Source organism: Oncorhynchus kisutch, linkage group LG1, assembly GCF_002021735.2.
Source record: "Oncorhynchus kisutch isolate 150728-3 linkage group LG1, Okis_V2, whole genome shotgun sequence".
NCBI classification, from domain to species: domain Eukaryota; kingdom Metazoa; phylum Chordata; class Actinopteri; order Salmoniformes; family Salmonidae; genus Oncorhynchus; species Oncorhynchus kisutch.
In genome coordinates, this window is record NC_034174.2 from 13,556,107 (window position 1) to 13,628,195 (window position 72,089).

At 42.5% G+C, this 72,089-nt stretch overlaps 3 protein-coding genes and 1 pseudogene across 5 annotated transcripts; 2 read left to right on the forward strand and 2 right to left on the reverse strand.

Annotated features, from left to right (window-relative positions):
• Positions 1–9,303: 9,303 nt before the first annotated feature.
• LOC109899168 (60S acidic ribosomal protein P2-like) lies at positions 9,304–14,306 on the forward strand (annotated as a pseudogene).
• A 226-nt stretch (positions 14,307–14,532) lies between these two features.
• On the forward strand, positions 14,533–21,879 carry LOC109899145 (uncharacterized). 3 transcript variants are annotated; one of them, XM_020494211.2, is made up of 5 exons: positions 14,533–14,615; positions 18,345–18,629; positions 19,325–19,448; positions 19,840–19,950; positions 20,392–21,879. In XM_020494211.2, exons 2-5 carry the CDS (start codon positions 18,347–18,349, stop codon positions 21,029–21,031), a joined length of 1,158 nt encoding a protein of 385 aa, XP_020349800.1. In that variant the 5' UTR covers positions 14,533–14,615; positions 18,345–18,346; the 3' UTR covers positions 21,032–21,879. The 3 variants fall into 3 exon arrangements, with proteins under 3 accessions (XP_020349800.1, XP_020349808.1, XP_020349792.1); XM_020494219.2 differs by lacking the exon at positions 14,533–14,615 and adding an exon at positions 14,651–14,711; XM_020494203.2 differs by lacking the exon at positions 14,533–14,615 and adding an exon at positions 17,261–18,080.
• Positions 21,880–22,032: 153 nt separating this feature from the next.
• On the reverse strand, positions 22,033–25,930 carry LOC109865860 (uncharacterized). The gene is made up of 6 exons (XM_020454378.2): positions 25,751–25,930; positions 24,737–25,376; positions 24,365–24,469; positions 24,120–24,181; positions 23,546–23,827; positions 22,033–23,160 (listed from the first exon to the last, which is right to left on the reverse strand). Exons 2-6 carry the CDS (start codon positions 25,365–25,367, stop codon positions 23,113–23,115), a joined length of 1,128 nt encoding a protein of 375 aa, XP_020309967.1. The 5' UTR covers positions 25,368–25,376; positions 25,751–25,930; the 3' UTR covers positions 22,033–23,112.
• Positions 25,931–54,745: 28,815 nt separating this feature from the next.
• Positions 54,746–56,593, reverse strand: LOC109865782 (potassium voltage-gated channel subfamily A member 10-like). The gene has a single exon (XM_020454260.2). It carries the CDS (start codon positions 56,457–56,459, stop codon positions 54,762–54,764), a length of 1,698 nt encoding a protein of 565 aa, XP_020309849.2. The 5' UTR covers positions 56,460–56,593; the 3' UTR covers positions 54,746–54,761.
• Positions 56,594–72,089: the final 15,496 nt, after the last annotated feature.

The window sequence follows — 72,089 nt, forward strand, 5'->3', positions numbered from 1 at the left end:
TCATCGCCATTTTACCAGTTGTTGTTTTAGCTGATTAGCTGTTGTTGTTTCACCCGTTGTTGTCTTAGTTAGCTCAACAAATCAACACCTGTGATTACTTTATGCCTCGCTGTATGTCTCTCTCATATGCCAATATGCCTTGTGTCATGACGTTGGCCTGGGTGTGATTTATGACAGTCAAAAATACCTCTTTCCCCCTTTTTCCTCTCTCTACCCTACTGATGTTACATTTGCAAAACCCTTGATTAACATAGAGATTCTGGGAACATCAGAAGGTGGGGGGAAATGAACTATATTCTGGTAATCTGACCAATTGAACATATGCGGTGGTACTTAATGAATATGATGTCAGTTCGGTGAGATATTCTCATCAATGATAAAATGACAAACTCTACAGTGGAAAGTCTACACATCAGAGTTATCGGATTCACATGGAATTGTTGTTCAATTTAAATGTTTGAATATGAAATTATTTGTGATGGGATGAAATGTGATTTTAGCTTCTAAAATGTGAGATTTGGGTTTTCATAAGATAGGACTTCGCTCAATCAGTGGCCCGCCCCTGTGAAGGGACATGGGCTGTAAAACTTTTCAAACACGCCCTCCTCTCCCTTCCTATATAAGCCCTTGACGACAATATAATCTCCTGTTCCGAGGACGTGAGGACGACGGTCCAATGTCAGAATGGTTCAGATAATAACTACAGAACGAAGCCAACATCAGCGTGAGCTTTGGTTGCGAATGGTATGAACTTTGAACTCTTATTCACTACAGAAGTGATACCTCCTAGCCGCTGCAACAGCCAACAGTTAGCAACAGCCTCTGCAAACGAGGGTTAGGAAGGAACAGACAGAGTATCCCGTCTATCACACAACGACATTACTACAACGTATCCAATTGACAACCAGAGACATTATTCAAAGGACAAAGGACTCGGTTGGACAACACGGCCTTCCATCTACCACCAACCTACCGAAACGCAGCTCAGAGTAAATACTTATTGCATTTTCCTTTTCCAAATGGGCGGTAATTTAGAATGCATAAGATACTGTATTTATGATAGTACAGCTTCACCCTTTGTTCCTCAGTCTTCCCGCTCTTCCACTCAAACCCAGCCCCTTTTCTTTTGTGTAACAAGCTGTCATATCTGTTCCGCCCGTAGGGACGTTTTCCTTTATGACGTAATTTGTAATCAAGTTATGATTTAAATATGTGTATGTGTAATTCTGTGTGATTAGTTAGGTATTTAGTAAATAAAAAATGTAACCCAATTTTGTATTGCTGATTCAACTTGTTAGCCAGGGTTCGTGCAGATAACCAAGAATTTACAACTTTCAGATGAGACTGAATTAAGATAACGATTAATATTGACTGCTATTGATGTAAAATATTACTAGGTCTTTAAGAGTTTATTTGGAAGATAACAGCTCTATAAATATTATTTTGTGGTGTCCCGACTCTCTAGTTAATTACATTTACACGATTAGCTCAATCAGGTAATATTAATTCATGATTTTATAGAATAGCATGTCATATCACTTAATCCGGCATAGCCAAAGACATGATACTTGTACAGTGGGGCAAAAAAGTATTTAGTCAGCCACCAATTGTGCAAGTTCTCCCACTTAAAAAGATGACAGAGGCCTGTAATTTTCATCGTAGGTACACTTCAACTATGACAGACAAAATGAGAAGAAAAATCCAGAAAATCACATTGTAGGATTTTTTTTGAATTTATTTGCAAATTATGGTGGAAAATAAGTATTTGGTCACCTACAAACAAGCAAGAATTCTGGCTCTCACAGACCTGTATCTTCTTCTTTAAGAGGCTCCTCTGTCCTCCACTCGTTACCTGTATTAATGCCACTTGTTTGAACTTGTTATCAGTATAAAAGACACCTGTCCACAACCTCGAACAGTCACACTCCAAACTCCACTATGGCCAAGACCAAAGAGCTGTCAAAGGACACCAGAAACAAAATTGTAGACCTGCACCAGGCTGGGAAGACTGAATCTGCAATAGGTAAGCAGCTTGGTTTGAAGAAATCAACTGTGGGAGCAATTATTAGGAAATGGAAGACATACAAGACCACTGATAATCTCCCTCGATCTGGGGCTCCACTCAAGATCTCACCCCGTGGGATCAAAATGATCACCAGAACGGTGAGCAAAAATCCCAGAACCACACGGGGGGACCTAGTGAATGACCTGCAGAGAGCTGGGACCAAAGTAACAAAGCCTACCATTGTCCTAGACTTGGCACTCCGGTACCGCTTGTTATGCGGTAGAGAGAACAGTCTAAGACTGAGGTAGCTGGGGTCTTTAACAATTTTTAGGGCCTTCCTCTGACACCGCCTGGTGTAGAGGTCCTGGATGGCAGGCAGCTTTGCCCCAGTGATGTACTGGGCCGTACACACTACCCTCTGAAGTGCCTTGCGGACGGAGGCCGAGAAATTGCCGTACCAGGCAGTGATGCAACCGGTCAGGATGCTCTCGATGTTGCAGCTGTAGAACCTTTTGAGGATCTCAGGACCCATGCCAAATCTTTTTAGTTTCCTGAGGGGGAAAAGGCTTTGTCGTGCCCTCTTCACGACTGTCTTGGTGTGTTTGGACCAATCTAGTTTGTTGTTGATGTGGACACCAAGGAATTGGAAGCTCTCAACCTGCTCCACTACAGCCCTGTCGATGAGAATGGGGACGTACCTGGTGCTCCTTTTCCTGTAGTCCACAATAATCTCCTTAGTCTTGATTACGTTGAGGGATAGGTTGTTATTCTGTGTGCAAAAGAGATTGCATCATCTGTGGATCTGTTTGGGCGGTATGCAAATTGAGTGGGTCTAGGTTTTCTGGGATAATGGTGTTGATGTGAGCCATTACCGGCGTTTCAAAGCACTTCATGGCTACGGACGTGAGTGCTACAGGTCTGTAGTCATTTAGACAGGTTGCCTTTGTGTTCTTGGGCACAGGGACTATGGTGGTCTGCTTGAAACATGTTGGTATTACAGACTCAATCGGGGACATGTTGAAAATGTCAGTGAAGACACCTGCCAGTTGGTCAGCACATGCCCAGAGCACACGTCCTGGTAATCCGTCTGGCCCCGCAGCCTTGTGTGGCTCAGGTCCTGCATGGATCTGTTAGAAGGAGCTGTTAGAAATGGACAGTCTACCCAGCTGAAAGACTGCATGACAGGACATTGGAGAGGTGACACTGATGCAAGAGGGCTTGTGCTCCTATCAATCATGCTAACTGTCTGTATAAGAGGACACTGACTTGATTGACAAAAGCCAATTTCCATTTTAATTATCTCTCTTTCTCTCTCCCTCTCCCCTCCCCCTCTCTCTCTTTTACAATCTGTTACCTTGGGTCAAACAGGATTGTAAACTGCTGAGTGTGGCTTAATCCCCTATATCTTCTTAGTGAAGTGTCCTGACTTAACTAATCAGCCTGGCACTTTCTTCCCTTCAGCCAGTCTAACACAGGGAGAAAACCAGACAGAATAACACACAGGAGACATCAAGACTGTTTCTCGTCGATTCAGAAAACAGAGACAACAACAGGAGGAGGAGTTGACAATGGAAGCTAAGTTACCAGAGATCCAAGAGTGCTAATCGACAGACTGGATACCAATCTTCACGAGGGACACACAAGCAGTATGGATGCTGTTAAACTATAATCACCACTCTCTGCATTTCTCTCCATCTCTAATTATTTGTTAGTTTTGTGAACGTTGAAATCCTGAACTAGAGGGTTTAGGGTGAAGGGATATATAGACTCGCCCAATAGAGGAAGTCTTGAAGAGATGGCACAAGGAGACGGAGTTACTGAACATGAGAGGGAGACGGCTGAGGAGGAGGATGCCTTGCTACACTTTAGCCGCTATGCCGAGGCGCGCCAAGCCCTGCCCTGGGACCAGAAGACCCGCAGGGAGAAGATTACCTACTACACTGACCGCTGCTTTCTCATCTTCGTCATCATCTTCCTGTCTGTGCTGTTTGGGGAGGCTATGTACAAAGCATGGTGGGTGTCAAACGGGCATAAGATTAAGGCGTTTTTGTTCAATTTTGCCACATACCTGTTCGCCCAGGAGGAAGGGGAGGACATGATTGAACTGTAGGCCTATAGGACAGTATGACATTGACAGATATGCCGAACACATCCTCATGATCGCCTGAGGATCACCACACCTGAAATTATTACCTGTCAGTCAGTAGACTATTTTGTTTTGACACAAATATTTTGTTTTTATTTGTTACTGAATGTGTGCAAGGAAATCAACTAGATATAATCATAACCATTGTCTAAACTCCAAAATGGTTCATTATTCAATAAAGTCAACTGTCTACATGAATAATTAGGTGTGCTTGCTCATACTTCCCACAGGACACACACTGGTTGAATCAACGTTGTTTCCACATCATTTCAACAAAATGTATTATTATTCCGTTACCACCTGTAGTACCAAAACCATCAAATCTACCAACACCAAAACAACTTGCTTGAAAAAAAACATTTTGATACTACTAATACTTTTCACACTACAAAAGTACTTGCACAAATCACAATGCATTACAATGGTCATAGTTTGACATGGTAAAAGTTTGGACCGTAAGTAGTTTTCAACCGTTTTAGCTAGAAACACCATTCAAACTTTAAAATGTGCTGACCGGACTGGCACAATAGGGTGATAGTCTTCAGCTTTTTGATACCATTTATACTTTTTCAACTATAACCAATTGAAATTTGCATAAGGCTCAAATTCTCTCTCTCTCTCTCACACCTTGGGTCACATGCTCTCCCACAACAAACAGAAGGATTGTAAACTGCTGAGTGTGTGGATTAGAGTGTTTTACACTACCATAGATTCTCAAAAGCAAGGAGTTTCACTCAAATTTGCCTATCCCTAACCTGAATCGCAAATTCCAAAGGATAATTTAATTTCATCGTGGCTTGAATTATTGCTGGACGAAATGTGTTGTTGCTGCATATCATGTTCATTTAAAAACAATCCTGAAAAAATTGAAAGATCCTTGAACCAATATGATGATAATGTATTCATACATACCGACATTTCATTTGTCAGGAGCATCTCGTCCGGGCTGATTTATTTTCTTGGGCGAGAGGTGATTGTGAACAAATAATATACATTTGGCCAGCAAGCAGCTGATCGACTCCCCAGTGAATTACCTATGTTTTCAGTCACACTTTCCTTTTACCACACGTAATGATTTGCATGATATTGATAAAAATGAAGCTTGGTTTGTTCTTAACTTTGATAAGCTAAAGTTGTAAGGTAGGACTACTGCACTTTTATAATTCGTATGAGAGGGGTATTTGTTATTTTTATAAATATATAGGCTAACGTTACTTGATGAAACATGTTCTTAGCTAGCTACCCACTGGGGGAAAAATGGTTGAATCAAAGTTGTTTCTACGTCACTTTAACCCAAAATTCAATGTGATTACATTTTTTTATATTTTTTTATTTCACCTTTATTTAACCAGGTAGGCAAGTGGAGAACACCTTTATTTAACCAGGTAGGCAAGTTGAGAACACCTTTATTTAACCAGGTAGGCAAGTGGAGAACACCTTTATTTAACCAGGTAGGCCAGTGGAGAACACCTTTATTTAACCAGGTAGGCAAGTTGAGAACAAGTTCTCATTTACAACTGCGACCTGGCCAAGATAAAGCAGTTCGACACATACAACGACACAGAGTTACACATGGAGTAAAACAAACATACAGTCAATAATACAGTATAAACAAGTCTATATACGATGTGAGCAAATGAGGTGAGATAAGGGAGGTAAAGGCAAAAAAAGGCTGGTGGCAAAGTAAATACAATATAGCAAGTAAAACACTGGAATGGTAGATTTGCAGTGGAAGAATGTGCAAAGTAGAAATAAAAATAATGGGGTGCAAAGGAGCAAAATTAATTAATTAATTAAATACAGTAGGGAAAGAGGAAGTTGTTTGGGCTAAATTATAGGTGGGCTATGTACAGGTGCAGTAATCTGTGAGCTGCTCTGACAGTTGGTGCTTAAAGCTAGTGAGGGAGATAAGTGTTTCCAGTTTCAGAGATTTTTGTAGTTCGTTCCAGTCATTGGCAGCAGAGAACTGGAAGGAGAGGCGGCCAAAGAAAGAATTGGTTTTGGGGGTGACTAGAGAGATATACCTGCTGGAGCGTGTGCTACAGGTGGGAGATGCTATGGTGACCAGCGAGCTGAGATAAGGGGGGACTTTACCTAGCAGGGTCTTGTAGATGACATGGAGCCAGTGGGTTTGGCGACGAGTATGAAGCAAGGGCCAGCCAACGAGAGCATACAGGTACATTGAATCAATGTGGAAAACTTATTGGCTTTGCAAAAGGTCATCAACTTAAAGGCATTTCTTATTTTTTTTCTAACCCAACTTTGAACCTAAATCCAATGAAATGGCAAAAAAATTGTTGATTTCACATTGAATTCACATTAGTTGAAAACTCAACCAAATGTAAATCAAAACTAAACGTTTATCTAATGTCTGTGCCTAGTGGGTAGCTAGCTAGCAGTATCTGTGCTATTGTCTTGAAGCTAAAATGTAATGAGTGTACGGACAAGAAAAAAAACTCTTTAACTGTCCAACATGGTTTTAAATTGTTGCATTATTCAAGGGTGTAATGTGGTCTGGTGGCATTATTCATTCAAGAGTGCTATATGATGGAATGTTGCTTTCATAGTTGAACAGTTTGTTAAAAGCATGCTTAATGACTAGTGGCTATACTGGGATATTTACAATAAATTTGAGCTGTGGGGCAAAAATGAGTGTCATGAAACCCCCAACTCTCTCTCGGGATGTGACATTCCTTTGATCATGTAAAAGTTAAAGCTGCAATAAGAAGAGGCAGATCTGTTCTAGGTGTACAATTTATACGCTTCCCTGTCTTAAGTTTCGTTTTTGCGTCTTTTACTTTCGGTTTTGTAAAGCAGCTTCAAACAGTTGAAAATACAATATTTTTGGTTATGGAACATATATTTCACAGTGGTTTAGATGGTACAATGATTCTCTACACTATACTTGCTTGTTTTGTCACAAACTGGAATTAATCGAACTATTAGAATTTTAGCAACCTGAAAATGGTGGAGCGATTTCTGCATAGTGCATCATCAATGTACGTTTTATGGGAATTGAAATCTCGTAGCGTTGCCTCTACTTCAACTCTTTTCAATCTGAAAAGTCTCTTAATCAGTGATGTAGTGGTAAACTCTGATCACTGGTTGCGGTAAACAAAAAAAAGTAATGCTGCCTATACATTTAATAATTATTCCGCAAAAGGTGGGTAAACTGTCAAGCAAAAAAAAAGTGGATAAAATACATTTACTTCCGTTTACCCTCCACTACACCACTGTTTTTAATCTCTTGTATCTTCTTAGTGAGTTGTCCTGACCTCACTAATCAGCCTAGACATTTCTGCCCTACAGCCTGTCCAACACAAACTGTCCCTGGAGGCGCTTGAGCTCTGACAGAGAAAACAAGACAGTATAATGCATGGGTGAGATCATTATTGATTCTAGTTGAAAAATAACCATTCAAAGATAAACAAAAAATAAGCCAGACAACACCAGAAGAGGTGACAATGGAAGCTAAACTATCAGAGATCTGAGAGTGCTGATCGACAGACTGGATACCAATTTTAGGAAGGACACTCAAGCAGCATTGGTGCTGTAAAACTATAATCACCAGACGGTCTGCATTTCTCTCCATCTCTCATTGTTCTTCAGTTTTCTGACCATTGATATCTCAAAAACCTGAAATCCTGAACTAGGGTGACGTGATTCATAAAATCTCCCGATAGAGGAATTCTTAAGAGAGATGGCACAGGGAGACGGGGTTACTGAAGATGAGAGGGAGATGGTGGCCGAGAAGCCTCGGGTAACCGAGGAGGAGGCTGCCTTGATACAGGCCTTGGGGGGGATGACCGGGGAGGATGATGCTGCCTTGCTACACTTAATCCGCTATGTCGAGGCCCGCAACGCCGTGCCCTGGGATCAGAAGACCTGCCAGGAGAAGATGACCTACTATACTTACCGCTGCTTTCTTGTTTTCCTCATCACATCTGTCATCTTCTCCCTCTTTCTGCTGTTTGAGGAGTTTATTAACAAAACATGGTGGGTGTCAAACTGGCATAAGATGAAGGTGTTTTTGTTCGACTTTGCCACATACCTGTTCACCCAGGAGGAAGGGAAGGAGATGATTGAACTGTAGGCCAATTGGACAGTATGACAACGACAAAGATGCCTAACACATCCTCATGATCACCCGAGGATCACCACACCAGAGATTATTATTTATCAGTAGGCTACTTTGCTTTGACAGAAATATTTGAAATGTGATAGATTGTTTTGTCTGTTTGGAATTCTTCTTTTTGTTTGTTTCTGATTGTGCGAAATCAAATAGATGTAATCTGAAGTCCAAGATTGTCAATTAATTCAATAAACTAAACTGTGTGTATTCATAATTGGTTATTATTCTGCGGCGTGGTTTATGTTTGATGGACTATTTTTTGGTTCCATGATATAGGTTGCCCATACCAGAGATGGAGTATTCTGGATGTGTACCAGTGCCAGTTTCACCAGAGAGGAAGAGGTGAAGGGAGAGGGTTTACCCTACCCAATAACTGTTCATGAAAATAAGACTAGGAATTTAGGATTTTTTTAATGAGGATCAATGAAAAGGGTCGAATTTGTAAAAAAAAAAAAAATGTAATTGCTACATAGGCTTATTTGATTGAATACACATTTCATAATGGTTAGGCTGTTACGTATTCACTGATATAACTTGGCACACGTGGCATTTCGGCAAAAAAATAAAACTACTTTATATCTGAGTACGCCTGTCGGTCACAAACGAAAATCTGACCTCTCATTCGCTAGAATGGTCCCATCTGCTCTGGCCTTCGACCACCTGCCTTCCATCTTTAAATACATGTATTTCCATTGTTAGAGTGGTCACTCGATTATCTTGTCAATTTAATAGATATTCTTTGGTTTGATACGAAACTAGCCTACCCCTAGTCTGAATCACACATTCCAAGTAATAATTTAATTTCGTCATGGCTTGACTTATTGCTGGACAAAATGTGCTGCTGCTGAAAATCATGTTCATAAAAACATGTTTTAGTCCTAGCTATGTCGCGATGAAATTGAAAGATCCTAAAACTATCTACGGTGGTAATGTATTTTTACTGTAATGAAACAGCAGAGAGCAGGTCTCGAACCTTCGACCTCCTAGCCCGAGGTCCAGCGCGCTCGTCCAAGCTGATTTTTTTTTGGACGAGGCGTGATGATGGACCAATCATATCTGGGCACTACAAATTCCTCTATCTTCCGGTGACGACCCTCTTTCTCTTCCGGAAGATTCAGCGTGATCGACGTTTCGTGTCTGTACAGACTTAAAGTAAGTTAAACTATTTAATAAGTGTTAGTCCATCAAAACGGCGCCAGTATTATAGTTAAGATGTTTTGATGTGCTAGTATATGATCAGAATCCATTCTGTACAACATATGTTCCACGTTAGCAAAAAAAGGCGCGTGCAAGTTTTGCTAGCTTTATAGAAGCTAATGTCAGCGTTTGCTAGCTGACTAACATGACACCATTGCATGAGCACCAATAATTACATGGAAATGGGCACAAGAAAGCCCGTGTTTTTTAAACGTTTTTTATATGTTCATTTTATTATTATAACGTTCAATGTTGTAGGACCGTTAAATGGGAGGGGGAGAGTGAATGTTGCAATGACACAAACGCAGTGTAGCCCACTGAGATATTGACCGTGGCCTGTGCTAGGCTGGACATATGAAATTAACGTTTTTTTGTTGTCATAACTGGTTAATTACATCCGCAGTGTAGCCCAGTTTCATAATATTACCATCTGTCCTAACGGCATGCCATAGTTTTGAAGTAATCGAAAAAAACCATCTTATTTTAGGGCATTATTTTAGGACCTAACCAAATGGATAGGTCAAGCTCATTGATTTGGAGATCTGACGCTGTTGCTACCTCAGATTATGGCCACAGGGCGGCGCAAAAGAGCTATAAAATAGTTTTTTGCCTTAACTCCTAACCCTAGGTATAATCTATTTTAGCTCTAGTCATTATCCGAGGTACCTACATTCCAGCACAGGTGAGACAAACAGGAAGGTCTCCTATGGGGTAATGCTTTGTGTTAATTATTTGCATGTGGAAAGCAATGCAGAGACAAACAGACCTCTTCTCCCTCTCCTTTTCCCCCTGAGGGTGAGCTTGAGTCTGATAAAAATGGTGGGGAAAAGGGAGATGGTAGAAAGTGTAAGCGTAGGGAGCTGAAGACAGGAGAAATGGAAGTGAATGAGGGTGAAGTATTGGCAGTGGTAGGTGCGGTAACGTCACCAGAGACTGAGGTATGCACCGAGGATCAGGATGAAGAGTCTGACAGGAGTGAAGTTTATGGACAAAGTGGACTATTGCCTTTAGGCTGATCCATGTGTGGTTTCACGCCCGGGTGAAAAAATAGTTTGGTCATGTGGAATTGGTGAGGGTAACCAGAAGTGGTCTAGTGATTAATTGATTGTGTTTCTGTTGGACAGAGGAAGATTGTGCTCAACACTTCACGTACCCCCATTCGTTTTACTTCGTTCTCAAGAAAAAGGCACTAATGAAGGGAGTGATAACTGGGGTGCGGTAGATATAAATGTTGAGGTCAAAGATTCCCGGTGTATGTGATGCTTGTCGTTTGATGCTACGCAGACATGGTGGCGAGAGTGGGGAAACAAGTCAATGTTCTTTTGAGTTTTGAAGTTGTCTTTGCCTGACAAAGTGAATTTAGGATGTACGTGTTATCCTGTACGAGCGTATGTGCCGAATACATTAAGTGGTGATGGCATGAGGTAGGAATAAATGTTTAATTAGTGGCATAGAGGGGTGTTTTATTTTATATACTTTTGAAGTTGGTGAGTATAGTGTTAGATGGTAGGGTATTTATTTAGTACACTTTTCTTTTTCAAGTAAAGTATAAGGGAGTTGTGTCTAGTAGGTGGCGGTAATGCAACAAATTGGATGCCAGCCACCGTTAAACCTCATAGGTTATTCTATTTTAGCCTTAACCCTAACCCTAGATATAACCTATTTTAGCATTAACCCTAACCCTAGATATAACCTATTTTAGCCTTAACCCTAACCCTAGATATAACCTATTTTAGCCTTAACCCTAACCCTAGATATAACCTATTTTAGCCTTAACCCTAACCTTAGATATAACCTATTTTAGCCTTTAAGCTTAACCCTAATTATTGGGTATGGTAGCCTATAACACTTTAAAAAATATATTTTTGTAAAAAATATTATGTTAGTAAATACCGTTATTGTACTAAAGCATTTTAGTGATGTTTTTAATCAAAACCAATGCAAGCATTTGCTATTTTATGATATTTCTTATTGCAAGGCAGAACACTTGATAAACAAGCCACATGTTATTTTTCAAATGTGGTTTGAACTGTGTGACTTAGTAACCTATATGTGAAAGTCCAGCAATTGTCTGGGATAGGTGGGGCAGGTTTGAGACAGATCTCAGGAATTAATAAGAAAAATACACTATTTCTCAGTTACTTCATCAATGTCTTCATTGCAATATAATTGACATAAAATAGCATGCAACCAAAGACTATGTTCCATGATTTTCTAAAATGGTCACTCATTAGTTTACAGGTTGCTATTTATCTCATATTAGGTCTGTGTTGCTTTTGGGGGAGAAACAAATAGTGACTACAGCAGGTATTGAACCCTGGCCAAATAATCACTAGACAGGTGCACATACTTCAACCCTAGTAGACATGTATTATAAAAAGCTCTGTTAGTGTATCATATTATGAGTGAAAAGACAAGTGTTTCTTCCAGCTCGTCAATAAATTACATCATGCAACCCTTGTGGTTGCATTACCTCAACATGCCCCTCGATTGCGAGAGAAGTCCGAGTGCTCGCTGCTGCCTAGGGCACAAGCTTTTGGCAGGACTTAGTTGAATTGCTGGGTCGGTGCTGGTTGATGAATTTGACAATGAATGTACTAGGGGAAAATGTTTTGTTGACCAGAGGTGACTGAATTAATGTTCAGGCTTATTGATTAAAGTTATAGTAATGAAGTATATTTTCAAAACATGAGCATAAAAACTAGTAGTAATAACATGAATAATCATTATATTACTTCACAGTAATCTGTTAAATGCATGTTCAGTCCTTCCTCTTGTGTTAGAAGTGTGGAAAGAGACAGAAAAATGCATGCGCAGGAGTTTTCCTGTGAAGGAAGTATCCAGGGAGAACGAATCTTCTGAAATTTATTTTGTGGTCTTATGCTGCCATCTATTGGAATTATTTAGCAATTGCGGTAGTAATGAATACATTGTATATCCTTACCAAACTAATTACTCAGAATTGCAAAATATAACATTTTCTAGTTAATTTTATCACTTACAACATTAGCTATTTAAACCATAGCAATGAAACGGACATAAACACTATACACTATCGCCAAATATCTCACAATGTGTATATTTTGAGTCTGGGCAGCGAGCTCGGTTGTCATCGATCACTAGAAAATAAATAGTCAGAAGCCACTTGTCTCAATTCTTTTTTTTAATATGTTCATTATTTTATCATTAACATTACATTTTTTAGGACCGTTAAAGGGGGGGAAAGGGAATGTTACAATGACACAAACACATTGTGTAGCTCACTGAGATATTGACCTTGGCTGGCGCCAAACCTGAAGTCTGGCAGAACAGTAGTGTTCCTTTTGGCAACGACCACATTATTTTTATATGGGAAAATTACATTTTTGCGTGCAGTGGCGCTGTTGGGATTAATGTGTCGATCTATGCAAGAAAAGAAACCTTTTTGGATTATAAGATATCAAGAACAGTAAATAGTGTTTGTTTTAGTTTTTTCTTAGCTCTTTGTTCACAGAACAGCATGGGATTTATGTTTTAGACGTGGTAGTTTAGAATCAACAATAATTGAAGTTGAGGTAATTTTAACGAAATGACACATGTAAAAAATATATATATATATATACATATCTATAATTATTTTATATATATATAACTAATTTGGCTACTCCTCTCCTACTATAGACCTGGATAGATCCAGTATGAATATCCAGAATGCATTTCAAGTAGGCCAATATAACAGTTTGTTTTTTTCTCCTCCATCCTCCTGCTTGCAGAATGCGTTACGTGTCCGCTTACCTCCTGGCTGTGCTCGGTGGCAACACCAGCCCCTCCTCCAAGGATATCAAGACCATTTTGGGGAGTGTCGGAATCGAGGCCGAAGATGAGCGCCTAGACAAGGTATGCCTCCATTTAGGGTGAGGCTGTCTTGTATTTTGAGTAGATGAACTGAGTTACTTTTGTGTACTTTGACACTATTGCAGGACAGAGGCCTTGGTTTACATAGTAACTGGTGACAATAAGAACCTGAATTTGTCTCCACAGGTTGTCAATGAATTGAATGGAAAAGATATCAATGAAGTCATGAACTCTGGTGAGGCATTGTCCTTATGTCTTTGTTTTGACTCATGAATTCATACACAATTATGCCAGATTTACACTATATGGCCAACCCAAACGGTACTGTTGGCTGTTCTGTATTATGTCATGTTTGTGTGGACCCCAGGAAGAGTAGCGGCTGCTTTTGCAACAGCTAATGGGGATCCTAATAAAATACCAAAAATTCCAGTACAGCTTGGTTTGGCACCATCGTGTGAATCAGACTTTGGTCTGTAGATTGCATATAGGTGCAAATGTTGTCCAATTACCAGTCACTGTACAATCTAAAGGACCTGTCAATGAATTACTCTGTTGCTCTTTGCAGGTCTCTCTAAATTGGCCTCCGTGCCAGCAGGTGGTGCTGTGGCGGCTCCTGCTGCTGCTGGGTCTGCTGCAGCTGGAGTTTCTCCTACTGCTGGTAAGCCATCATAGTAGGGAGTCATTAATTTCAACAGACTGAAACACGTTTATTTGAAATTAATTGCATGAAGACACATTTCAAGGAAAACGCTTGATATTTTAAATGCGCTTTGATTATATATATGTATTTCTGGAAATGGTCCATGTGTTTTGGGGATAGGCTCCCAAATATGAAACTAACATGTTTGTGTCTTTGTAGCGGAAGAGAAAAAGGAGGAGAAATGGAATCTGAAGAGGGATCTGATGATGACATGGGATTTGGACTCTTTGATTAATCTTCCTTCTGTTAGAGGTTGAAAAACCAATAATAAAATGGAAATGGTTAGAAGAAAGCCACTTGTCTTTTTTTGTTTACATGTTTATCATTAACGTTCAATTTTGTAGGACCGTTAAAGGGGGGGAAAGTGAATGTTACAATGACACAAACACATTGTGTAGCTCACTGAGATATTGACCTTGGCCGGCGCCAAACCTGAAGTCTGGCAGAACAGTAGTGTTCCTTTTGGCAACGACCACATTATTTTTATATGGGAGAGAGTATTTTGCGTGTAGTGACGCTGTTGGGATTAATGTGTCGATCTATGCTATAATTTTTTTTTTACCTTGTTGGATTAGAAGATCTCAAGAACAGTAAACTACTGGTATGCTTACATTTTTTTTCTTGCTTCCCTTTTGTTCAGAGTAGCATGGGATTTACATTTTAGATGCGGTAAAGTTTAGAATCAACAATACTTGAGGTAATTGTAACGACTATTGTGTGTGTGCTTTTTGAGGTAGTCTCAACTGCATGTTTATTTGGACAGTGAAGCTAAACCTTTTAATTTGGCTCTATACTCCAGCATTTTGGATTCGAGATCAAATGTTTGAGGTGGCAGAACAGAATGTCACGTTATATTTGAGGGTATTGTCATACCTCTGTTTCAGCATTTGGAAATGAAAGCACTTTACGTGTATATGGGGGCGGCAGGTAGCCTAGTGGTTAGAGCATTGGACTAGTAACCAGAAGTTTGCCAGATCAAAGCCGATAAGGTAAAAAATCTGTCGTTATGCCCGTCATTAACAAACTGTTCCTAGGCCATCATTGAAAATCAGAATTTGTTCTTAACTGGCATGTTTAGTTAAAGGTTAAAAAACAAATATATATATATATTGAGATGTAAACTAATTTGTGCACAGAATGAGAAATAAGCTTTTGTGCATATGGAAAAGGCCTGGGATTCTTTATTTCAGCTTCTTGCGTTTATATTTTTGTTCAGTATATATTCATCCAAATGCTTGACACCTTCAAATGGGGGGCATATATATATATATATATATATATATGCCCCCCATTTGAAGGTGTCAAGCATTTGGATGAATATATACGGAACAAAAAAGGCCTGGTTAACAGGCCTTTTCCATATGCACAAAAGCTTATTTCTCATTCTGTGCACAAATTAGTTTACATCTGTTAGTGAGCATTTCTCTTTTGCCAACATGCTACACCTGGAAGCTGATTAAACAATATGATCATTGCACAGGTGCACCTTGTGCTGGGGACAATACAAGGCCACTTTAAAATGTGCTGTTTTGTCACACAAACCAATGCCACAGTGGTCTCAAGTTTTGAGGGAGTGTGCAATTGGCATGCTGACTGCAGGAATGTCCACCTGTGCTGGTGCCAGAGAATTTAATGTTAATTTCTCTACCCATAAACTGCTTCCCAAGTCGTTTAACACACAGACCATGTGGAACCACGCCAGCCCAGAACTTCCACATCCGGCTTCACCTGCGGGATCGTCTGAGGGGAGGTGGGGGGCACAACCATCTGATGCACAACCAAAACAAAGTGAAAATACATCCAACAAGTTTGGAGAGTCAAGCTTGATAGAGTCGATGCATACTAAACTTTAGACTAAATTGAATAAACAAAGTTGTCTAAATACTTATGAAAACTTCAAAATGGGGGTAATTCATTTTTAATGGTAAAACCGATGTATGAAAATACCCTCAAATAAAAGGTGACACTGCTGTCGCCTCAACATTTGATCTCAAATCCAAAAATCAGGGATATAGAGCCATATTAAGGGTTTAACTTCACTGTCCAAAAAAATGTAAGGAAGTGTATCTGCTTCACCTAGCAAGTAGAATATATTTTGTTTACTCGTTTCCTATCGCTACCCCAAAACAAAAAATATGCTTCTTGACCAAAAGTCATGAAGTCATCTCATTCCAAATTCATGGTCATTAATATGGAGTTGGTCCCCGCTTTGCTGCTATAACAGCCTCCACTCTTCTAGGGAGGCTTTCCATTAGATGTTGAAATATTGCTGTGGGGACTTGCTTCCAATCAGCCATGAGAGCCCCAGTGAGATCGAGAATTGATGTTTTGCAATTAGGCCTGGCTCGCAGTCAGCATTCCAATTCATCCCAAAGGTGTTCGATGGGGTTGATGTCAGGGCTCTGTGCAGGCCAGTCAAGTTCTTCCACACCGATCTCATCAAACCATTTCAGTATGGACCTTGCTTTGTGCACGGAGGCATTGTCATGCTGAAACAGGAAAGGGCCTTCCCCAAACTGTTGCCACAAAGTTGGAAGCACAGAATTGTCTAGAATGTCATTGTATTCTGTAGCATTAAGATTCCCCTTCACTGGAACTAAGGGGCATGGCCCGAACTGTGAAAAACAGCCCCAGACCATTATTCCTCCTCCACCAAACTTTACAGTTGGTACTATGCATAGGGGCAGGTAGCGTTCTCCTGACATCTGCCAAACCCAGATTCGTCTGTTGGATTGCCAGATGGTGAAGCGTGATTCATCACTCCAGAGTCCAATGGCGGAGAGCTTTACACCACTCCAGCCGACACTTGGCATTGAGCATGGTGCTCTTAGGCTTGTGTGCGGCTGCTCGGCCATCGAAACCCATTTCATGAAGCTCCCGACGAACAGTTCTTGTGCTGACGTTGCTTCCAGAGGTAGTTTGGAACTTGGTAGTGAGTGTTGCAACCCGAGAACAGATGATTTTTACACAATTCAGCACAAGGCAGTGACATTCTGTGAGCTTGTGTGGCCTGTCACTTCGTGGCTGAGCCGTTGTAGCTTCTAGACGTTTCCACTTCACAACAACAGCACTTACATTTGACCAGGGCAGAAATTTGACAAAATAGTTGGAAAGGTGGCATCCTGTGATTGTGCCACTTTGAAAGTCACTGAACTCTTCAGTAAGGGCATTCTACTGCCAATGTTTGTCTATGGAGATTGCATGGCGGTGTGCTCGATTTATACACCTGTCAGCAACTGGTGTGGCTGAAATAGCTGAATCCAGTCATTTGAAGGAGTGTCCACATACTCTTGTATATATAGTGTATGTATTTGGACTGAAATGTCACTGATCCGTACTTGACCTGTTTGCTTGTGAAACTACTACTCTAACTCCGCTTGGTGTGCTGCATACAGCTCCATGCAGATCAAGTCCCCATCTGACTCCTCCTGTATTCCACCTGTATTATATTTTGCTGTATTTGGCATCTTTAACAATATCTAAGGGGACGAAAAATGGTCTACTGCCATTCATCTAGAAGAAAAAGAAACGCACACTTATTAAGACGAGGTGCTGGCTAGCGGAGTAGAAACTTGAAAATGAAAGAGAGCCCACACTCTAGGAGCTCAGATGCAAAACATTTAATACCAACGTTTCGACAGCCAAGCTGTCTTCATCAGGGTATAATAATTCATGACACAGCAGTGACATATTGTGGATAAATTGATTATAATATTTAATTTAGTACACATTTTCTCTCAGGTGGTTGAAAATGGCATCTTTACAGACAATACCACTTACAAATACATTTTTTTCCAGAATATCTACTCAAAGGTTAAAAAATAAATACATAAATATGAAACTGTTGCCAGGGAATTTCGAGTCATGGTGTCCACTAAAAATAGTTTCACCTTGCAACATTGCATAGTCTGGCAGTCCAAACAGTGCCTGGTCAAATATCCCTGTCCAGTGTCCACTCCACACTGTGCTGGTTGGGGGAGGAACTCGACCCCTTTTCCCCTGCTCCTACTTCTCTCCTTGCGCCTGTATCTATCTCCCTGGAAAATGAAATATGCTAATAACAGAGGCAAGTGTTACCCTTTAACTGCATGCATGACACAATGAAAGTGTGAATAGTTTTTTTGTTTTTTCTTAACTGGTTGTTTGCTTTGAAATGTTTCGGTACACTGTACACTATAAGAGCTTTGTGGACGGGATCCCTTTGACTTGAAGACAAATGACCTCATCGCTCCCTGTAAAGAGGTTCATAGTGGACTGATGATAGCTGTAGTTATTACAATGTATAATTAGACCAGAGTCAAAAGTTCAACCAAAGTATAATGTGTTGCAGATATGAAGCACCCTCTAGTAAGGATGAGAAACGTTCATTCCCAGTCCTCTCTGGGGAGTGACACCGACTCGCAGCCTGTCCTGAAAGAAGAGGAGGAAGAGGAGAAGGTAACACTAGAGGAGGAGAAAGAGACGGAAGAGGAGAAAGAAGGGGACGTATTGACGGACTCAGAGCTGGATCCTGAGTTGCCTGAGGAGTATTCCCATGGCCTGGAGGACCTGAGGTGGAACCTGAGCTCTCTAGAGAAGGCTGTATATCTCAGCCTGCCACCGTGGGTCCAGAGAGGTAGGCATGACGACACCACCCACACCACATCACCATGTCATGCCACTGCTGTGTTGTTAGTGGGCAATTAGCCACAACTTCAGCTGTCCCTTAACCGTGAAGCCATGCCCAGATGGGTGAGACAATTATAAACGTTGCTCAATAGTAAAACACAAAACATTTATCTCTCACGTTCAAGTTTTGTTTTATGGTTCCTTCACCTTTGACAGCCAAGATTGTTAAAATATCATTATATGTTATGTTTTATTTGACAGAGATTCACCACTGAGACCAGGGTCTCTTTCGCAATGGAGCCCTGCATGTACAATTCATAGACAAAATCAAATCAAAATGAGATAGGACAAAAACTAAATAAAATATAGCTCAACAAACAATCATGAAAAACAACCACATTCCTGAAATAGTACCCAAATCAATATAAATTCAATATAAATTGCTCAAGCAGCATCAGAGCGTCTCATTGCAGTGTACTTCAGGATTTACCTAATTTGGGGGAGATCTGAGGAACCTCAAGAGTTAACCAACCCTGTGAGCGGGTTTGGTATGTAATGTTTTTTTATACTATAACAACAAAGTAGGGAAGTTGGAAGCTGGTGTAGTAGAGCTTTCTAATTAATTGATCTGCGGCACTTTAATGGAAACCAGCCAACCTTTTGATACAGTTGTGGTTGTGCTTGTTTTGTCTTCTGTTTCAGCATTGCTGTGCAACCTCATGGCTAAATGTGGTGTAAACAACTCATTCTTCCCAGCCCGTCTGCTGTCCTACCTGCTGCTGCCCTACATACTGCCAGCCTCTATCTTTCTCCATGTCAACTACAGGTGATGCTCGATACAAGCGTCTATACAAACAACCATATTGAATTTATCAAAAGAACAAAGGAAACAAGTAAAGTTACCCCACTGACTATAAAATGTCCATCAATCAAACATGATAGCATAGTTACTATGACTAACACCATTAAAATAAGCAGAGTTATGGAAACTTCCATAGACAATTCATAGACATTTCTGGCGATTTCCAAGGGTAAACTTAGCTGTGAACTGATAGTGTTTACAGTCCACATTCTGTACAGTCTACCCCTTGGTTACATACTGTAACTATGGCTCGTTCTGTCATGCTTGTGTTCATACCATATTACCATTTGTACATTTGTGTCTGTATGTTTTTCTTTGCTTCAACTTGTGTGTACATGGACTTTACATCCCCCAGGGTGCTGTGTTGGCTCCGCCAAGTCCCAGGGAAGTGGCTGTGGCCGGGTGTGGAAATGGCTGTGCCATTCCTTCTAAAGCTCTCTCACCCCAGGAAGAACCTCATGCACAGGTGAGACGTGACTGTCAGATCATATCAGCTGTAAGTCAGCGATCCCAGTTACTGGAAATCATGTGCCACACAAACACCATGGTGTTATTGGCAAGAGCCTCCCCATCAGGTTAGAATTGGTTGAGTCACCATTTGTTATTTCAACATACCGTCTGAAATCAACGTGGTTGGTGAATCATATTTCAATAGAATTTCTTATCAGGTTAATCCTGACATCAACAAACTTCACTACAGGGTTGCTACGTGTGGTTCATTTTAAACTGTGGGCAATTATGTATCAATCAAAATTGAATGTTGATCTGCTATTGCCCGGTGGTTAGCTCCTGTCTGTTAGACATGTTTGTTTTAATCTCTCTTCTACCAAGTACTTTTCCATAACACTTTCTGTCAGGCTAGTGCAGCCAGTGCTCTCTCTTACACTCTGTTTTGTGATGCTTTTAGGTTGTGGCCCTCTGGTCCTGTCAGATTTTGGCCCGGTGGTCCTGCCAGGTTGTGGCCCTGCAATCCTATCAGGTTGTGGTCCTACAATCCTGTCAGGTTGTGGCCCTGCAATCCTGTCAGGTTGTGGCCCTACAATTCTGTCGGGTTGTGGCCCTGCAATCCTATCAGGTTGTGGCCCTTCAATCTTATCAGATTCTGGCCCCTATGCTTTCTGGCATCTGCCAAAGAAACACATACACAGTTTAAGAGTGCAGAGGATCCTCCTCCACAGCAGCGCCGTCGCTCTGTCCTGCGGTTCCAGCTGTCTACCACCAGCACCCATTACACAACCGAGACCCCCAACACCCCAACCGAAAGCCACCTTGACCCCCTGGGCTTCTCCCTCCTCTTCAACCTGGAACTAGCGATGGACAACCAGCCCAATCAGCCCAACCACCAGTCTCTACTCCACCAAAGCGAGAGGCTGCTGCCACTGGAGTATGGCCCCTGCATAAAGGAAGAGACCCTGGCCTCCCCACACATCTCCTACATGGGGGTGGAGGAAGAGGAGGAGAGGATGTCTCATGGAGGGGATGAGGTGGAGGAAGGGTTAGCTCTCCTCCGCAGGCTTCCTGTGGAGTGTGCCAATACTGGCTACTAATGTTGGCTGACTTTAGGGTCAGGAGTTTTTCCCTGATCGGGTAACATGGTTGGGAATGTGATTTTCTCAGCAAATGAATAGCAGACCTAAGTCTGCCTGTATCCAATTCACAACTAGTTTGTACTTTGAAGTATAATGTATGTTGAACCCGATTAGTGAAGTCAACTCTCATGTGCCGCATGAGGCAGTAAGCACAAAAGCTCTCTTTCTGCTCCGCTCTTCCATTCTCACTCCAGGATTGATAATGACTGGAAGGAATGATGATTAGGCTAGAGTCCCTCTTAGTCACGTCACATAGTCAAAATAATTCCCTCATGTCCCTTATCAGCTGACTTCCAGGTAAAGTAGTACTTATATTATATTAGATGTATTTTATGAAATTGTATATGCAGCGCTTGAAAGAGACACTGGTCTCAATGGTGACTCCCTGATTAAATAAAGGTAAATAATGTCCACAGGACATGTATTACACCTCAACTAGTTTAATCAGATTACGTTCAGGTATTTGATCGTGGGTGTTGTTCATCAAGTGAGTGGCAGTCCTATGAGTGGGGGGCTACCCGGCAGAGATTAAAATATCATCTTGAACGGAAAACTCCATTCGCCCACTGGCGGTAGGAATTCACAGCTTTGGGCACAAGAAAGGCAGCAAATAGCAAGCAGGACATTTTTTCCTATCTGGTTACTATCAGTGTTTGATAGGATCCTAATAAACACCATTAATTTGTTAGCTGACTAGTAATACCTTTGGATTGAGACAATGTTAAGCCTTTTCACCTTGACCAACTGTTTTGCTGAGGTTGAGTGGAACTTAGTTCATTTAAATAAAAGTAATTAACAAATGAAAAGGCTGTCTTTCTCTTTCTTACTCAAAGCTCTGGCAGTTACAAGAATTCAGCTCTCTATCGAAGGACAGTTTGGCCATTATCTAACCAAAGTCAAATGTTGATACTGTATCAACCAAGGTACCATCAAATAATGCATTTAAATCAGTAGAAGGGGTGCTTTTTAACAAAAACATAATTTATTCATGTAACAAATAGTGTGAATGCCAGCATACACATCTATATAAATGTCATATTGTTCATCAGCAGTTGTTCATCCTTAGACTGAAAAGCAAAACAGGTAAACAATGATGAAACTAAAGATTGCACTGCCAATAACAATAATAGTTCATAAAAAAAGTTAACAGAAGTATGCTGCGGTTTTCATGTGATTGCACTAATACAAGTGCACTGTGTAAAGTGCAGGACATTGCATTGCATTATTACATAGCCAGATAAAGTTTTGTAAAGTGCATTCTAAAAAATCTGTAAAACATTGATATTGCAGAAATAATATATACCATTTAGCAGATGCTTTTATCCAAAGTGACTTACAGTCATGCGTGTTTACGTTTCACATATGGGTGTCTCCAGTGGGAATTGAGAGAAAATATATTTCTACCATCTGGAAATATTGCTACATAAATAGTTTGGATCAATAGCTTGGTTTTCTTATTTTGTCACGTGTCATAAGTAGAATCCCCAGAAACAATGCATTACTCTAGGGTTACTGTAGGGGCGTGTTTCTTAGTCCTGGTTCTAAGGACTCAAAAGGGGTGCACATTTGAGTTTTTACCCTAGCACTACAGACATCATGTCACTAATCAACTCATCATCAAACCTTTGATTTGTGGAATCAGGTGTGTATTGCGAGGGCAAAACCAAAAATGTGCACCCTTTTCAGTTCACAGAACCAGGATTAAGATACCCTGCTGTGGGGAAATAACCAATGTACCTGTACATGCAGTTACAGTAGGCTACATAGTACTTACTATCACTAATTCAGATAAGTAAATACAGACTGCACCACAAGTGGTAAGAAGTGGATATATTTTACTTACTAACCTGTACACATGGTAGTTATTTAGATTACCTAGTGTAGATTTACTGGTACAAGGACTACCATAAGTGGTGTTCCCTAGGTGACCTGCCTCTGGGTTTTATTTGTGTCCCAAGGAACACTTGATGTGTTATTACAGTACTGAGTATGTTTACTTTCCCCTGCACTAGTTGGTCTCATTTGCATGTGGTGGTGCATCAACGATTAGGACCATCCTGGTTATGCAGCGTCTGATCTGGATTAACCTGCAAAGCAACATAAATGCCATTAGAAACATGTGATCTTCCTTGATTCACCTGCTAACAGCACTGTGGTTAAAAGGTACAAAACAGCTTTTAACTTGTGTGTTGGGTGTGTTTCTGTGTCACAATCCCTTCTGACAATCCCTTCTATTTTAGTTTATACCACATGAGGCTGCTGAGAGGAGGAGGGCTCATAATAACGTCTGGAACGGAGCAAATGGAATGGCATCAAACACCTGGAAACCATGTGTTTGATGTATTTGATACCATTCCACTCCAGTCATTACCGCGAGCCCATTCACCCCAAATAAGGTGCCACCAGCCTCCTGTGATTTACACATAATTACATGCATTTGAATTAAAAGAGAAAACAGGGATTGACTCTTACCTCTGGTGTCTGGGTGAAGCGGTCCTCTAAGTAGCGGTTGCCCAGGCCCATGATGTGTCCTGTGGATTGTCTGGAGAGACAGGCCACCCTGGCTGTGAAGTCCAGAGTGAAGGCCAGCTTGACCAGCTCCGGGGCGTTGACGGGCCCGGGCCCAACAGTGTGTGGTGTCTGGCGGCACTGGCCCGTAGGGGTCTCTGTCTCCACGTACGTATCAGCCAACTGCTGGAAGGTACTGTAGGACAGCTTCTGGAAGAATGCGCTCAGGCTGGGGTTCTCCTTCAGCTATGGAGAGAGCAGGACATACTTTCATGAGTGACCATAGAATAATATATTATTATCCATGAGGAAATAGCAAGTTTAACCTGAAATCCAGACCAGTTTTGTGGTAACATTCCACTCTGTGCCATTTACCATAGGATACTGGGTACAAGGGGTGGAATGTTAGCACAAACAGACTGGTACCCAGGCTATAGCAAGCTATCCTGGATGTGAAAGAAGCATTGAGTGTCAAATATAGACTTTGTATTAAGTTTCTCACATACATTCTTTTTTTTTGTAGTTTATGAACACAAACCTTGTTATCAATGACGTCTCCTTGCTGCTTCATCAGAACAATGATCCTTTTGATGACGTCCTCTGTAAGAAATGGATAGAACGGGTCAATAGAAGTCTACACAGTTGTAACAGATGTGTGATGTGCTGTGGCCTTTACAGCTTTATATATAGAATGCTTAGGATGCTATTGAATGTGCAATTTCTATTATGATTAGATAAGACATCAATACACATGAGAACATTGCTTGATGATAGGCTACTTACCATCTGTAGAAGCTGTGTCTGTCTCTTTCTCCTCAGACACAATCTTCTCCAGCTCTTCTGACACTTTCTCATAGTACGAGTCTGTAAGCACCACACTCACAACCGCTGTAGAGAGTAACAAGTAACATAGTGTTTTTTCATGCAATAACTCTCTAATAACAGGACTACCAACTAACTCTCTAACAACTGGACTACCAACTAATAACAGGGCTACCAACTAACTCTCTAATAACAGGACAACCTACTAGGGCCCAATTTCCCAAAACACAGTTAAACTAAGATTATCCACAAAATCCTGTTTGAACAAAAGGACCATAACAACAAAAACAGTACTGTGTGAAATGTTTGGGTGCCATGCCCGCTCAAACCTACATTCAACTCCAGTTATTTCTGTAGTGTTGGCCCTGTTCCGAGCCGATGATCTCCTCACAGACCCTCTGAAGCTGTCACTCTTTATTTTTCTCAGAGGTCTCCTCATGGAGCGCCATTGCTTTTTTATGGATTTGTTTCCTTGCGACTGTCCACCAGTCTCTGTACCAGACTCATGCTCATCTTTCTGGTCACTCCCCTTCTTCGAGAAGAAACCCAGAAAACTTTTCCAGAGAGAGGGCCTTTTGCTCCTCTTCTTTCCCTCTTTAGACTTATTCTCCAGTTCAGTAGACGCATCAATCTCAGGAATATCAGCAGGCCCTGGGATTTCTACAGGAGCCACATTTGGTATAACAAAGCCCTCGTCGGGTGGTGTGCTGGTGGCATCGCCATCGTCAAGTTTGCTGGGCCCTAAGGTGACCAAGGAGTCAATAGAATGCCGGTGAACTCTTCTGCGTTTCTCTGACAGTGTCACCCACTTCCGAGGCTTTGTTGGTGACCTCTGGTCCTCACATGTCCCGTCACTTAAACTGATGCTGCGCTTCACATACACTTCCAAGAGGTGACTGGTGTCCTTGCGGCCAAGAGAGAGCAGCTGGGCCTGTTTGGGCATCTTCTTTTCTGCAACCTCCATGATAGGAATCTACAATAGATCATGCAAAATTAGATACATTTTTTAAATGACCGTAAAGATGTATTTCTTTCAACATTATGATATGTCACAATTGCACAATTGTATTGGATATGTTGTTCTGGTTGTTTTGGTTTCACTTGTAATATAGCCTAAAGTAAAGTTTTCGTTTACATTTTCTGAACGATTAAAACACAGCATTGGGTGCCCCAAAAATGGCCTCCCAGTTCTCTCTGGTCGTGGTATTTCACCCAATGCTGATCTTAGTTCTTCCTGAACATTAATAACAGTAGCCTACCATTACCACTTCAACTTCCAATTTCCCATGTGAATACGTCAGTCGACAACATGAAATATAATAGCATATCATACAGTAGGCTACTCACTTTTTCACTAACTGTCTTGTTGTTCCCTTCCCGATAAATGTGTTGATTTCGACGTGTTGACTAGGTGAGATATCCTACCCAAAAATGACCTCTTCAACAAAAACCTGGTTCAGGTTATGTAATGACGCGTTGGTTTACGCCTCCTCCTTTACCGACAGCCTATCATCACCCTTCGTGCAGCGCGCGGGGGTGAAGTGAAGCAGGTAAGGAGAAGCCTACAGTCAATGCGTCATATGATTTCTCCTCAACGGTACTTTAGGGCTTGTTTACGGTTTCGGTGTTGTCCTGCTCGTGCCATAAGGGGAAATTACGGTATTGGTTTTAGTTAACCTGAAACACAAACACCCATAAACTCAAACACACACACACACACACACACACACACAGTCGATGCTGCTGTTCTAATATATACTATTGATTCTACTACCCACTTTAAATATGTAAATCCATTGTAAATCCAGTCCATTATTACTATGCATACTACCTCTTCTGCTACTTCCACTACTTCTTATTTTATTTTTTTACTTCATCTTTGTTATTACTGATTAAGGATTTATGTCCTGCATTGTTGAGGGAGCTAACGCATAAGCATTTCAATGCACCTTTTATACCTGCTGTAAATTGTGTATGTGACTAATACATTTGATTTGATTAAAATAACACTTCCCCATCAACAAAATAACGTTCATATGGCCTGTATAATAATGCAGGTGGCATATGTGACTAGAAACAAAAACAGAATCCTCACCCTCTTGTTTTATGATTGACCATACACACTGGGCACAGTCAAATCAACGTTTATTACTGGCAAAGGCAGCAATAAAGGCTGCCATCACCATTTTTTGACCTCTGTAGTCATACCAGTAGCCTACTGACAAGAACATTTATTATTGCAGTGGAAATGTGAGGAACTACTTTGTGGGGCATTTGGACTTTCGGTTCAGCTGATAATATATTACCATAACCTTTATGTCTGGAGAAACACAAAAATACATGATATATCATTGAGTGTGCTCTTTTTGGGGCAGGTCTTTGTGGTGGCATGATGCTACATGTTCCAACCTGGACTCAGGGTCATTCTGCATGTTCCCAAGCAGTGTTGTATTACCAAGTCTATTATATTTAGATTTTATTGTGCAACCTTGGAAAGGATGATGGAGGGGAGGGGGATGAGAAGGAGATGAAGTGGAGGAGGAGAGACTTCCAGGCAGATATGACTGAGAGCAGCCCCAACTGGTGTGACCTTTGACCTGGAAAAACTTGCCCTGAACCGAGAGAGACAGAGAACATTCATCGACGGACTTTGCTCCTTTTAGGAGCCATGGGCGTTAAGTCTTTACACCATCCTAAAGTGACCTATATTCTCTGAAATGGAAGTTTGAACAGTTCCTAAAAAGAGGATGTGTCTGAGCCATTCGCTGACAAGTGTTATGACTACACTGTACGATTCAAGAGAAGTGATCAAGACACAACTAGGCTACAGTATACAGTGGGGCAAAAAAGTATTTCGTCAGCCACCAATTGTGCAAGTTCTCCCACTTAAAAAGATGAGAGAGGCCTGTAATTTTCATCATAGGTACACTTCAACTATGACAGACAAAATGAGAAAAAAAATCCAGAAAATCAGATTGTAGGATTTTTTATTAATTTATTTGCAAATTATGGTGGAAAATAAGTATTTGGTCAATAACAAAAGTTTATCTCAATACTTTGTTATATACCCTTTGTTGGCAATGACAGAGGTCAAACGTTTTCTGTAAGTCTTCACAAGGATTTCACACACTGTTGCTGGTATTTTGGCCCATTCCTCCATGCAGATCTCCTCTAGAGCTGTGATGTTTTGGGGCTGTTGCTTGGCAACACGGACTTTCAACTCCCTCCAAAGATTTTCTATGGGGTTGAGATCTCGAGACTGGCTAGGCCACTCCAGGACCTTGAAATGCTTCTTACGAAGCCACTCCTTCGTTGCCCGGGCAGTGTGTTTGGGATCATTGTCATGCTGAAAGACCCACGTTTCATCTTCAATGCCCTTGCTGATGGAAGGAGGTTTTCACTCAAAATCTCACGAAACGTGGCCCCATTCATTCTTTCCTGTACACGGATCAGTCGTCCTGGTCCCTTTGCAGAAAAACAGCCCCAAAGCATGATGTTTCCACCCTGGCACTGAGGGATTTGAGTCCCTGGCGGCGTAGTGTGTTACTGATGGTAGGCTTTGTTACTTTGGCCCCAGCTCTCTGCAGGTCATTCACTAGATCCCCCCCGTGTGGTTCTGGGATTTTTGCTCACCGTTCTTGTGATCATTTTGACCCCACGGAGTGAGATCTTGCGTGGAGTCCTAGATCGAGGGAGATTATCAGTGGTCTTGTATGTCTTCCATTTCCTAATAATTGCTCCCACAGTTGATTTCTTCAAACCAAGCTGCTTACCTATTGCAGATTCAGTCTTCCCAGCCTGGTGCAGGTCTACAATTTTGTTTCTGGTGTCCTTTGACAGCTCTTTGGTCTTGGCCATAGTGGAGTTTGGAGTGTGAATGTTTGAGTTTGTGGACAGGTGCCTTTTATACTGATAACAAGTTCAAACAGGTGCCATTAATACAGGTAATGAGTGGAGGACAGAGGAGCTTCTTAAAGAAGAAGTTACAGGTCTGTGAGAGCCAGAAATCTTGCTTGTTTGTAGGTGACCAAATATTTATTTTCCACCATAATTTGCAAATAAATTCATAAAAAATCCTACAATGTGATTTTCTGGATTTTTTCCCCTCATTTTGTCTGCCATAGTTGAAGTGTACCTATGATGAAAATTACAGGCCTCTCTCATCTTTTTAAGTGGGAGAACTTGCACAATTGGTAGCTGACTAAATACTTTTTTGCCCCACTGTATGGTTATATTGTATGGCCACATAGCCATTAGGCTGCAGTGGCATACACTTCTAGATTCCATTGAAAGTCTACACTGCACTCCTCATATTCAAGGCTACATTATTTGAAGTGTAATCTTATTCCATCATAAAGGTGTATCGCATTAATCATGAAATCGACCACAGCTCATGATTGTGACCAGAGATGAATGTGAGGAGTAGAGATACGAAAAGGGACGGCGTTCACGTTAATGCACACTGGTTCTGATTCATTTACACTTGGGTTCATTTGATCTGATAATTATTTTTGACTGTTACTGTTATGGCTGCGATTTTTCATTTTTAATGACCTGCTGGCTTTGGTCGTGTTCAAAGCCTGTTAATCTATTTGCTCCAGTCAATCTCAGCCACACACACTGTAGTCATATGACCAGAATTTAGATTAAGCTGGCAGAATACTAACTCATACAAAAAAGGATTCTGTTGAATTCTCAGTGCATCATGTAATGTAATGCAAAGCAGGCTACTCACTAGGCTTAGGGTTAGGGTTAGGCTGGGGTTAGGGTTAGGGTTATCTGGATTTACACTATTGGATGGCACACATAGCCTACATCGCATTTTATAGTAAATCAATAACAACAACAATACAATACAATACAACACAAGACAATACTATACAATACAAATACAATACCATAAAACACAAGACAATACTATACAATACAAATACAATACAATACTATACAACACAATACAACACAAGACAATACTATACAAGACAAATACAATACTATACAATACAACACAACACAACACATACAACACATTACAATACTATGCTATACAATACAATACTATACAATACAAATACAATACTATAGTATACAAGACAATACTATACAATACAAATGCAATACTATACAACACAATACAATACAATAATATACAACACAATACAATACAATAATATACAACACAATACAATTCAACACATTACGATACTGTACAATACAATACTATACAATACAACACAAAACTATAGAAAGACAATACGAATGACTGTTCCCATCAGTGGGTGCTCTGGTCAGTGGGTGCGTTCGCCCCCACTCACCCCGAGAGGCCAGCAGGGCAAAGCTCCTGCCCCCGACCCAAAGGTCTTTTCCAAGGGCAGGAAGCACCAAGACCCCCCTGTCGCCCAGGCGGGCATGGAAGTGAGCAAAACCGAAACCACCAGGGCCAGCACACAAACCACTCACAGAGTGAAACCATAACACAACACGTAAATAACTAAATGCAAAACATACAATAATCACATCCCTACCCTCACCTCTGATTGGTTGGAGGAGCTCAAATATCTATACTGTGCATGCGTGTATGTATTTATTTCAACACTCATTAATTCCAACCTTCAGACAGCCACAGATAAACTCATATTTCCCAGTAAATCATCATTCTACCGATGTGTTTCTCCATTCTCCCATGGTGTCTCACTAGGGACTTTATCCTCCCATCTGCAACATTTCTGACCAAATGTCGCCCAAAATAACATTTTTACCCAGGAGCACAATTATATTTCCTGTTAACACCATAGCACTTAGCACACCATCACAATACATAAACAATCAGTAGACTACACACACTGTACACCATACAATGGAAAAATACAAGCCTCAAATCAATCACATTTATTCATGAAGCTTTTTATAGCTTCCCAACTGCAGCATCCTCATTCATTTTCACAAAGTGCTTGCACACAAACTGAACAATGTACACATGCTATTCCATATTTCCTCTTCTTATCACTGCGGTTTACATGGCATGATCATGACCTGCATAATGAGTGTGGCTGCTGAATCACTATGCCTTATTAACATTCTGTGTGAACACTGGGGAGGGTGTGTAAAGCCTCTCAATAGTACCTGCTGCACAATTCACCCTGTGTGCTGCAGACACCCACTCTCTTCTGATTTTCAATGTATATACTGTTCCTGGAAAAAGAAAAAAAAGAGAAGTTTGTGAGAGGAAAAGAAAAAAGAGAGAAGTTTGTGAGAGGAAAAGAAAAAAAAGTTTGCAAATCAAGCATTTGTTTCCCCTCCAAATCCATGATTTACATATGAGTGAAGTTTCAGTTTTGCTGGTCTCCTTTTATGTAATGCGCTAAAACCAATAGGTTTGTTTTATAGACAACTTGATGTTTGTGGATGACACATTACTGTGAATTTCCATCTCCCTAGAGATGGACTTTTTTATTTAACGAGGCAAGTCTGTTAACCAACCAGCCTACCCCCCAGCCAAACCCTCCCCTAACTCAGATGACGCTGGGACAATTGTGCACTGCCCTATGGGACTCCTGATCACGGCCGGTTGTGACACAGCCTGGTAACGAACCAAGATCTGTGGTGACGCAACGAGCACAGCAATGCAGTGCCTTGGACCGCCTCTACAACAGGCCATTATACTGATCCCTGATGTTTGACCAACAGTCAGATCATGAAACTATGAGAGGATTATGAAGGGCTCTCTCATAATTGAATTGCATTTAGGGAGGATTTAATTTATTGTACCTTTCTAAAAAATAATGGTACATCCTCAGTGTTAAAAATTTGGTGTGGAATTTGATCAAATCAATATGATATTTACATTCCACAATAGACTATGTATTATCTACTTACTAAAATCAACTAGTTATCCAGTGATGCTTCAACGCCAAAGAATGTCACCCCAAACACTGTGAAACAAAATAAGAGAGTTTATCTCTCAGCGATCAAGGTAAGACCCAAATGCAGACTGTCAAAGTAACAATGTTTATTGTAGACAGGGGCAGGCTAAGACAGGTCAAGGCAGGCAGGGGTCAAAAAATCCAGGGTAAGGCAAAGGTACAGGACAGCAGGCAGACTCAGGGTCAGGCAGAGGTCAAAACTGGGAGGACTAGCAAAGAGACGCTAGGAAACGATAGGCGCTGTTAGGAAAACCGCTGGTAAGCAAGAACGAACAAGATGAACTGGCAACAAACAAACAGACAGTGAACACAGGTATAAATACACAGGGGATAATTGGGAAGATGGACGACACCTGGAGGGGGGTGGAGACAAGCACAAGGACAGGTGAAATAGATCAGGGCATGACATTATCATTGTGATGGCTTTGTGATCACATAGGTTGATAGTCAAAGAAACATTTGTGCAAAACACACCAACTTGTAGAGCTGACATTATTCCTTTTTCTACACGACAACGCATCATATCTGTTTCACATAGTATATGTTTATCTGATCAACGAGCGTTCTCTTATGTGATCCAATTCACCGTCCCAGGAAGAGTCGCCAGCATCCACTTCGACTTACTTAAGTTGAACCCTTAGGCAACACTTTACTGCCAGCGGTGGTCACCTCAAATACCGTGAAACACAATAAGAGAGTTCATCATTGTGATGTCTATGTGATCACATAGATTGATAGTCAACGCAACATTTGTGCAAAACACACCAACTGTCCAATGGATTATAACCACCTTTATGCTGGTTTGCTTTAAGATGAATGGTCATTTCAGGACCTTGAATGTGGTATATTATTGTATGGTCTCTAATGTGACAGGTTGGCCTTCATATGATGCACTCCAGAATTAGAGTAAATTAGGTGTAAACAAAAAACTTAGACACAATTTGTTCCCAAGAAGAAAGTGTGACAGATGAATGATTCACAAACACTATTCATTCTGGGAGGCGCAGCAGAAAGGGCACTGGTATTTTCTTAATCCGATATCAACCATACAAGTTAAATGGTCGTACTTTTATTTTTTTGTAATGTAAGACTACACTGATAATAATTTGTTAACTTGATTGGGGCAAATCGATTTTTGTATTATATATGATACATTTATGATTAAATTAAGAGATTTGCTGCTGAACCACTTCAGCAGCTTGATAGCTGTCTATGTTTGGGAGCCTTATCTTGTGTTTAAATTCAACTTCATTTGATCCAGGTTGATACTCCAGGTGTCCTGCTTCATTTTTTTATGGCCCTTAAGCAGGACAAATGTCGGACTTACGTTTCCTCTCACATGGTGCATTCGTTGACCTGGGGGGACAGCGCATCACAGCTTAGCAGGAAGAGTCACCACTCTGTAATCAGTCATCAATCTTTATCTCTTAGGTCATTACCTGCTTCTGCCGCACTCAAACCCATGGCAGCTAACTTAAACCATGTCATAGAGAAACCAAAGTGAAACCAAAAAGTCCCTAATGTGTCTATAAATAGATAGTGTATAGCAGAGTCATTGTATTGTTAGGGCTCAACCTTGTGAAGATTAGATCACCTGATTGAGAATAATTATAAAGGGCTTCCTCATTGCTGATGGACAACTGGTCATCACAAACTAAACTCTTAAACAACTCTGAATTATTAACGAGGACCTACATGTCAGTCTCATTATTGAGCAGCTTGCAGTAACAAAGTTTGATAGTGGAGAATTCTAGATCAGGAAAAGGGCTGTGGGTCTTCCCCATGGCATCACAGTCAAAGATAATGTAAACTGGTTTGACCGTGTCATGTATTTCGCAGGACTGTACAATAATGTAACCTCTATGGGATCGGTGTCACTATACCGGGACAGTTGTTGCTAACGTGCGCTAATGTGACTATCATAACGTTGTACATAACAACAAACTTTCCAGGTCATAGATGTGTCTTATATGAGCAGAAAGCTTAAATTCTTATTAATCTAACTGCACTGTCTAATTTACAGTAGCTATTATAGTGAAACATACCATGCTATTGTTTGAGGAAAGTACCCAACAACAAAACACTTTTATCACAGCAACTGGTTTGATACATTCACCTCTGAAGGTAGATCATGTACTTACATTCAGTAATCTTGCTCTAATTTGTCAACCTGAGGGTCCCATAGATAAATTGTAGCATAGTTTTGTTTGATAAAATACATTTTTATATTCAAATGAAGGACCTGGGTTCTACAGTTTGAACCCCTGCTGTCTCTGGCTCCACACCCACCCCGTCCGGCCATCTAGATGTGTGAAAGTGAGTGTATAAGCTAATGATCCATCATGTATGACATTCCTGGGAGTGTGTAAACTTAAATGTTGTATTACCATATCATTTTTGTATGTTCTCCATAGTTATGTACTTGAAAATGTATCAATTGACCAATTTGCCACATTTGGGTAGACTTTATAAAAAAATATTGTGCATTATTGCTTTGCTTCACTGGATCAATCTGAAACTTTGCATACACACTGCTGCCATCTAGTGGCCAAAATCTATATTTCACCTAGACTCCCACATTATGGCCTTTCTCTTGCATTTCAAAGATGATGAAAAAATAAAATAATTGAACACGCCCGTTTTTTAGTTTGTATTAATTACAGATCTAATGTGTTATATTCTCCTACATTAATTTCACATTTCCACAAATTTCAAAGTGTTTTCTTTCAAATGATACCAAGAATATGCATATCCTTGCTTATACTGTATATTTTTCTATATTTGTCCTCTTAAGGATCGGACCCTTTTTAACATTTTCGCCTAAAATGACATACCCAAATCTAACTGAGCTACAGGCAGTTAGACAGAGAGACAGTCCTCTCTGAGCTACAGGCAGTTAGACAGAGAGACAGTCCTCTCTGAGCTACAGGCAGTTAGACAGAGAGACAGTCCTCTCTGAGCTATGGGCAGTTAGACAGAGAGACAGTCCTCTCTGAGCTACGGGCAGTTAGACAGAGAGACAGTCCTCTCTGAGCTACGGGCAGTTAGACAGAGAGACAATCCTCTCTGAGCTACAGGCAGTTAGACAGAGCGACAGTCCTTTCTGAGCTACAGGCAGTTAGACAGAGAGACAGTCCTCTCTGAGCTACAGGCAGTTAGACAGAGAGACAGTCCTCTCTGAGCTACAGGCAGTTAGACAGAGAGACAGTCCTCTCTGAGCTACAGGCAGTTAGACAGAGAGACAGTCCTCTCTGAGCTACAGGCAGTTAGACAGAGAGACAGTCCTCTCTGAGCTACAGGCAGTTAGACAGAGAGACAGTCCTCTCTGAGCTACAGGCAGTTAGACAGAGAGACAGTCCTCTCTGAGCTACAGGCAGTTAGACAGAGAGACAGTCCTCTCTGAGCTACAGGCAGTTAGACAGAGCGACAGTCCTTTCTGAGCTACAGGCAGTTAGACAGAGAGACAGTCCTCTCTGAGCTACAGGCAGTTAGACAGAGAGACAGTCCTCTCTGAGCTACAGGCAGTTAGACAGAGAGACAGTCCTCTCTGAGCTACAGGCAGTTAGACAGAGAGACAGTCCTCTCTGAGCTACAGGCAGTTAGACAGAGAGACAGTCCTCTCTGAGCTACAGGCAGTTAGACAGAGAGACAGTCCTCTCTGAGCTACAGGCAGTTAGACAGAGAGACAGTCCTCTCTGAGCTACAGGCAGTTAGACAGAGAGACAGTCCTCTCTGAGCTACAGGCAGTTAGACAGAGAGACAGTCCTCTCTGAGCTACAGGCAGTTAGACAGAGAGACAGTCCTCTCTGAGCTACAGGCAGTTAGACAGAGAGACAGTCCTCTCTGAGTTACAGACAGTTAGACAGAGAGACAGTCCTCTCTGAGTTACAGGCAGTTACATTTGGGTAAGTCATTTTAGGCGAAAATTGAAAAAAGGGTCAGATCCTTAAGAGGACAAATATAGACTTCTATTTGAATTGTCTAAAACACATTAAAATATTTCCCTCCACATACATTATCCTCACATAGGTATATATATTTGGAATATTTAATAACACAACTTTTTTCTAGTATTTTCACAACTAAACACTAAACAATAACATTTAGTGGGACTTGTGACTTGCATAAGTCAACACAAGAGACCCTGGTATCAGTGTACAATTTCCATAAACTTACCCAGGTACGATCATTCAGACTGCCCACATCTGATCTCATCTTTTTCTATGTAATACAGAAACCAGGGTTTAGTTTCATGGAGCAGGAATCAGGAAGCTATTTCATTGCATCATTTACAGGACTTGACATGAGCATAACTTGAAGAGTTGATTTCCAAAATGCTATGTCTACCAATGTATCACATTTGTGTTTTTTCATGAGAAATTATAGATTTTGTATTCATAGTGTTTTGTGTGTATGAAAATGTATTTTTTACAAAACACTATAGTGTATATCCATTGTTTAGCTTGAATGGAATGTTTGTATACTGTACATTTGACTGTGATTTATGATTGTCTCACTTAGCGTCTTAAGATGAATGCACTTACTGTAAGTCGCACTGGATAAGAGCATCTGGTAAATTATTCAAATGTCCAATCTAAAAGTTTTACATACAGATCTCGTATTACTGTATCGATTTTTATGTTTTATTTTTTATTTATTGACGTCAGAAATGTATAATTTGTACAGTTCTTGAATAAAAAATGTTGTCATTTGTTACATTTGACTGTGTAAAACCTAGCAGTACTACTTATTTTTCGAAGAGTGAGGCAGGTATACTGTATAGCACTTAGTAAAAAAAAAACATAATTATTTGTCTTTCTGAAATTAAACCATCAGGTGATATATTTTAAACAAGTACATGTGTAACGATCGTCGTCCTACTCGTCTGATGAGGAGTAGGAAATATCGGACCAATGCGCTGCGTGGTAAGTGTCCATGTTTTTAATAAAATAACTGAACACTGAACAAAGATACGACAAACGAACAGTTCTGTACAGTGAATTGAAAAAACACTGAACAGAAAATAATCACCCACAAATCATAGTGGGAAAACAGGCTACCTAATTATGATTCTCAATCAGAGACAACGAACGACACCTGCCTCTGATTGAGAACCATACCAGGACAAACACATAAACGCAACATAGAAAAAGGAACATAGACTACCCACCCCAACTCACACCCTGATCAAACAAAAACAAAGACATAACAAAGGAACTAAGGTCAGAACGTGACAACATATCTGTCATTGAACAACTCCATGCCATGATCAGATAGTGGAAAAAACACACGGATCTCTTTCATAATTTCTTCAGACAATAAAAGCTAATTTACCAATTCCTAATTGACCAATTTACTAATTTCACTGCATTAAACTCTTCACTTCCCTCCTGAATAGGCTTGGCCTCACTGTCTGTCACCAAGCCCAAGACTCTGCCACACCCACCAAGATGTAGGATGTGTTCACCTGTCTGTCACCAGGCCCAAGACTCTGCCACACCCACCAAGATGTAGGATGTGTTCACCTGTCTGTCACCAGGCCCAAGACTCTGCCACACCCACCAAGATGTAGGATGTGTTCACCTGTCTGTCACCAGGCCCAAGACTCTACCACACCCACCAAGATGCAGGATGTGTTCACCTGTCTGTCACCAGGCCCAAGACTCTGCCACACCCACCAAGATGCAGGATGTGTTCACCTGTCTGTCACCAGGCCCAAGACTCTGCCACACCCACCAAGATGCAGGATGTGTTCACCTGTCTGTCCTCCATACCAATTTATGCCTAATGAGCAGGTGGAAGGTACACGCACGCAAATGCACGCAAACACAGACACACACACACACACACACGCACGCACGCACGCACACACACACACACACACACACACACACACACACACACACACACACACACACACACGCACACACGCACACGCGCACATGCGCACACAATTGATTAATCTGCTGTAGCTATAAGACATTTCAGCACATACAGTATATTACTAAGGGATGTCTGGGTCAAGAAAGTAAAAGTTGTGTGAAAGGATATTTATACGAGACAAGGTACAAGGCAAGGTCTTTAGAAAGGTCTTTACGTATTATGTCAGCTTGTTTTTGTCCTCTTTTCCTGCTCGCTCTTTACATGTCTCATCATCCAAGTGTCAGGTTGTTCATGCCATACTCCTTATCAAATGACACAGGCTAAGGGCAAAAAGGCACTTTACGCTAGCTAACCTCAAGGTCAAAGATCATCTTATCCTGTAGAGCTCCTAGTCTAAACGTTTATCTGCTGTAGTTGGTTTGCCTTGATGAAACGGACGGCCAAATTATATTCTAAAGGGAGTAGTGGTAATAGGGTGCAGTTAAAGGGGAGGGTGTCTTTTGCAAAATTACTGTTAACGTGATTTCATTATATAGATCTTATCTCTCCAATGTATTGTCAGGAAGCACAAGTTATTTCATGGTGTAACTCAGAGATCCTAGCCCTAGGGAAACAGCACTAGACCATTGTTTACACTGTTGTAGGCAACCTGTCTGCCTAGGGAGACTAAAATATACCAGACCTTTTCAGGAAGTCAGTTGAAATGACATCTTATTGGCGACAGGGATATCCAGAGAACCGAGGCTGAACGTTGCGTCAGTCGCCTGCTGTCCCTAACATGAACATAACTTCCTTCTTGACAAGATTTCTTTGCTGTAGATTAAGGATTCTTGAAAGAGTGCTAGGTGCAAAGGTAAGTTTGAATCTCTCTAGGCAGACAGGTTGCCTCCCACATTGCAAATAACATTCTAGTGCTGTTGCCCTAGGACTGGGATTTCCAAGTTATGCAATAAAACACCTTTGTGCTTCCTGCTCATGGAAATCAAAACCCTGGTTTCTGTATGCCAGCTCTCTTCCTTTCAATGTCTGTCTGGTAAACTCCCTGGCTGTCAACCACTGATCATTTGAACCATTTATAGACCACCTAAGTCATCTGATCTGTTTTTATGTGAACTGTCCTCATTAATGGCTTCTGTCTGCCAATGTACTGCTTGTAGGTGATCCACATTGATGCAACTGCAAGCTGTACTTTTGCTGCTGACTTTGTCATTACATGATGGTCTTGATATCATTCAAAATGTTGCTTTCCCCTCCCACAACAAATGGCACATTTTTTATTTAGTCTGATCCACTGGTTTTCTTCCTTGCAAAATAACTGATGTTGAGCTCCCCATCTCTGATCACAAAGTTGTTCAGTTTGAAGTCTCCGCCCCCCCCCCCCCCCCATTTCCAAACAAAATGTCCAATGCACCATTTCCTTTAGGAAAGGTAAAAAACATAAATCCCACTGATCTCATGAGCCTGATTAATACATACCCCAGTCCTGACCTCAGCCTGACGAATACATACCCCAGTCCTGACCTCAGCCTGATTAAAACATACCCCAGTCCTGACCTCAGCCTGATTAAAACATACCCCAGTCCTGACCTCAGCCTGATTAAAACATACCCCAGTCCTGACCTCAGCCTGATTAAAACGTACCCCAGTCCTGACCTCAGCCTGATTAAAACATACCCCAGTCCTGACCTCAGCCTGATTAAAACATACCCCAGTCCTGACCTCAGCCTGATTAAAACATACCCCAGTCCTGACCTCAGCCTGATTAAAACATACCCCAGTCCTGACCTCAGCCCGATTAATGCATACCCCAGTCCTGACCTCAGCCTGATTAATGCATACCCCGGTCCTGATTCCCAGTCCCCTCCTGACCCTGTTTCTCACTATAATGACTGACTTTCCTCCTCCCTGGATACCCTCACTCCACACTCACACTGCTCCCCGGTGTACACCCCAGAGCTACAGCAGTTAAAAGCCAGTGGATGTTGTCTTGAGCGTTTCTGCAAGACGACTGGTTTAGTAGTTCATTCTCAAGCATACACAGATCACCTATTCAAATATAAGAATGCCCTCAACAACTTCTGTCCAATCTCATACCTTCCCTTCCTCTTCAAAATAATGGAGTGTGTTATGGCCACTCAATTACAACACCATCTCAACTCTAATAACCTTCACGGACCATTCAAGTCCAGTTTCTGCTCCAAACACAGCACTGAAACAGCCCTAATCAAAATCACTAATGACCTCCTCCATGCAATGCATCCTTCAATACCATCTCACATCACCTCCTCGTGGATCGTCTGGCTGGTGTTGGCATCACGGGCATTGCACTCTACTGGTTTTCCACTAACTGTAACTCACTGACCGCCAACAGTTTGTGCAACTGAAACAGAGAGTGTGGCTGTCTCACAGGGTGTCCCCCAGGGGTCACTGTTCGGGCCACTCCATATTCCTCCCACCCCTGGGAAAGATCATGTTACATCACAAAGTTCACTTCCACTGCTATGCAAATGACACCCAGCTATACCTCTCCACCAAATCCACCACTCCCCTCCCTCATCAGCTGTCTCCAAGACATCCGGAGCTGGATGAGCATGAACCCCCTGAAACTTAACAGCAACAAGACAGAGGTCACGCTCCTCTGCAGGTCTCCTTGTCTTCCCCCATTCCGCTTCTCCACCATGGGTGTCCGGGCCTTCAACTGCTCTGTACCGAGGCTCTGGAATGCACTCCCCCCACACATACAACATGCAAACAAAATCTACTAAAAACACACCTCTTAGGGCCTCCCGAGTGGCGCAGCGGTCTTAGCACTGCATTGCAGTCAATCCAAGGCCATGACCGGGAGTCCCATATAGCTGCGCACAATTGGCCCATCGTTGTCTGGGTTAGGGAAGTGTTTTCCCAGGGAGGGCTTTACTTGGCTCATTGCGCTCTAGTGACTTCTTGTGGCATTCTGAGCATTCTCAGTATACCTATGAATCCCTATGTGTCCCCCCCAACCCACTCCCTAAACCTTTACCCTAAACCGGGTCCATATCCTATTCCCAACCATGACCCCTAAACCTTTACACTAAACCGGGTCCATATCCTATTCCCAACCATACCCCCTAAACTCTTACCCTAAACCGGGTCCATATCCTATTCCCAACCATACCCCCTAAACTCTTACCCTAAACCGTGTCCATATCCTATTCCCAACCATGACCCCTAAACCTAAACCCTTACCGTAAACCGGGTCCATATCCTATTCCCAACCATACCCCCTAAACCTTTACCCTAAACTGGGTCCATATCCTATTCCCAACCATGACCCCTAAACCTAAACCCTTACCGTAAACCGGGTCCATATCCTATTCCCAACCATGACCCCCTAAACCTTTACCCTAAACCGGGTCCATATCCTATTCCCAACCATACCCCCTAAACCTAAACCTTTACCCTAAACCGGGTCCATATCCTATTCCCAACCATGACCCCTAAACCTAAACCCTTACCCTAAACCGGGTCCATATCCTATTCCCAACCATACCCCCTAAACCTAAACCCTTACTCTAAACCGGGTCCATATCCTATTCCCAACCACAACCCTAAACCTAAAACCTTACCCTAAAACGGGTTTGTATCCTATTCCCAACCATACCCCCCAAACCTAAACCCTTACCCTGACCGGGTTTGTATCCTCTACCCAACCCCTCAATCTTCTTTTATCTGTCCTGTTTCAACTGATCTTTTGATTTAAATATTACTTTGATTGATTCAAATGATTTTATGATCGTATGTGCTGTACTTGTTCTCATGTAGACCTACTGTTAATGTGAAATGTCCTTAAAGGCATCCGATAAATCAAATGTAATGTTTTATCATTTTTCATCTTTGTCCTGCAAGGAAACTTTCTTTCCCTAGTAATTTTTTTACATTTTGTTGCATTATTTGTGCTCAAAATAACATTTAGGTGAATTTTATGAGAAAAGATTTGCCCTTGTAGTGAGAAAAGGATCCCAATTTCAAACTCTCCATAAAAGTGTGGAGTTTAAAAACTGGAAATAATGAATATTACCTGAAAAATGATATTATGTAGTTTTTTGCAGTAGCACTCTGTGACATTAAAGAAGATTTCTCTCAAAACTATGATTCCTACAACTCAATAATACGAAGGTATACCTAATGTTTTGTACACTTGGTGTATATACATTATTTTAATAGCAGGACATTGTAAAGTCCATTATCCCTCTAAAGAGTATGAATTAGGCTTTTTGAGAAGGTTTGAATCCTAAGCAACCTGCCTACACATTGTTGTTAGCGCAATAGATCAACATACGTAGCTTTTGTAGTAGGTATAAAGCAGTGTGCTGGAAAACCTTGGTAGAGCATGGGGGAAGGAAGCATTATGGTGCTCATGAATTTCCTTTCTTTTTCGGCTTCAGACCAATGCCTTCTTCTCACTTAAAACATCGTTTTTTGTTTTTAATTTTCATGGTTTTTCCACTGGAAGGTGATTATACAACATTATTATACAACATTATTATACAACATTATTATACAACATTATAACACAACAAAACACAGAAATAAAAGTAAAGTAAACTTACACAATAATGAATAGTAATAATAATAATGATAATAATAAATAATGTAGTTATTAGTATTTACTTAATATTAACAGCTGATTTCCCAGAGGGAAGCAAAAAACCAGAAAGACATTTAAGCCAATCGAGAAAGCTCTTAGAAAATGCACAAAATAATTGATGTGTACTCATTAACTATTTACATTAAAATGTACCTTAAAGTTCACTGAAGAAAGGTGTTGTACTACCTGTAAACAATAGTGAGTTAGTGCAAAATGTACACTTTACAATCAAGCGTACATTCATCAGACATACTGTAGTACACTTTGTACATACAATTCAGGGATGGCCATAATTGCTATTGAAGAGTTACAGGGTTATGCAGGCTTTCTTGTTCAAGCCCAATGCTACCTCACCTGATTCTACTATTTAAGGTATCCATGAACAGCTGACGTCTTGATGAAAAGCTGAGGTCTTGATAAACAGCTGAGGTCTTGATGAACAGCTGAAGTCTTGATGAAAAGTTGAGGTCTTGATAAACAGCTGAGGTCTTGATGTACAGTTGAGGTCTTTATGAACAGCTGAGGTCTTTATGAACAGCTGAGGTCTTGATGAACAGCTTAGGTCTTTATGAACAGCTGAGGTCTTTATGAACAGCTGAGGTCTTTATGAACAGCTGAGGTCTTGATGAACAGCTGAGGTCTTGATGAACAGCTGAGTAGTAGAATCAGGTGTGGTACAGTAGTACTGGGCTTGAACAAAAAAAACTGCATAGCCCTGTGACTCGTGAAGAGATATTTAGGTACCACCTGATACAACTGACAGCAGCATATCACCCTGCATACCACTGCTGGCTTGCTTCTGAAGCTAAGCAAGGTTGGTTCTGTTCAGTTCCTGGATGGGAGACCAGATGCTGCTGGAAGTGGTGTTGGAGGGCCAGTAGGCGGCACTCTTTCCTCCGGTCTAAAAAAATATCCTAATTCCCCAGGACACTGCCCTGTGTAGGGTGCTGTCTTTCAGATGGGATGCTGAACGGGTGTCCTGCCTCTCTGATGTCATTAAAGATACCATGGCACTTATTGTAAGAGTAGGGGTGTTAACCCCGGTGTCCTGGCTAAATTCACAATCTGGCCCTCAAACAATCACGGCCACCTAATAATCCCCAGTTTACAATTGGCTCATTCTTCTCCAGGTTGTTGCTGCAAATGAGAATGTGTTCTCAGTCAACTTACCTGGTAAAATAACAGATAAATAAAAAAAATACTGTGACAAATGACAAACTGCTGAGAAACAAAAGTCATTAGACAAGTACACTACACTTTTAAGAACAAATCTGACAATGATTAGTCTCTAAATCCTTTAGCTACAAATGTTCTTAGTAATGCTGTCCACAGCTGTCCAACTCCAGTAAAAGAGCCCACATTCCCACATGTATACATGACAGAGAAACATTTACAACCTGTGCATTTGTATCGTAGGGATGGCGTGCATCTGACGGATGAAGGCAACAATGTCTTCTTTGAGAGTTTGAGAGCTGGTCTCCACCGTTCTTTCCTCCGTAGTAGCAAGACGTGTGCACTAGTACACGTCATACTCCCTGTCCCTTGCCATTCAACAATGCCCAACAAACCCAAAGGCTCTTTAAGAGACACCTAATGGATGAAAATAAGCACACACCTTGTGTGCGTGTGCGGGCCGGTGTGTGTGTGTGTCAGGAAAGGGAGGGGGGTGTTATACTCAAAATTTCCCCTTCAGTAGGCGAACCCAGGACTTTCAAATCCCAGGGCAGTGACGTTAACCGCCATGCTGTGAACCAACACTCTATTTCACCTTAATCTCGTGATGACAGCATGCGTTCCTTCCAAAATGTTTTGGTTTATTCACTCAGCACTAGAGGTCGACCGATTATGATTTTTCAAAGCCAATACCGATTATTGGAGGACCAAAAAAAGCCGATACCGATTAATCATCCGATTTCTTTTATTTATTTGTAATAATGACAATGACAACAATACTGAATTAACACTTATTTTAACTTAATATAATATAACATCAATAAAATCAATTTAGCCTCAAATAAATAATGAAACATGTTCAATTTGGTTTAAATAATGCAAAACCAAGTGTTGGAGAAGAAAGTAAAAGTGCAATATGTGCCATGTAAGAAGGCTAACGTTTAAGTTCCTTGCTCAGAACATGAGAACATATGAAAGCTGGTGGTTCCTTTTAACATGAGTCTTCAATATTCCCAGGTAAGAAGTTTTAGGTTGTAGTTATTATAGGAATTATAGGACTATTTCTCTCTATACCATTTGAATCTCATATACCTTTGGATGTTCTTATAGGCACTTTAGTATTGCCAGTGTAACAGTATAGCTTCCGTACCTCTCCTCGCTCCTACCTGGGCTCGAACCAGGAACACAAAGACAACAGCCACCCTCGAAGCAGCGTTACCCATGCAGAGCAAGGGGAACAACTACTCGCAGTCTCAGAGCGAGTGACGTTTGAAATGCAATTAGCGTGCACCCTGCTAACTAGCTAGCCATTTCACATCGGTTACACCAGCCTAATCTCGGGGGTTGATAGGCTTGAAGTCATAAACGTACAAAATAAACAGCGCAATGCTTGAAGCATTACGAAGAGCTGCTGGCAACATGCACGAATGTGCTGTTTGAATGAATGCTTACAAGCCTGCTGGTGCCTACCATCGCTCAATCAGACTACTCTATCAAACCATAGACATAATTATAACATAATAACACACATAAATGCGAGCCTTCGGTCATTATTATGGTCGAATCCGGAAACTATCATCTCGAAAACAAGACGTTTATTCTTTCAGTGAAATACGGAACCGTTCCGTATTTTATCTAACAGGTGGCATCCATCAGTCTAAATATTCCTGTTACATTGCACAACCTTCAATATTATGTCATAATTATGTAAAATTCTGGCAAATTAGTTCGCAATGAGCCAGGCGGCCCAAACTGTTGCATATACCCTGGCTCTGCGTGCAATGAACGCAAGAGAAGTGACACAATTTCACCTGGTTAATATTGCCTGCTAACCTGGATTTCTTTCAGCTAAATATGCAGGTTTAAAGATATAAACTTCTGTGTATTGATTTTAAGAAAGGCATTGATGTTTATGGTTAGGTACACTTTGGCGCAACGACAGTTCTTTTTCGCGAATGCGCACCGCATCGATTATATGCAACGCAGGACACGCTAGATAAACTAGTAATATCATCAACCATGTGTAGTTAACTAGTGATTATAATTGATTTATTGACTGATTGTTTTTATAAGATAAGTTTAATGCTAGCTAGCAACTTACCTTGGCTTCTTACTGCATTTGTGTAACAGGCAGGCTCCTCGTGGAGTGCAATATAAGGCAGGTGGTTAGAGCGTTGGACTAGTTAACTGTAAGGTTGTAAGATTGAATCCCTGAGCTGACAAGGTAAAAATCTGTCGTTCTGCCCCTGAACAAGGCAGTTAACCCACCGTTCCTAGGCCGTCATTGAAAATAAGAATGTGTTCTTAACTGACTTGTCTAGTTAAATAAAGCTGTAAAAAAATAAACAATAATTGGCCAAATCGGTGTCCAAAATTATAATGATTAGAAGAAAATGTATTTGCCAGAGAAGGGAGCAGACTGAATTAATGCATAAGGTAAGAGCTACAATTTGCTCTGGATTTTCTAACAGTGATGCGTCTGTCTGGTGTGTGCATGTATTATAAATTAGCAGGGTGTCAGTTTTCCCAAAATTCCCAACGTTTGGTGAATTTAACTGGCTAGAATAGCAGCCAAGGACATTCACTGGCTCATTTGTTTGTGCTCTGATTACATGCAAGTGTTCAGGTCAGCAGTTTACACAAACCTATTGACACAGTATATATACATATACAGTGCCAGTCAAAAGTTTGAACACACCTACTCATTCAAAGGTTTTTCTTTATTTTTACTAAATCAAATTCAAATCAAATGTATTTATAAAGCCCTCCTTACATCAGCTGATGTCACAAAGTGCTGTACAGAAACCCAGCCTAAAACACCAAACAGTAAGCAATGCAGGTGTAGAAGCATGGTGGCTAGGAAAAACTCCCTAGAAAGGCCAGAAGCTAGGAAGAAACATAGAGAGGAACCAGGCTATGAGGGGTGGCCAGTCCTCTTCTGGCTGTGCCAGGTGAAGATTATAACAGAACATGGCCAAGATGTTCAAATGTTTATAGATGACCAGCATGGTCAAATAATAATAATCACACTGTTTGTCGAGGGTGCAACATGTCAGCACCTCAGGAGTAAATGTTAGTTGGCTTTTCATAGCTGATCATTTAGAGTATCTCTGCCGTACCGGCTGTCTCTAGAGAGTTGAAAACAGCAGGTCTGGGACAGGTAGCACGTCCGGTGAACAGGTCAGGGTTCCACAGCCGCAGGCAGAACAGTTGAAACTGGAACAGCAGCACGGCCAGGTGGACTGGGGACAGCAAGGAGTTATCATGTCAGGTAGTCCTGAGGCATGGTCCTAGGGTCAGGTCCTCCGAGAGAGAGAAACAAATAAAAAAAGAAAGAAAGAAAGAAAGAAAGAGAGAGACAGAAAGAGAGAAAATTAGAGTGAGAATTAGAGAGAGCATACTTAAATTCACACAGGACACCGGATAAGACAGGAGAAATACTGCAGATATAACAGACTGACCCTAGCCCCCCGACACATAAACTACTGCAGCATATATACTGGATGCTGAGACATTAGGGGTTGGGAGACACTGTGGCCCCATCCAACAATACCCCCGGACGAGGCCAAACAGGCAGGATATAACCCCACCCACTTTGCCAAAGCACAGCCCCCACACCACGAGAGGGATATCTTCAACCACCAACTTACCATCCTGAGACAAGGCCGAGTATAGCCCACAAAGATCTCCGTCACGGCACAATCTGGGGGGGAGATCACGTCAGTGACTCAACCCACTCAAGTGACGACATGGAAGAGCACCAGTAGGCCAGTGACTCAGCCCCTGTAATAGGGCAAAATATTTAATCTTTATTTAACTAGGCATGTCAGTTAAAAATCAAATTCTTATTTTCAGTGACAGCCTAGGAACAGTGGGTTAACTGCCTTGTTCAGGGGTAGAATGACAGATTTTTACCATGTCAGCTCAGGGATTCGATCTTGCAACGTTTCAGTTGCTAGTTCAATGCTCTAAACACTAGGCTGCATGCCGCCCCATATATACTGTACCCTATCCTCTTAGAAGGTACTCCATATATGGTCGCAGAGCCAGGACAAAGCCACCTTGCACACCTGAATACAATGACCATTAGCCATAAGCTCACCTTCTAGTATTTAAACTGCATCCACCTTCCCTCCTTTGTATCTTTACCTGACCAACAGTCACTACCCCGTCCTCTTCCCAATCATCTCACCCAACCAGGCGTCCTGTGCAATGGCAGACCAGCTCAACCCCGGGCCATGCCACATCGAGCCAACCTCCAGGCTTCCTGGGCAAATGCGGGCGTGCTCAACCGAGCCAGCACAACCCCTGCCTACGGGGGTTGGCTCTGCCAGCAGGTTCAGCACGACTGGGGGCTGGCCTCCAAAAACCCTCATACCAGAAAACAAGGGATTACCTGCTGATTCACGCTGCTTTTCACCTCGTCTTCTAGCCACCCCATTCTCCTCTCCTCTCCTCTCCTCTCCTCTCCTCTCCTCTCCTCTCCTCTCCTCTCCTCTCCTCTCCTCTCCTCTCCTCTCCTCTCCTCTCCTCTCCTCTCCTCTCCTCTCCTCTCCTCTCCTCTCCTCTCCTCTCCTCTTCTCTCCTCTCCTCTCCTCTCCTCTCCTCTCATGTCATCTTATCTCTCCTCCTCTCCACCCTCTCCTCCCTCTCTCCTTTCCTCTCCCCTCTCTCTCTCCTCTGCCCTCTCTTCATCTCTCCTCTCCCCCCTCACTCATTTCATCCCCCCTCCTCTCTCTTCTCTCCTCTCCCTCCCTTCCTCTCTCCTTTCTCATCTTCTCCATAAACTACTACCTCTTCCAACATGTTTGTCAGATGATACAGAGCTGAAATCGTGAGATGACATTTCTATGAGACAGGGTACAGGGCAAGGTCTTTAGAAAGGTCTTTACGTATTATGTCAGCTTGTTTTTGTCCTCTTTTCCTGCTCGCTCTTTACATGTCTCATCATCCAAGTGTCAGGTTGTTCATGCCATACTCCTTATAAAATGACACAGGCTAAGGGCAAAAAGGCAATTTACGCTAGGTAACCTCAAGGCCAAAGATCATCTTATCCTGTAGAGCTCCTAGTCTAAACGTTTATCTGCTGTAGTTGGTTTGCCTTGATGAAACGGACGGCCAAATTATATTCTAAAGGGAGTAATGTTGTGTCTTTTGCAAAGTCATCATAAACTGTCAGTCAATCAATAAAGGAGGCATAAAAGTAATGTTAAACCTGGGTCAGAATGTTCTTGGTCAGCAAAGTCAGAGACATGCAATCAATGCCCAACCAATAGCGAATCATGACGCCTGAATTTTTATCAAACTCTAATCCATAAAGATTGTCCTGTCACTCACAATTAGGCAGGCTGTGTTTCTCCTTCCTATTATCAGACAGTTGTCAAAGTCAAGGGAAGGGTAGGCTCAAGGCTGATGCCACTCTTTCCCTCCAGTATGTTACATTCAGAGGAGATAATCAAGGTAGTTGAGAGAGGAGAGGAGACTTTGGATGTTTTGAATACAGCCAGCCTTTCCCCTAGCCTTTCCTTCAACACCAGGGACTGTCCTCCAGAGGACACTTGGGTATACAAGCTGCTAGCTGAGCAGCTCTATAATTGGCTTATTGCGTGTCTGCTGACAAAACAGTAACCGGTCACATTGATATGAGATTCACTCTCTGTGCTCTGGCACAGCACCGTCTGCCATATTAATAAAACATCGCAACAGCATTTGACTATTTGTAGAAATGAGTAAAACTGTGATAATTATAGAACCATTATCGCGGTTCATTATGGTGTACGGTGTCATAGCGTCAGCCATTTGTTGGACGTTTCAATGGATTTCTTGGTGTTGTGAGCGGTATCAAGGCAGGATGCATTTGATCTCTTTTTGGACTGCCTGATGAATAATAAATGCTGCTTCACTTTGTGTTCGACCTTGTGCCTACAACCGGTCTGTTTAATGACAGAATAAACTCAGGCTGCTCAGTGAGTTGGAGATACCACTAGCCATCATCAGTGATCAGTGGGGCGCTAGGGCAGGCCACTTGGCTTGGCAGAAACTACAGACATCTGATTACAGACCCCAACAGACCGCACTCATACTGACCAACATGACAATGACCAAAATCAAGCAGCAAGTCACATGAATTGAACTGGTAATAAATTGACAGCCATCAGTATAATCAAATCTCAGCAACACAGAAAACACAGACACGCAATCAATCCGTTATTTGCGCTGTGTATCACACCTACAGGATCTATAATGTGCCCTGTGTTTTATAACTGAAACACTCTGCTCTTAGCCTAGGAAGCAGAGATCAGATCATCTTATAAAATATTTATTTGTTTTGAATATTTAATGCAGTGCTTTTGAAGCTATTGTGGCAAAAGGCATTGTCAAGCTCATAACAGCATATTGTACATCTAGCGAGTAGAAATATTGTTATAAGGTGAATACCATTGATATTTCTGTCCGTTCTAAGACATGCGGGCAATCTCTCCTCCATTTCATATCTCTGGAGTATTTCATACTTTATCACAGCCAACAGGGATTAAAAAAATACTCATCTCTGATCTTTTTAAAAGCTCATTTACGTTTTTACATTAATTGATACGGCCCTTTATATACACAACCCCCATCTTCAAACAATCCCCATCCCACTCACTCTTTTGATTTCAAACACAGCGTTTGAGGAAACAAGCACTTGGCATTCACTCTTTCTTCCATCTATTAGATATAAAAAGAATCCATCCTCCTGTGACATGACACATCCTCAGGCAATCACACGAGGGAGCTCTGTGTTGTTGCGAGAGGGTTAGAGAGTGAGAGAAAGACCGTCATCATGCTGACTGACTGCAGCACTGAGTCTACAGTGCAGTGTGAAGGCGTTGATAACAGTTAACACAAAGTGTTAACAAGAAAACAGGCACAGTGTCACATTCTGACTACTCCGCCTCTCACCACCTAAGGTCTCTGCTGGTCTGTAGAGGTATAGGTCTACAGGTCTGTAGAGGTATAGGTCTACAGGTCTGTAGAGGTATAGGTCTACAGGTCTGTAGAGGTATAGGCCTACTAGTCTGCAGAGGTATAGGCATACAGGTCTGTAGAGGTATAGGCCTACAGGTCTGTAGAGGTATAGGTCTACAGGTCTGTAGAGGTATAGGCCTACTAGTCTGCAGAGGTATAGGCATACAGGTCTGTAGAGGTATAGGTCTACAGGTCTGTAGAGGTATAGGTCTACAGGTCTGTAGAGGTATAGGCCTACTAGTCTGCAGAGGTACAGGCCTACAGGTCTGTAGAGGTATAGGTCTACAGGTCTGTAGAGGTATAGGCCTACTAGTCTGCAGAGGTATAGGTCTACAGGTCTGTAGAGGTATAGGCCTACAGGTCTGTAGAGGTATAGGCCTACTAGTCTGCAGAGGTTTAGGCCTACAGGTCTGTGGAGGTATAGGCCTACAGGTCTGTAGAGGTATAATAGGCCTACAGGTCAGTAGAGGATTAGTCCTACAGGTCTGTAGAGGATTAGGCCTATAGGTCTGTAGAGGTATAGGCCTACAGGTCTGTAGAGGTATAGGCCTACAGGTCTGTAGAGGTATAGGCCTACTAGTCTGCAGATGTTTAGGCCTACAGGTCTGTAGAGGATTAGGCCTACAGGTCAGTAGACGATTAGGCCTACAGGTCTGTAGAGGATTAGGCCTACAAGTCTGTAGAGGATTAGGCCTACAGGTCTGTAGAGGATTAGGCCTACAGGTCTGTAGAGGATTAGGCCTACAGGTCTGTAGAGGTATAGGCCTACAGTTCAGTAGAGGATTAGGCCTACAGGTCTGTAGAGGTATAGGCCTACAGGTCTGAAGAGGATTAGGCCTACAGGTCTGTAGAGGTATAGGCCTACAGTTCAGTAGAGGATTAGGCCTACAGGTCTGTAGAGGTATAGGTCTGTAGAGGTATAGGCCTACAGCCAGTGACCTCATGCATCAGACTTTTTTGAGTGGACACTGATGGCCAAGTTATATTCAGTATATTTTCATTAATTTGGTGCATGTGTTACATATTGCTGCCACCCTGAGTTACAATAGGCATGATGCCTCTACCTACATCACTCGGTCAGTTTATATTTTTGTTTTATTTAACATTCTATATGTGAATTGGTTGTACAGGTAACTACCAAAAGAATGGAAACACCAACATCAAGTGTCTGAATAGGGCATATGGCCACCATGAGCCAGAACAGTTTCAATGGGCATTGGCATAGATTCAACACATTTCTGGATCTCTATTGGAGGGATGCGACACCATTCTTCAACATTCTTTAACATTTGGTGTTTGTTTATGGTGGTAGAAAACGCAGTCTCAGGCATCACTTCAGAATCTCCCATAAGTGTTCAATTGGATTGAGATCTGGGGACTAAGACGGCCATGGCATATGGTTTACCTTGTTCTCATGCTCATCAAACCATTCAGTAACCACTAGTGCCCTGTGGATGGGGGCATAGCTGTGGTGACCAAAATAATGGCCTGCCCAGCATTTTTATGCAGTACCCTAAGCTTGATGGGATTTTGATTGCTTCATTAATTCAGGAACCACACCTGTGTAACGCACCTGTTTTTCCATTATTTTGTCAGATACCTGTATTTCTCTGTCAATGACTACAAATCAAAATGGAAAACACTCAACGTAGGGAAGTAGGGTAGATGTTTAATTAAAGGCACTCATTAAACCATAAATACAACTTAGAACATATGTAATTAAATGTACTGTATATTGCACACTACTCATTCCATTATTTTACTTTTAGATTTGTGTGTATTGCTGTGAATTGTTAGATACTACTGCACTGTTGGAACTAGGAACACAAGCATTTCGTTACACCCGCAATAACATCTGATAAATATTTGTATGTGACCAATAACATTTGATTTGATTTGATTACTAGTACATAATCAATCTCTAGAGAATAAGTGTTGTGCATACTTTTGTAAAGTGCTTTATTAATATACCACGACTAAGGACTGTTCTTACGCGGACTGCCTGGACACAGCCCTTAGCTGTGTTATATTGGCCATATATCACAAACCCACGAGATGCCTTATTGTTATTATAAACTGGTTACCAATGTAATTAGAGCAGTAAAAATACATGTTTTGTCACCTGTGGTATACGGTCTGATATACCATGGCTGTCAGCCAATCAGCATTCAGGGCTCGAACCACCAAGTTTATAATACCCAATATACCACGGCAGCCAGCCAATCAGCATTCAAGGCTCGAACCACCCAGTTTATAATACACATCAACTGACTGATATCAAAATCATCACAGTGGAGACTGGTGGGAGGACCTATAGGAGGAAGAACTCATTGTAATGGCTGGAATGGAATATATGAAACGGTATCAAACATGTGGATTCCATATATTTGATACCGTTCCACTTATTCCATTCCAGCCATTACAATGAGCCCAGCCTCCTATATCGCCTCCCACCGACCTCCTCTGAGTCATCAATACTATTGTCAACTTGTTTAAAATCAGGCCTTCATGGCCGAATTGCTGCAAATAAACCAGTACTAATGGACACCAATAATAATAAGAGACTTGCTTGGGCCAAGAAACATAAGCAATGGACCAGTGGAAATCTGTCCTTGGTCTGATGAGTCAAAATGTGACATTTTTGGTTCCAACCACCGTATCTTTGTTAGACACAGAGTAAGTGAATGAATGATCTCCAAATGTGTGGTACCCACATGAAGCATGGAGGAGGAGGTGTGATGGTGTGGGAGTGCTTTGCTGGTGACAGTTTTGATGATTTATTTAGAATTCAAGGCACACTAAACCAGCATGACTACCACAGCATTCTGCATTGATACACCATCCCATCTGATTTGCGCTTAGTGGGACTATCATTTGTTTTTCAATAGGACAATGACACAACACACCTCCAGGCTTTGTAAGGGCCATTTGACCAAGAAGGACAGTGATGGAGTGCTGCATCAGATGACCTGGCCTCCACAATCACCCGACCTCAACCCAGTTGAGAGCAGCCAACAAGTGCTCAGCATATGTGGGAACTCTTTCAAGAAACAGTTCATTGCAGTGTTGAGCAACTCAATATATCCAATGCCATTTCTGCATGGTCATTGTTTGTATAACCGCTGATAATATAAATGTTCATATTTGAAGTGTAGCATGCATATGGGTTTATTTATAAATACATATCATAGTATAAACTATACCTAAAGTGTGTTAATGTAATAGTTCATTTGTTAATTCATTGATGGCATTAACTAAACGTTTATCAAAAAATTCCTAAATCCAATTGAGTTATGTCCATATCAAATGCATGGAAAGGCATTAAAAGAACTACAGTACGAGAGAAATGTGAGAGTCACTAGAACTATCTGCCCTACATGTATTGATACATGTATTGATACATGTATTGATACATGATACCAGTGTTGTTTCGGCACACTACTGTATACCATGCAAGGCCACCGACAGCTAAATGTTGGAATAGCGCTTCAATCAATAACGGTACAAAGAGGTGTGCCACTTTGTCCTTACCTCTTTTGATTGCTTTCTATCAATAAGCGTGTTCTTGATGCTATTGTGCGAATCAACACATTTTCATATGATGTAATACGTTGTGTGAGCTTAACATGCAACTACTGTTCCTTTTGATGGGATTCTTTTCCTGAAATACATAGAAAGGTTAAGATGAAGGTGTATATAGGTTAGGGTTAGGCTTTGGTCTAAATATTATCACATTTTGACCTGATATAATAACATGCCATGATTTAGTCATTTTTTTACTACAGTACTGTAAGGTATACAGATTGAAGTCATAAGCAACGTAGCTAACCTGCTAAAGTAGGTAGTTAGTATTGGATAGATGGTGTGATAAAACGACTGCATTATTAGATAGATGGTGTGATAAAATGACTGCATTATTAGATAGATGTGATAAAATGACTGCATTATTAGATAGATGGCGTGATAAAATGACTGCATTATTAGATAGATGGTGTGATAAATAACTGCATTATTAGATAGATGGTGTGATAAATAACTGCATTATTAGATAGATGGTGTGATAAAACGACTGCATTATCAGATAGATGGTGTGATAAAACTACTGCGGTGTCCACAACTGATGGATTTTCTGACAGCATATTGTGCACTCAATGGTGTCCCCATGTCTCCTTCCAGAAGGGCTCTTCCAGACAGTCGTTGGAGATCATGCCAAGATCTATATAGAGACTGCTGAATATGGCAGGCTGATGAATGTCGCAAAGCACACCATGAAAACGAGTTTTAAAATGAGCCCTGATCCAAGGGTGTTTTTCATACTTCAGTCTTTGACAATGTACAGTAATGCAGTTCAAAGTGTAATTAATATTAGAATTATTTATAAGATGATTTGAAAGGAAACAAGTTGCCAAATACATCTGCTTAGGATTTAAGCGCTTATAATCACACTACGTGCACAAGGTCTGTCCAGAGCCAACTGTAAATGTAATATGCTGTAACTGTGTTCATTTGATCTTAATTACACTTTGACACATCCACATGCTGATCAGGCAGGCTGATAACCAATATTACTTCCTTATTTTGAATATTGTGAAAGAGATGTATAGTATAGCCTACTACGTGGACCAACGCTGCAATGAATAGAGTATAAAATACTGAGACAAAAATAATATCAGTGCATTTTGGTATATGTTAGATTTCTCAGTTTGTCATGTCCTTGGTTATAATCCCTTAAATGATAAACCCATTACATACCATTCTTGTCATTCTGCAAGCTACCATTGATTGTGTTAATGTTAAGAGAGGGTGTGCTACCATACTCATACTTATTTGCGTCGGTTATTTTCTGAGCTGCTTCTGCTGCATCGTCAATCACTTGTTTCTCTGCTTGCTCTGTCTCCCGGTGGTAGAAATAGTTAAAGTTGGAGACGATAACAGGGACGGGTAAGGCGATGGTCAACACGCCGGAAATGGCACAGAGAGTCCCCACCATTTTGCCTCCCAAAGTAGTAGGACACATGTCCCCGTATCCCACAGTGGTCATTGTCACCACAGCCCACCAGAACCCGTCAGGGATACTGACAAACTGTGTGTGGGGCTCGTCCACCTCAGCAAAGTAGATGGCACTGGAGAAGAGTATGACTCCAATAAAGAGGAAGAAGATCAGCAGACCCAGCTCCCTCATACTAGCCTTCAGGGTCTGGCCCAGGATCTGAAGTCCCTTGGAGTGTCGCGACAGCTTGAAGATCCGGAAGACTCGCACTAGACGGATGATGCGTAAGATGGCCAGTGACATGTTTTGGCTGGAGTTGATGTCTTCATCTGGCGTGGTGTACAGCTCTGTAGCCATGGTTACGAAATAGGGTATTATAGAGACAATGTCAATGGTGTTCATAATGTTGTGGAAGAAGTCACTTTTGCTGGGGCAGACCACAAAGCGTACGCCAAGCTCAAAGCAGAACCAAATTATGCAGATGGTTTCCACAATGAAAAAGGGGTCTGTGAAATAGGCGAATAAGTCTTTTTGGACTATAGGAGGACCCTCCTGGGTTCCATTGACCCCCAGGGAAAAGGTGGTGATAAAGTCTACATCGTCACGGAACTCTGGCAGAGTCTCCAGGCAGAAAATGAAGATAGAGATGACAATAACGAAGACAGACACCAGGGCCACTGACCTAGCTGCACTGGAACTCTCCGGATACTCAAACAGGAGCCAGAACTGCTTGTGGACCTCGTTGGTGGGCAACAGCGGCTCGGGTTCTGTTATGAACCCCTCAATTTCCCGGAACTGTTCCATAGCTTCTCGTCCTAACTCATAGAAAACGATCTCTCTTGCGAAAATCTCTAAGGGGACGTTGGCCGGTCTTCGGACTTTGCCCCCAGACTGATAGAAGTACAAGATCCCATCAAAGCTGGGACGGTTCCGGTCGAAAAAGTACTCGTTCTTCATCGGGTCAAAGTATTCCATCCTTTTCATAGGGTCTCCCAGCAGGGAGTCTGGGAACTGCGATAAAGTTTTGAGTTGTGTCTCGAACATCATGCCTGAAATATTGATGACCACTTTCGGATCCCCGTCCTCCACTCCCAGTTTCTCCCCAAACAGGTCTTCTTCGTTATCACAGCACTCCTGAACCAGCTTACTGAAGACACTGTCGGTCGGCGAGCCTTCACTGTTCATCAGGAGTTTGAAGTTGGACAGCAGACTGTTGCAGCTAGACGGGTCTTTAGTAGTCAGTATAGGCGTTGTAGAGGGAGAAAACCCCTCTGGCCTGGTCTGGTGCCCATGGTGCTGTGATGGATTTGGTGACATCACACGATTGGTGACAGGGTTCTGATCAGGCGCTGCCTCTGAAGTAGGTGAAGTGGGGTACCCCGAATCACCGGGGACGCCCATGTTGATGCCGATATCATCCATGTTCTCAAAGTTAACCAGTGGCACCTCCATCACTGTCCCTTTGCTAGGGCACTCCTGTGTTCCTCAGCCTGGCTCAGTGCGATGGGACTGGGGTGATGCCACAACCAGCCTGAAGATCCAGCCACGTTCTTCTTAGTCCTGTAGAACATTGAGACAGGTGTATTCAACAGGTGTATTCAACAGGATGTTCTGATTCAGATGTCAGCTCCTCGTAATCTGAAAATTAAGATAAAAGAAGAGGTAGGGTTAGTTCCCATCTCCCGCCTCTTTGTGAATGTAAACAAGACATCTCTCTATATCAGGGATGGGCAACTGGAGTGCCGCATGCATCTCTCCACCCCATGGCAAAATGTAAAGAATTGCAGAAAACTTGCTTTAAAGGTGCAGTATTTTATCTGTGCCTCATGGCAAAATGTATAGAATTGCAGAAAACTTGCTTTAAAGGTGCAGTATTTATCTGTGCCCCATGGCAAAATGTATTGTCATGCCCTGACCATAGAGAGCCCTCAGTTCTCTATGGTGTATAGGTCACAGCGTGACTAGGGGGTGTTCTAGTTTTCCTATTTCTATGTTGGTGTTTTGTATGGTTCCCAATTAGAGACAGCTGGTTGCCTCTAATTGGGGATCATATTTAGGTAGCCATTTTTCCCACCTGTGTTTGTGGGATATTGTTTGTGTTTGTGCTTATTGCACCAGTTAAGTCACATTTCGTTGCTTGTTTACTGTTTTGTTTAAAGTTTCATTAAAATAAAGATGTGGAACTCCAATCACGCTGCGCCTTGGTCTGTCTCTCCTCACGTCTATGACAGAATATCCCACCACGAAAGGACCAAGCTGCGTACAACGGAGGGAAAAGTGAGTTGGATCTGGGAAGAGATAATGAGTGGATGCGAGACCTTTCCTAGGCGGGAGTCGCAGAGGACTCAGGAAGGACAGCAACGACGCCGGGGGCCGCGGCCACAGAAACCCCAAGAAAGGACTGCCGGGTGAGCAATGGAGAGTGCCAGACCTCGAATGGGAGTCGATGGAGGAGTGCAATGAGGGATACCGGAGAGAAGAGTTAGCAAGCAGTATGCTGCAGCGCAGGCGTGCCGAAGAGCGGGTCATCAGTCCAGTGCCATCTGTGCCAGATCCTCACACTTGCTCTGAAGAGCCAGAGACCGTCAGGGAGGAGATGGAGAAGTTGGGAGAGAGAGAGGAAAGAGATGTTGTGCAGGTGTGATCTGCTCAACATTCGACCTGAAGAGCCTGTCAGCAATCTGGTGAAGTCTGTGCCGGCTCCACGCATCTGGCCTCCAGTGTGCCTCCCCAGTCCGGTACGTCCTGTGCCAGCTCCCCGCACCCTCCCTGAAGTGCGTGTCACCAGTCCGGTGCCACCTGTGCCGGCTCCACGCACCAGGCCTCCAGTGCACCTCCCCAGTCCGATACGTCCTGTGCCAGCTCCCCGCACTCTCCCTGATGTGCGTCTCACCAGTCTGGTGCCACCTGTGCCGGCTCCATGCACCAGGCCTCCAGTGCGCCTCCCCAGTCCAGCTCCAAGGCCGGAGCCTTCCTCTGCGTCAATGCCCAGTCCAGGCATGGGGTCCAGTCCAGCTCCAAGGCCTGAGCCTTCCTTATCGTCGGTGCCCAGTCCGGGCACGGTGTCCAGTCCCGCTCCATGGCAGGAGCCTTCCTCTGTGCCGGTGCCCAGTCCGGGCGAGGCGTCCAACCCAGCTACATGGCCGGATTCGTGGTTGGGGCAGAGGCTACGACCCGCACCGGAGCCGCCACCGACACTAGTCACCCCCCCCCCCCACCCTCTCCATTTGGTTTCAGGTTTTGCAGCCCGGAGTGCACCTTTGGGGGGGGGGTACTGTCACGCCCGGACCATAGAGAGCCCTCGGTTCTCCATGGTGTTTGGGTCGGAGCGTGAATAGGGGGGTGTTCTAGCTTTCCTATTTCTATGTTGGTGTTTTGTATGGTTCCCAGTTAGAGGCAGCTGGTAATCGTTGTCTCTAATTTGGGATCATATTTGTGGGATATTGTTTGTGTTTGTGCTTATTGCACCACATAAGTCATGTTTTGTTGCTTGTTTATTGTTTTGTTTAAAGTTTCATTAAAATAAAGATGTGGAACTCCAATCACGCTCACGAGTGCACGCTTGGTCTGTCTCTCCTCACGTCTGTGACATGTATAGAATTGCAGAAAACCTGCTTAAAGGTGCAGTGTTTTATCTGTGCCCCATGGCAAAATGTATAGAATTGCAGGAAATTAACTTTAAAACTAAGCATTTTCTCTCTGCTAATCAAGTAGGGGCCAGTAAAAAATTTGCCCGCGAAGTATGTGTGTGTGGGGGGGGGTTAAGTAGTTTAACTGCACAAATCAGTTGACAGCATGTGTGGGTATGGATGTGTATCATAACCTCACAGCTCAGTCTGCGATAATGGACCAGAACTCCATTGCACTTCAGTAATAAATTACTCAAAAAACAAAATTTATCTTGGTCAGAGTTACACCTGGATGGTACATCTTGTAATGTCGTTACATGGTTTAGATTTTTCCATTCTGGAATTTTTCATATCAAACATTGAAGAAAAGCAGCTTGTGAAGACCCTTTGTTGTTAGACCGGTAACCAACCATACGCTGACGTACGCTTTTAAACTGTGACCGCTGTCTCCACTTGACATCCAGGGCCATGTACACGCAGAGAGAAACTACTGGCTCCCTGACAGATGCCACTGCAGGCTTTGGCAGCAGGTGAAAACCGCACTTGATATCACATTGATCTTAATGACATTTGAGGTCATATCATTTCCACTGTGTATGGACCAAGGAGGAAGGTGGATATGCGTAACAAAAATACATCTATTGACTATTCTTAGGGGTCATAGAGTTGGCCTGAAATGTACACTCCCCAAGTGTTTGCTAAAGTTGGTGTGAATCTACCAACTTGAAGCTTCATGTTATTGTTAAAAACAAGCCAAAAAGCTATCTATTTATATGTGTGGTCTGTGCTGTACTCAGGCTTGTGTTTTTCTTCATACATCTTGTTCTGGAGGCAATTTTGCAGAGTGCTCACTAGCCTTCACAGCCACAGTCACAAAATCGGAGTCATAAAATCAAACCCTAACCTTAACCTTAACCCTAACCTTAACCACACTGCTAACCCTAACCATATATTAAGACCAAAAAGCTAATACATACATTTTTCTATTGTCATTTTTACAGTATTACCAAATTTGACTTGAAAGCTGGCCCATCTAGCGGAAACACTCAGTTCTACCTCAAGGACAAAACTCATCCCTATAAACTTTTAACTATATTTTTAAGTCCATTTCCTATTGTTCAGACAAGCTGTTTTCACTTTGTTGAAGAGGGATCAGAGAGTAAGAGAGAGAGGTGAAGAGCTTGTGTTAGAGAAAATCATGAAAATGTGAAAGCTCAGACTGGAGACATGTCAGATATTCCCTATTGACATGAGCGTGTGTGCATGAGCGTGCGCATGTGTGTGTTTATGTGTGTGCATTCATGTGTGTTTGTGCATTAGTATGTGTGCGAGTCTTTCTGTATGGATTATGGGGGTCCAGCCAGCCTTAATCTCGGATGCAGTTTAATGAGTTTTCCCAAAAACACCAAATGTTCACTAGAACCAAAATAACAGAAATTCGAAGGTTTAATCAAACACCATTCAATCCTTGATGAGAATTTGAAGGTTTCTCAACAAGCTTTGCTGGCCACAAATGCAGTTATTTATTCATGGTAAACTAGCAAAATAGCTGAACTTTCTCAACTAATTTCTGCATCAGGTGTAAAACGGACACAGTTTAAAGATCACAATAAAAAGTGTAACCATATCAAATCACAGTTATTAACTCCTTCCCCATCAACAACACATATAAACACACACCATCAACAAGTTTGAAGATAACTGTGTCCAGATGTCCGGAGCACTCACCAGCGTCCGCAGTTCTGAGCCTGCAGAAGTTCCTCTGACAGCTCTTTCTCTCTTTCTCTCTCTCTCCTCCCCAGGTAACTGCGCTCCCCTGTTCTCTCTCCCTCCCTCTCTGCTGATCCAGCACCACAATCAGGAGATCGGACAGCCTTGGGCTCTAATAAAGCCTCTGATTTGGTAATCTTACACCCCTTATGAAACCAGAGTGTCCATTACGGACACCCAGACGTGCACGCACGCAAACACACTAGCACGTACACACAAGCACGCACACACACTAGCACGCACGCACACACACTAGCACGTACATACACACACACACACACACACACACACACACACACACACACACACACACACACACACACACACACACACACACACACACACACACACACACACACACACACACACACGCATACATGCTAACACACACACACACACACGCATACATGCTAACACACACACACACACACGCATACATGCTAACACACATACACATGCACACACTTACTGTGATGTGGATGTAGGGGGGTCACCCTACTGTGTTCTGCTCCCTTTTCCCATCCTTAGTCAGTGGGATACTGTGATACTAAGGTAGGTAGGGAGCCCTAGGAGATCCCCAGCAGCGGTGTGTCTGATGCGACCAGGGAGCGGTGGGACTGGTATCTTACCCCAGCTCCTGTAGAGTAAGCAAACACAGTAACACCTCAGGGGCATGCATCCAATCCAACCTCCCTGTCATACACCCTCCATACTGTACCTGAGGACTCCCACCTCTGTATAGACACACACACACACGCACACGCACGCACGCACACACACACACACACGCACACGCACACATGCACACACAGACACACACACACACGCACACGCACGCACGCACGCACGCACACACACACACACACACACACACACACACACACACACACACACACACACACACACACACACACACTGGAGATTAGATATTGTTGCTTATATGCCTGTCATACTGTACTTGCTGCATCAACAGCACCACTGTCAGGCAGGTGGCTACAGAATTTACTCATGGGCATCTGAGGTCAAATGTATTTTCCATGTTTTTATGAGGACCTAGTTACTTTAGTCTAGCAATGATTATGAATGATAGTCATAGGTTGACTAACTGTGTTTGTAACATCACCTTTAAGCCATGTATAATTAGTCTCCGAATAACATTGGTGTTTTATTTGATCATATTATTAATATTTCATAAGAACGTGATTTAACGTTTCATTTATTTATCATATTAAATACATGTTATATACGTGCTAAGCTGTCATCAAGGCAAAGGGTGGCTACTTTGAAGAATCTCAAATATATAATATATTTTTTACATTTGTTTAACACTTTTTTGTTTACTGCATGATTCCGTATGTGTTATTTTTCATGCAATGTAGAAAATGGTAAAATAAAGAAAACCCCTTGAATTAGTAGGTGTGTCCAAACCTTAGACTCTTACTGTAACTTTCTTGTGTTGATGAATGCTCAAACCTCTGTCCGAGATTAAAATGTCTCTGCATAAGTGTTTTTCTGGTGGTGTTCTGTATAGATTTAGAAAATAATTTGGAGAAAGTCTTGCAGTGCCTGACTGTATTTCATTCCCCATGTCCTTGCCAACTGTAACACATCCACACTGTGTGCCAGCGAGCAAGGCTTTGTCAAACTAACAAAATGGCTGCTCTGTCACGACACTCTGCAGCGAGCCAAATCTGAAAGGACATTAAATCTACAGCATGGCTGCATCCATCTCTATGCTGCATTGCTGATACCTTAGGGGGGAGGAAACTTCCAATCAAAGTTAATCTAGTTCTCCCTTTGAAGGACGGCCAACTTGGCAACACCGCAAGGCTATTATGTTACTCGACAGAGAGACGATTGTCCATAGTCAGAATAGGTTTCCCCATCCAGTCTACCTGTGTACCTGGTTCACCTTGGGATTTCTTCCTCCTGCTACCGTTATATTGCGGAGTGGAGAACTGCAGGTGTAGAGGAGTGAAGAACTGCAGGTGTAGAGGAGTGGAGCCCTGCAGGTGTAGAGGAGTGGAGAGCTGCAGGTGTAGAGGAGTGGAGCCCTGCAGGTGTAGAGTGGAGAACTGCAGGCGTAGAGGAGTGTAGCCTTGCAAGTGTAGAGTGGAGAACTGCAGGTGTAGAGGAGTGGAGAACTGCAGGCGTAGAGGAGTGGAGCCTTGCAAGTGTAGAGTGGAGAACTGCAGGTGTAGAGGAGTGGAGAACTGCAGGCGTAGAGGAGTGGAGCCCGCAGGTGTAGAGTGGAGAACTGCAGGCGTAGAGGAGTGGAGCCCGCAGGTGTAGAGTGGAGAACTGCAGGAGTAGAGGAGTGGAGCCCGCAGGTGTAGATTGGAGAACTGCAGGCGTAGAGTGGAGAACTGCAGGTGTAGAGTGGAGAACTGCAGGTGTAGAGTGGAGAACTGCAGGCGTAGAGTGGAGAACTGCAGGTGTAGAGTGAAGAACTGCAGGCGTAGAGTGGAGAACTGCAGGTGTAGAGTGGAGAACTGCAGGTGTAGAGTGGAGAACTGCAGGTGTAGAGTGGAGAACTGCAGGCGTAGAGTGGAGAACTGCAGGTGTAGAGTGGAGAACTGCAGGTGTAGAGTGAAGAACTGCAGGCGTAGAGTGGAGAACTGCAGGTGTAGAGTGGAGAACTGCAGGTGTAGAGTGGAGAACTGCAGGCGTAGAGTAGAGAACTGCAGGTGTAGAGTGGAGAACTGCAGGTGTAGAGTGAAGAACTGCAGGTGTAGAGGAGTGGAGCCCTGCAGGTGTAGAGGAGTGGAGCCCTGCAGGCGTAGAGGAGTGGAGCCCTGAAGGTGTAGAGGAGTGGAGCCCTGCAGGCGTAGAGGAGTAGAGCCCTGCAGGTGTAGAGGAGTGGAGCCCTGCAGGTGTAGAGGAGTGGAGCCTTGCAGGCATAGAGGAGTGGAGCCCTGCAGGTGTAGAGGAGTGGAGCCCTGCAGGTGTAGAGGAGTGGAGCCCTGCAGGCGTAGAGGAGTGGAGCCCTGCAGGTGTAGAGGAGTGGAGCCCTGCAGGTGTAGAGGAGTGGAGCCCTGCAGGTGTAGAGGAGTGGAGCCCTGCAGGTGTAGAGGAGTGGAGCCCTGCAGGTGTAGAGGAGTGGAGCCCTGCAGGTGTAGAGGAGTGGAGCCCTGCAGGTGTAGAGGAGTGGAGCTTTACATTGGCATGTAATTTTTTTGGTCATTCAGCAGACACTCTTATCCAGAGCAACTTACACACATCCTTGTGGTGGCACTTCAATACCAGCTAATCCCTCTTGGGCTTTCTCCACGCACGCACACACACACACACACACACACACACACACACACACACACACACACACACACACACACACACACACACACACACACACACACACACACACACACACACACACACACACACACACACACACACACACACACACACACACACACACACACACACACACACACACAGTGCTGAGGCATCACGCTTTTCCACAGGGATGTGTTTTTGCATGACCATGCGATATCCTGACTTTGTCATTGAGGCAGGCAGGCTGTTGAAGAAGTGGCTGCCAGTTAAACACTGCATAAATAAACAAAAGAGATGGAGTGAGTGAGAATAATCAATGCATTTCCAGCATAGTGATTTGGGACTGAGAGAGAGAAAAAGAGTGAAAGGATGAGAGAGAAGGAAAGAGTGGGTGAGCGAGAGAGAGAGCTTTAGAGAGAGAGCTAGAAAAAGAGAATGAGAGAGAGAGCTAGAGAGAGAGAGCTAGAGAGAGAGAGCTAAAAAGAGCAAGCTAGAGAGAGAGAGAGTGTGAGAGAGACAGAGAGAGAGAGGAGAGGAAAGGCAAAAAGATGGGATGAGAGTAAACTAGAAATAGAGGGCAGAGTGAAAGTGAGAGTGTACAAGTAGAGGGAGAAAGAAGGAGAGAGAAAAGAGAGAAGGTAATAAAGGAAGGGGACAGTGTGGAGATGATACAGCAGCTAGCTACTGCAATGTCACAGTGTCACTCTTCCTGGTCTGTAGATACTGCAGTCTCTCTCTCCCGGTCTCTAGATACTGCATTATCTCTCTCTCCCTGGACTGTGGATACTGCAGTCTCTCTCTCTCTCTCTCTCTCTCTCTCTCTCTCTCTCTCTCTCTCTCTCTCTCTCTCTCTCTCTCCCTGGTCTGTAGATACTGTAGTCTCTCTCTCTACCTGCACTCAAGCTACTGCAGTCTCTCTCTCTCTCTCCCTGGACTCTAGCTACTGCAGTCTCTCTCTCTCCCTGGACTCTAGCTACTGCAGTCTCTCTCTCTCCCTGGACTCTAGCTACTGCAGTCTCTCTCTCTCCCTGGACTCTAGCTACTGCAGTCTCTCTCTCTCCCTGGACTCTAGCTACTGCAGTCTCTCTCTCTCCCTGACCTCTAGCTACTGCAGTCTCTCTTTCCCTGGTCTCCTCACTGTTGCTGATCTGATCGCACTCAGAGTGACACTGTCTGTCATCTTAACTGTGAACATGTTGACTTGGCACTTTGTAACTCAAACAGTGAGTTTAGTGGATATACTGACACTGTGTGTGTCTGCCTGCACACCGCATGCCTATATGCAGATCATGCTTGTAGCATATACCACGGAAGACTGTTAAAGAAATATAGCTGAATTGTGAAGGTGAAATCAATCAGCTTTCATTCATCAAATCAAATCAAATCAAATGTATTTATATAGCTCTTTGTACATCAGCTGATATCTCAAAGTGCTGTACAGAAACCCAGCCTAAAACCCCAAACAGCAAGCAATGCAGGTGTAGAAGCACGGTGGCTAGGAAAAACTCCCTAGAAAGGCCAGAACCTAGGAAGAAACCTAGAGAGGAACCGGGCTATGAGGGGTGGCCAGTCCTCTTCTGGCTGTGCCGGGTGGAGATTATAACAGAACATGGCCAAGATGTTCAAATGTTCATAAATGACCAGCATGGTCAAATAATAATAATCACAGTAGTTGTCGAGGGTGCAGCAAGTCAGCACCTCAGGAGTAAATGTCAGGTGGCTTTTCATAGCCGATCATTAAAAGTATCTCTACCACTCCTGCTGTCTCTAGAGAGTTGAAAACAGCAGGTCTGGGACAGGTAGCACGTCCGGTGAACAGGTCAGGATTCCATAGCCGCAGGCAGAACTGTTGAAACTGGAGCAGCTGCACGGCCAGGTGGACTGGGGACAGCAAGGAGTCATCATGCCAGGTAGTCCTGAGGCATGGTCCTAGGGCTCAGGTCCTCTGAGAGAGAGAAAGAAAGAGAGAATTAGAGAGAGCATATTTAAATTCACACAGGACACCGGATAAGACAGGAGAAGTACTCCAGATATAACAAACTGACCCTAGCCCCCCGACACATAAAGTACTGCAGCATAAATACTGGAAGCTGAGACAGGAGGGGTCAGGAGACACTGTGGCCCCATCCGATGATACCCCCGGACAGGGCCAAACAGGAAGGATATAACCCCACCCACTTTGCCAAAGCACAGCCCCCACACCACTAGAGGGATATCTTCAACCACCAATTTACCATCCTGAGACAAGGCCGAGTATAGCCCACAAAGATATCCGCCACGGCACAACCCAAGGGGGGGCGCCAACCCAGACAGGAAGATCACATCAGGGATTCAACCCACTCAAGTGACGCAACATTCATGAATGTTGATAAGGTTAGACATATGTCCAGAGTTGCAGAAAACTCCACTCAGGTTATACAGTATCTTTCCAAATCCACACAGTTTTTTTGGGGTTCAGCATACAGTCAGGTTGAACATGACATGTCATTGATGAGCATGTGTCTCATCATCCAGAAGGCACTATCTATAAATTATACCTAAACCTTAATATGCTCATCCATTAGGGCTGGCAAGATTTCAAAGTGCATATCAGGTAGCATGTTTCTCTGGTTATTCCAATCTACGTGGGTAATCCTGTGCCCCTATTTATTCCAATGAAGAAATCCTATATATCCTACACACCTATCTCAGGAGAGACCTTACACACGAGAGAAATGCTGGGACAGAGCCAGGAGGATATGACAGCTGTGGTACGTCCTGCCCCCTTCAGAGATGAATATCTTTAGGTCAATGTGGAAGGGCATCCATTTTCTATCTCATCCTAGTTGAATGAAGCCTATGACTGAGGTGAACTCTCAGCTTCCAGGGTCAGATTGAGGTCAAACTGAAGCCTCTGAGAGAATTCGAAAGTCTTTCCACCCATGATAAAAATTGCCCAGGATTATCATGAGATGATAATAAGCTGCCTGTTCTCCATACAGATTCGTAACAATAGAGCATTTGTTTGGTGCTTGAACACTGTGGTCGTATGGTCACGCAGTGGGATGAAAGTGCAGTTTGAGTGAAAAGACAACGTAATGCGGAATGAGATATGTTGGGTTGGTAGTGGGAGTAAATATGCCGGTATCACATTCTCACAGTCTGAGAGTGGCAGCGGTACGAATCCAGCTGTGTCATTGATTTTGGTAGTTTTTTGTTTTTCTAATCTAGACCTACTTTTGTTAACAGAACCCTGCCTCTAATCCTGAACCTAACCTCATCTTCAGTGGCTAGAATACCTCACCTCAACCCAGTAACTATCCCATAATACCTCACCTCAACCCAGTAACTATCCCATAACACCTCACCTCAACCCAGCAACTATCCCATAACACCTCACCTCAACCCAGTAACGAACCCCTAACATCTCACCTCAACCCAGTAACTAACCCCTAACACCTCACCTCAACCCAGTAACTACCTCTTAACACATCACCTCATCCCAGTAACTAACTCCTAACCACTACCTGCCTACTTTAAGTATGATGTGACCATTTTGTTTTTGTTTTGGAGGGAGATGCTCCTTGTTTTGTTTCAACCACAATATGTACAGTATGTAACAGTAACTACTTGACTTATTCCCTTCAGCCATTATGCCATCATGGACTTGAATGGAGACCCCCATTCAATTCATTCTATTTCTATGGACTTGAATGGAGACCCCCATTCAATTCATTCTATTTCTATGGACTTGAATGGAGACCCCCATTCAATTCATTCTATTTCTATGGACTTGAATGGAGACCCCCATTCAATTCATTCTATTTCTATGGACTTGACTTATTCCCTTCAGCTCCTAGTGGAGTAAAGGGCCTCAATGGTGCATCTCCAGTGAACTCTGGGCCGTTTTCTAGATCTCCTTCCAGGGGGTTCCTGACTTCTTCATCACCTCATAATTTGTCCTTCTCCATGTCTTCTTTGGGTGGTTAACTTTCATTGTGCCCTGTGAGTTCCCCTCAAGTGCCTGGTTCCGGTGTTTTGAGGCTTCCTTAGCGTGATCCCGGTCCATTTCCACTTTCTCCGGCCCAGTTATTGGTGCCTTGAGTTGTACGTTTCCAAAGGTTGTTATCGTGGATCGTGTCTGTCTATCTGATCTGTTGTATGTTTCAGAGGCATCTATTGATGAAGGTCTGTATGCTGTTTATTGTGGTGGTGGAAACTCTGAACCTGAACTACTATGATGTTCCTTTATTTTCTCCGCCAATCATTCACATTCACCCAATGGACATACTATGTTGGTCAATGTGTATCATGTCAGTATGTATCAGTGCTGATTTGGAATGTGACATTCTGCCTTGCTGTCACAAGTCCTTTAGTTTGGGTAGTGTGTGCGTTTAAAGGTGGTGGTTAGAAATACTGAACCGTAACGATTTCAGTTGAAGGGAAAATGACCACTGCTACTTCCTGACAATGTTTGAGGTTACTGTGTATGTGTGAGGAAATGTGTCTCAAGCATAATTTAACATGTAGAGACTAGATCAAGGGGAGGGGTGTGTGGTGAAGACATGCTATAGGAACGTCTCTCTCTACTATTACCACTGACTCCAGCCAATTCGTGCAAACTATTTGTTTCATTGTGTCAGTTATTTGTCAATGTTTATCAATGCCCCGTGAAATATAGATTAATTGGTGAATTTACTGTTAATCCCAACACAAATACACACTCATCAATACACATTAAGCAAAACTTGATGCACCACCCCATTAGTTTTGAATGTTTGGTTACGGAAATGTTGACAATTCATTAAATATTATATACATTCATACCATTCATTATTCTCCAATTGGAAACATTGTTTGGAGAGCTTTCTTCTTTGTCTTTGTTTGGAGAGCATGTGTCCAGTTTCTCTGTCATGTTTAATCGTGTGTGAACACTCACTCTTTAGCGTGCATAGCAGTGGAGGCTCCTCAGAGGAGGAAGAGGAGGACCATCCTCAGTGAATTTCATAGAAATGTATATTTTAAAACATTTAAAGTTATCCTTTTTAGATAAAACTATAGTAAATATTATCACAAGAACACCAAATAATTTTTGGGCAGTAAACCACTTCCATATATACATCCATACATTTTTTAAACAGGTACCAGGCTACCTTCAGACGAGTCTTGTGAGGCTTGTGGACGATCTAGAGCACTGTAGAGCACACACTACAGACAGAAGTTGGCAGATCGGCAGTACCGACTTCAGACGAGTCCCATGATACTGGGGGTCATAGGCAAAACCGTTTGGACGCTACAGATGTTTTTGTGAGAAGACCGATTGTCGGATGTCTCATGGTCTGACAAACACCACTGTGGTTCGGCCACCTTCCACTGCAGATGCGGAAGGCCACCATTGGTGGATGTGATATTACTGAGAAAAAAGCCCATGCAAAACAAACCTGATATCACTAGCTTAAACAGACGGATTTTGATTGGGACACTACAAAAAATGCTGATTCGATTTTCGTGGGAGTGTGGACATTCGTTTTTTTAAGACACTCCAGAATCGGACTTGTCCAGACAAGATTGTTGATGAATACGTTTTTAATCTTTATATCGGTAAAATACTAAAGATGTACTAAAATGCCTCTTTGGCACACTTTCATAGAATAAAAACATGTCAACAATTGTAACTGTTTGGCCCTGTCCGGGGCATCGTCGGACAAGGCATACAGTGTCCCCCGACACCCCATGTCTCAGCCTCCAGTATCTATGTGGCAATAGTCTATGTGCAGAGGGGCTAGGGACAATGTGTTATATCTGGTGTAATTCTCCTGTCTTATCTGGTGTCCTGTGTGAACGTAAATATGCTCCCTCTAATTATCTCTCTCTCTCTCTCCCCTTCCAGAGGACCTGAGTCCTAGGACCATGCCTTAGGACTACGTGGCCTGATGACTCCTTGCTGTCACCAGTCCACCTGGTTGTGCTGCTGCTCCAGTTCTGCCTATGGAACCATGACCTGTTCACCGGACGTACTACCTTGTCTGGGACCTGCTGCTTTGACTCTCTCTCTCTCTCTCTCTCTCTCTCTCTCTCTCTCTCTCTCTCTCTCTCTCTCTCTCTCTCTCACTGTCTGTCTCAACCCCTGAATGCTCGGCTATGAAAAGCCAACTGACAATTACTCCTGAGATGCTGACCTGTTAAACCCTCTACAACCACTGTGATAATTTTTTTTGAACCTGCTGGTCGTCTACAATATGAACATTTTAACATTTTGAAGAACAATCTGCCTTTCATGGCCATGTACTCTTATATTATCCACCTGGCACAGCCAGAAGAGGACTGGCCAGCCCTCAAAGCCTCTCTAGGTTACTTTCTAGGTTATTGCCTTTCTAGGGAGTTTTTCCTAGCCACTGTGCTTCTACATCTGCATTGCTTGCTGTTTGGGGTTTTAGGCTGGGTTTCTGTATAAGCACTTTGTGACATCTGCTGATATAAAAAGGGCTTTATAAATACATTGGATTTGATTTGAGTTGATGAATGCTGATTGATTTCACCTTCACAATTCAGCTATATTTCACACAATAATCAGGGTTTCATTAATCATCAATCATGCATTGCTTGCTGTTTGGGGTTTTAGGCTGGGTTTCTGTACAGCACTTTGAGATATCAGCTGATGTACGAAGGGCTATATAAATACATTTGATTTGATTTGATTTGATTTGATTAACTTAAGGGGGGCTGAATAATTTTGCACGCCCAATTTTTCAGTTTTTGATTTGTTAAAAAAGTTTGAAATATCCAATAAATGTCGTTCCACTTCATGATTGTGTCCCACTTGTTGATTCTTCACAAAAAAATACAGTTTTATGTCTTTATGTTTGAAGCCTGAAATGTGGCAAAAGGTCGCAAAGTTCAAGGGGGCCGGATACTTTCGCAAGGCACTGTATGTGTTCTGTGATATAATAACAACAACATGATTACAATTCATTTGGCCAAATCCTCATGTGGTCCATCAGGCGCTGCTTTCACATTCTAGACAGACAGCACTGCATCTGGTGTTACTACAGTAATAGTTCTAATAGTAAAGTAGCATTGCTAAGACTAATATTTTTGCACTTCTTATACTAAGTACTTAGGATACTACAGCTAATACCAGGAATACTTCTTAAGGTACTGTCTATCTGTCTTCCTGCTAGTCTGTGCGTCCGTCAGTCCCTCCGCCTACCTGCCTGCTTGATCTGATGATCTTTTGCCATATGCCAGTGTTGGGTGCAGCGAGGGGCTCCTTTTTCCCACTGCTAGTAAAGTCCTGTAAGTGACCTACCTGTTTTTCTGTCTGTCTGCCCGCCAGGTGCCATTGGGTCTCTATCATATTTCACACACACACACACACACATACACACACACATACACACACACACACACACACACACACACACACACACACACACACACACACACACACACACACACACACACACACACACACACACACACACACACACACACACACACACACACACACACACACACACACACACACACTTAGGCCATTTTTCAGCTCTACCCTCACCTTCATGGCCTCATTCCCCTTATTGACACTATCTCTACACTGGATAGATAAGTAGGGGTAAAGATAGGGACATGATTGAAGCGATTATCCTGCACACAGTGTATTTGCAAATACTAACATGTTATGTATTAAAGTGAAATGATGCAGTCACATCCCTGTCTGATGGAAACCTTGTAACTGCATTTTTGCCCATTTTAATTTTGTCACGTATTGAAAGCAGTAACTATCCTCAATGTGCTCTGAACATTTCATGACTCTAGAAAACAAGACGTGTATTCAAAATAGCTTCTGAAGTTTTAAAATTGTATGTTAGTTTATGCTCAAATATGGTGCTGGACGGCTTCACAAGGTGCTGAAAAGCTGCATGTTCTGGACAACAGAGGGACAGACAAACACTCCTGTCCTGTTCTTATTGTTGTGATAGGCATTCTATCACCCCTCTGACTGACCACATCCCACCTAAGGCAGGTATGGTGTAATGGTATGCCTCACATATGCAGTGTTTGCAGTGTTTTGCAGTGTTTGCAGTGTTTTGCAGTGTTTGCAGTGATACACTGTCACACAGTTTGTGTTGCTAACTCCCTGTGTTCAAAGAAATTATCAAATCAAATCCAATTTTATTTCTCACGTTCACAGAATAAACTGGTGTAGACTTTACTGTGAAATTCTTGCTTAAATATAGTTACACAAGAGGAGAAAAATTAAATACTCAAGAATGGAGCTATATACATGGAGAATCATATCAATGTGCAGGTGTTTGAGGTATTTGAGGTAGATACAGTGGGGGGAAAAAGTATTTAGTCAGCCACCAATTGTGCAAATTCTCCCACTTAAAAAGATGAGAGAGGCCAAAGCTCTCCCTCACCC

Coding starts and splice junctions, on each gene's coding strand:
- LOC109899145 (XM_020494203.2), top strand. CDS start 17,879: ATGGTGTCCACTAAAAATAGTTTCACCTTGCAACATTGCATAGTCTGG. Junction 18,081..18,344: donor GAAATATGCTAATAACAGAG/GCAAGTGTTACC, acceptor AATGTGTTGCAG/ATATGAAGCACCCTCTAGTA. Junction 19,951..20,391: donor AGGAAGAACCTCATGCACAG/GTGAGACGTGAC, acceptor TGATGCTTTTAG/GTTGTGGCCCTCTGGTCCTG.
- LOC109865860 (XM_020454378.2), bottom strand. CDS start 25,367: ATGGAGGTTGCAGAAAAGAAGATGCCCAAACAGGCCCAGCTGCTCTCT. Junction 24,470..24,736: donor AGAAATAACTGGAGTTGAAT/GTAGGTTTGAGC, acceptor TACTCTCTACAG/CGGTTGTGAGTGTGGTGCTT. Junction 24,182..24,364: donor AGACACAGCTTCTACAGATG/GTAAGTAGCCTA, acceptor CATTTCTTACAG/AGGACGTCATCAAAAGGATC.
- LOC109865782 (XM_020454260.2), bottom strand. CDS start 56,459: ATGGAGGTGCCACTGGTTAACTTTGAGAACATGGATGATATCGGCATC.